Source organism: Leucopleurus acutus, assembly GCF_964270905.1.
Source record: "Leucopleurus acutus genome assembly, chromosome: 17".
Classification (NCBI taxonomy): Eukaryota; Metazoa; Chordata; class Mammalia; order Artiodactyla; family Delphinidae; genus Leucopleurus; species Leucopleurus acutus.
In genome coordinates, this window is record NC_139159.1 from 3860131 (window position 1) to 3932219 (window position 72089).

Here is a 72089-nt window from a genome sequence, read left to right on the forward strand (position 1 = left end):
GCCTGCTTCACACACTTCTGCTGAACTACGCTCTGTACTGGCTTCTTTAGTTACAGTAGATGATTCATTTAAAGGATTAAATAAGTTACCTATCTCCTTGCCTTCCACAGCCGACCTATTGTTATGTTATTTTGGGTCTACGTCTGAAATTTTTGGAAATAACTTCCTTCCTTTCTATTTCTGTTCTCATTACTCTAAGTCAGACCCTCAGGAGCTCTTGATTTAACTATTTTTAGGGCCACCTCCCCAGTTTCTGTCACCACAGCCTCCTCCCTCCAAATCATCTGATTTAGCAAAAATGTCAGTGAAAGGTTGGGTTCTGATGTTGTCATTTCCATGCTCAAAAGTCTTCAGTGCATTTCCATGTTCTACAGAAGAGAATCAAAAGTCCTTAGCCAGGTATTCAAAAAATTTTATTTTATTCAAGTATAGTTGATTTACAATGTTGTGTTAATCTCTGCTGTACGGCAAAGTGATTCAGTTATGCACATATATATACATATATACATTCTTTTTCATATTCTTTGATTTATCACAGGATATTGAATAGAGTTCCCTGTGTTATATGGTAAGACCTTGTTGTTTATCCATCCTATATATAATAGTTTGCATCTGATAATCCCAAACTCCCAATCCATCCCTCTCCCACCCCCCTCCCCCTTGGCAACCACGAGTCTGTTCTCTATGTCTGTGAGTCTGTTTCTGTTTCATAGATAAGTTCATTTGTGTCGTATTTTAGATTCCATGTATAAGTGATATCGTGTGGTATTTGACTTTCTCTTTCTGACTTACTTCACTTGGTATGATAATCTCTAGGTCCATCCATGTTGCTGCAAATGGCATTATTTCATTCTTTTTTATCTTAGCCAGGTGTTTTTGACCCTCCACGGTATGCCCTCAACAGACGTATAGACTTTAACATTAGATAGAGAACATTACTGCAAAGTGGTGAAGAGGTTTCACTATTTACTAATTATGTGTCCTTTGGTAAAATACTCTTCCTTCCTTGACCCTGGTATTCCTAGCTGGAAAACAGGGATAATAATCGTACATACCTCATAGAGTTGTTGCGAGGATTGAATGAAATAATTTAGTTAAAGCATTAAGCATGGTTCCTGGCACAAAGTAAGTAATCAATACACTTTATTATTATTATTATTGTTACTATTATTGTTCTTGTTACTACAGCACTGCTGGATGGGTAGATAAGTAGATGCTGTTTATAGATGGAATTTGGTATCAGTTCAGTTCTCTATAAATGTTGGAAGCTGGAATGTGAGTCTGCTACAGCACTGGGAATTATGGTTCCCATGTCATTTAGTTCTCGTGTATTTCTTGTTAGCAGTTATTTCCAGACGAAGGCCTGTGCCTGTTGTGTTGTATGGAGCACATTAAAAATTGACGTGACTGCTTGCTTTCCAGGATTAGTAATAAAACCTAAATGTCCATGAATTGGTGAATGGATAAACAAAATATTGTGTATTCATACACCACACCACCACTCGGCAATAAAGGGAAACAACGTACTGATATAGGCTAAAACATAGTTGACCTCAAAAACATCACGCTATTGATAAGTAAACAAAGCCAGACAGAAAAGACTCCATATTGTATGATTCCGTTTATATGAAATGTCCAGAACAGGCAAATCTGCAGAGACAGAAAGTAGATGCGTGGCTGCCTTGGGGTATGGGTGGAAATGAGAAATGACTGCAAATGGGGACAAAGTGTCCTTTTGGGTTGATGGAAATGTGTGTGTCTGGTTCCCTGTCATTTCATCACATTTGTAACCACCCCACAATCAAGACACAGAACTGTTCAGTCACCACACCCACCATTCTCCCACACCATGCCTAACCCTGACGACCACCAATCTGTTCTGTAATTTCGTCATTTAAAAAATGTTATATAAACAAAATCATATGGTATGTGAGGCCACTTACCTTCAATCTAATTATTGATATCTTAGGGCTTAAATCTGCCATATTATTTTTTATTTTTTGTTCTCTTTGTTTTTTCATTTCCCTGTTTTCTCTTTCACGCCTTCCTGGGGGATACGTGAACGGGTTTTAGAGTTTCATTTTGCTTTTTCTATATTGTTTTTGAGCATATCTCTTTGTGTATGTTGGTGGTAGCTCTAGGTATTACACTGTACATACATAATTATCAGTTTACTGATGTAGACATTTTACCAGTTTAAGTGTAGAAAACTTAGTTCCCCGTAACCTCCCCCATTTATCTTTGTTTTAATAGTTCCTTTACATACATCGAGAACCATGTAAGACAGTATTATGCTTTTTGCCTCAACTGTCAAACAAAATTTAGAAAATTCCAGAAAAGGCAAGTCTATTGTATTTATTCACATTTATGGTCTTTCTGTTGTTCTTCCTTCCTGACATTCCAAGATTCCTCTTTTCATAATTTCCTTTTTATTAGTTAACTTTATAAATTCTTTCAGAGTAAGTCTGCTGGGGACAAATTCTCTTAGCTTTCCTTCATCTGAACATGTTTGGGTTGCTCTTCGTTCCTCAAGGATATTTTCACTGGGTATAGAACTCTAGTTGACACAGCTTTCATTTTAGTACTTGAAAAATGGTTGTAACTTCCTTCTGGCCTCTGTGGTTTCTGATGAGAAATCGGCTGTCATTCAGATTGTTTTGTCTTGTACGTAATATGTCATCTCTGGTTGCTTTCAAAATTTTTTCTGTGTCTTTAGTTTCCTGAAGTTTGATTATGATGCATCTTGGCGTGAATTTCTTTGAGTTTATTGTCTTTGGGATTCAATCAGCTTCTTGTATCAGTTTTTCTGTTGCACGATATGGGAACTTTTCAGCCGTTATTTCTGGGAATATTTTTTTTTCAGCCCCACCTACTTTCTCTCTTTCTTCTGCAACTCTTTTTTTTTTTCATACACACACACGCTGTATTTTATTTTTACAAGAGATAAATAGACTGACACCAAGCATTGTAAATGGGTGACCACAACAGAAGCAACAATGATTGCAATTACCAAACACGAAACACACTCACACTACATCATAATATTGACATTCAGTCCAGGAATCCTCCACTGTAACAGCTCCTTTACTTTGCAGTAAAAATTGATTTGTATATTTTTTGCCTCTGAGTCCTTGTGGGATTTTCTTTTGTTTTGTTTTTATTCTTCTGCAACTCTTGATGACCCAAATGTTAGCTCTACTGTTATAGTCCTAGAGGTCCCTGAGGTTCTGTTAATTATAAAAAAATCTATTTTTTTCTGTTGTCCAGATTCCAGAGATAAAGAATCCATAAGTTATGAATTGTGCACCATTCTGAGTAATGTGATGAAATTTCACACCGTCAGCTCCATCCCACCTGAGACGTGAATCATCCCTCTGTCCTGTGTGTCCCACCCATTAGTCACTTAGCAGTTGCTTGGTTGTCGGGTCGACTGGCATCGTATCTCAGTGCTTGTGTTCAGCTGGCCCTTATTTTACTTAATAATGGCCCCACAGCACACGAGGAGTGATGCTGCAATTCAGATATGCCAAAGAGAAGGGTCACCGGGAACCACATTGACTGATGCTTTGATCTTGGACTCCGCAGCCTCCAGAACTGTGAGAAATGATGTCTGTTGTTTAAACCACCCGCTTCATGGTATTGTTACAGCAGCCTGAACTATGACAGATGCCTGCTTCAAAGTCCAGGAGATCAGTAGTGTGGGAAATTGTTTCCAAGGTAGAGACCGTCCAGGTTTAACGTCTAGTAATTGACCTTCATCAGAATGGACCTTACACAGAGTTCCATGTGGGCTGGATGGGAATGACAAGGGGCATGTTCCATACTAACTGCTCCAAATGCTTCCTGAGGAAATCTGAGCCCTTCCCTGGGCTCCTTGGATCTTCCTAGAGAGGTAAATTCTAGCAGTGAAAATGAGGCAGGGTTCTTCAGGCATATATATCTCTATAACACACTACATTAAACCCAAGCAGAGGATCATTCCTTTCGCAGATACTTATCCAGTGTCTGGTGTGTACGAGGCACTGAGCTGTTTCTAGAAATTCTGAGGGAATAAATTAGTTACACTTCTGGTGCTTAATGAGCGTATTGACTAAGAAGCCACCAACGGCAGTGTGGTGACAGGTGTGAGAGAGTATATATTTATACAGATAAGTGAGCACAGTGGAGGGTATCTATTCAGCAGAGAATGCTTGCATAGTGGGAAGGCAAGGCTGCAAGAAAGGTTCCTGAGATGAGCTGAATATTGAAGGAAGGGATGGAAAGGTGGACGGTAATGTAGGGCAGGGGGTTAGGGCTAGAGAAGGCATACCGAGTAAAAGATACAATGTGTGCAGAAGTGTGGAGCCACATTTAAGAAATGTCAGGTGATTCAAACTGTTGAGTCAAGACACATGAGATGAAATTGGAAGAGTAAGCTGGAGTCAGACCACAAAAGGTGTGGTACAGGGGGGTGTGAGAGTATTTACTAAAGGATGTGAGAACAGTGGAAGGGTTTTAAAAGAATATTGACACGGCAAAATAAAAATTTACATTTATTGAACACATTAGGACATTAGGCGCTTTGCCTAACGTGTAATATATATTTTAGTCTTCACAATGAGCCTAGAAGGTGGGTGTTTCCCGCTATTTCACAGCCAGGGAAACAGTCACAGAGAAATTAAGTGAATGGCCTGGAAGGAAGAGACAGGATTTGAACCGAGGTCTGACTTTAGAGCACACATGCTTAACCTCTGTGCATTGGCTCGCCGTGGCCTGGCTCCTTGGTCAGTGGTGACCAGACAGGTGATCTGTGTGCACGATCAAGCTTGAGAAGCAGTGGTTTAGACTTCCTACAGTGGCGTCTGCCAGAGACAAGGGATGCCGGGAAGACAGCATGGTGGCATGATTGGGCAACAGGTGTATTGGTCCCCGTTCCTGACTGGAGTCATGGGAGTGGAACGTGTGTTAGGGGAGATGAAGGGAGGGCCCCTTCATGCTGACTTATATGTATGAAAATTTACTTTTTCTAGAAGTGCCCCAAAGGAAGTCCTTTAGTTGAAATTCCTTCGTTGAAATAGAACCAATGCATGTGGATGGTTTATCCGACGTGGATTATAGGATTCACTAGTCTTTAGCTATTGAAGAGCAGATTATATCTAACTCCAAACTTTTAAAATTGACACTTCAATTTTGAGCTGGTAATAATGCCATTCATGCCTATTGCTACCCTGTAAACATGCATTTTTTTAATGATGCAATTGCCCTTTGTGGGATGGTGATGGTTATCAATGGAGGTCTGTATCAAGTTAAACACTACTGTTTCTCTTACCTACCCCCTCCCTTCCTTCCCTCTGTCTTTCCTTTCTTCACTCAGTGCCTCTCTCTCTCTGCCCTTTCTCCCTTCTTCCCTCCCTCCCTTTCTTACCCGTTTTACTTTTTAATTGGTCACTTGTTACAAAGGCAGCATTTACAAGGCAAACCATGCAGCTTTATAATCTTTTTCCTTTTGTGATCTGTTTGGAGGCAATGTCTGGCAGCACAAGTGTGAACCTGGTCCTTCTTTCCCAGAGGACCTTGTCTTTGCGGTTCAGAGCTGAGGCGGGAAGCCTGGTAAATCTGATTAGGTGAGGTACCTTCAAATCAGATTAGGCTATGGGTAGCCATCAGAGGCAGTGCGTGTCATCTGGGGACGGCATGTGGGACAAAGCCCTGAAACACGTTCAAACCCCATGATGATTAAGCAGAGCGGTGGGAGAGCTGTGTGTGCAGAAGTGTCACATCACTCCTGGGTGGTGCCTCTCTCATGTGTCCTGTTATGCTGAGTAGCCAAATTGTTACATTTACAGCCATTTTCATAGAACTACATTGATACCATAATAAGCAAGAGTGCTTACATTAAAAACAAAGGCTGTTTGTATATTTTGGAGATTAATCCTTTGTCTGTTGCTTCATTTGCAAATATTTTCTCCCATTCTGAGGGTTGTCTTTTTGTCTTGTTTATGGTTTCCTTTGCTGTGCAAAGGCTTTAAAGTTTAAGTAGGTCCCATTTGCTTATTTTTGTTTTTACTTTCATTACTCTAGGAGGTGGGTCATAAAAGATCTTGCTGTGATTTATGTCAAAGAGTGTTTTTCCTATGTTTTCCTCTAAGAGTTTCATAGTGTCTGGTCTTACATTTAGGTCTTTAATCCATTTTGAGCTTATTTTTGTGTATGGTGTTATGTAGTATTTTTTTTTATAAAGTTATTTATTTTTGGCTGCATTGGGTCTTCGTTGCTATGCCCTGGCTTTCTCTAGTTGTGGTGAGTGGGGGCTACTCTTCGTTGCTGTGTGCGGGCTTCTCATTGCGGTGGCTTCTCTTGTTGCAGAGCACGGGCTCTAGGCACACGGGCTTCAGTAGTTGTGGCTCATGGGCTCTAGAAAGCAGGCTCAGTAGTTGTGGCACACAGGCTTAGTTGCTCCGTGGCATGTGGGACCTTCCCGGACCAGGGCTCAAACCCGTGTCCCCTGCATTGGCAGGCGGATTCTTAACCACTGCACCACCAGGGAAGTCCTGTTAGGTAGTATTCTAATTTCATTCTTTTACGTGTAGATGTCCAGTCTCTTATTGAAGAGACTGTATATTCTTGCCTCCTTTGTCATAGATTAGGTGACCATAGGTATGTGGGTTTATCTCTGAGCTTTCTATACTGTACCATTGATCTATATTTCTGTTTTTGTGCCAGTACCATACTGTCTTGATAACTGTAGCTTTGTAATATAGTCTGAAGTGGTGTGTGTGTGTGTGTGTGTGTGTGTGTGTGTGTGTGTGTGTGTACACACACACACACACAGTGGAATATTACTCAGCAATAAAAAGGAACGAAATTGGGTCATTTGTAGAGATGTGGATGGATCTAGAGTCTGTCATACAGAGTGAAATAAATTAGAAAGAGAAAAACAAATATATATTAACACATATATGTGGAATCTAAACAAATGGTACAGATGAACCTATTTTCAGGGCAGGAATAGAAACGCAGATGTAGAGAATGGATGTGTGGACACGGTGGTGGGGAAGGGGAGGGTGGGATGAATTGGGAGATTAGGTTTGACATAAATACACTACCATGTGTAAAATAGATAGCTAGTGGGAACCTGCTGTATAGCACAGGGAGCTCAGCATGGTGCTCTGTGATGACCTAGATGGGTGGGATTGAGACGGGGAGGGAGGCCCAAGAGGAAGGGGATATAAGTATACATATAGCTGATTCAGTTCATTGTACAGCAGAAACTAAAACAACATTGTAAAGCAATTATACTCCAATTAAAAAAAAAAACCCTAGAGTTTTAAAAGTAAAGCAACAGGGCTTCCCTGGTGGCACAGTGGTTGAGAGTCCACCTGACGATGCAGGGGACACGGGTTCGTGCCCCGGTCTGGGAAGATCCCACATGCCGTGGAGCGGCTGGGCCCGTGAGCCGTGGCTGCTGAGCCTGCGCGTCCGGAGCCTGTGCTCCGCAACGGGAGAGGCCACAGCAGTGGGAGGCCTGCGTACTGCAAAAAAAAAAAAAAAAAAGTAAAGCAACAAAACAAAAGCAAAAGGCTTAGGTCCTTTTCTTTTTAATGACTACCATGAGTGAATACTGACTCAGACTTGCTTATCAAAGAATGACAAAATGTCATTTTTAGCAGCGTAACAACATTTTCTCTTTAATAAAAATAAATGAGGACTTAAGGCTGTCTGGGAGGGAAATGCTTATGAATTGGCGAAGTATTTTCTCCTGAGAATGATACTAGGTAAGCAAGGTGCAATGCAAGGGCAACTAATTAGGAAGATTTCAGAACTGTGGAGTATGCTGGGAACTGGCTTGTTTCTGGCTATGGTCCCCTTAAGGTGAATTCTGTCTGGTGATTAGCATCACCTCGGATTAAATTAATTGGCTGTACTCAATCCCTGAGTGGATACACTAAGAATAAATCCAAAGACATTAGTTTCCTTGCATGAAACAAGCAGGTTACATATCTGGTAACATTTATGGGAATTATTCAAACAACTTAACCCATCTTTTCCTTTATAAGGGAAGTTTCAAGTTCTGGTAAGTACAAAACTGTTTAAAATCTTTATTTTGAAAATAATCTATTTTAGCCAGTTGTACTTTATTTTACATATCTAGCTTACCTATTTGTGTTCTGTATGTAACCATTAGAAAAACAATAAATACTGCTAATATTATCTTTACCCAGATATGCAAGAAACATTCACAATATGCTGATATTAAAGTAGGAGGGAACTTCAGTATCAGGAAATCAAGCAATTCGAGTGTATTAAAACATGGGTAAAGTTTTGTTTTCTTCTGATTATAAAAGCTCTGCTAACTCTTTAGAGCAATCTGTGCAATACCTTAAGAAGGAGGAAGCTGCTTGTGCTTAGCAGTGCTGCGGCTGCCGTGTGCTTCTCTTCTGAACCCTCACCCCCAAGGCCACCCCACAGCGTTATGACCTGTGAGATGAACTACTTTTTCTTGCAGCATCAGATCTCTGAATTGCTATAGAACATTATGACTATACCTCTCTTATGTTTTGTTTTCTACTTCATTTTTCTTTCTGAATTGCTTCAATTCCTACTACATGCTAGAAAAGTAAATTAAAAATGTAATTAGGACATGATACACCTGCATCTTGTGAATCGGTCATCTGTTTTGTCAAGAGAGTAGTGGAGAGAAGGTACAGCCCTCTTGGTAGAGGCAACTATTTAGCTCTGAGCAGCACAGATGATTCAGACCAATGAAGGCGCGGATCAGCAATAACAATGGTTGGACCTAGTGAAACAAAGGGTGTAAAAAAAAATCCGGTTTATGTTAAAAAGCAATACAAGTATCCATGACAGGTCCCTGGTCTGACTATAGGCAATGAAGAGCTTGCAGAGAAGTAGGGAAGATATCGATAGCAAGCGTCAGGCCATTAGAAGAAGATTTCAATATAATTTGGGCTGGAGGCAAGAGACTGTTAGCTGGGTTCTTTGCTACCTCTAGGGCAGTCGGTGGTGAGGAAAGTAGAAAGCCTTAAGACCCTAGCTTCCCCTTTTCCCTCTGTCCACCTCCACTTCTCCTCCCTCAGCATAACCTGCTGGGACAAGAATTAGACCACTTTAAGTACTCAGTGTTTTTGTTCCCTACAGAGCCCCTAAGTATCCTACTGCATTATCCGATTTCAGAGGGCAAAGAATAAACCTTGTTATCTAAAATGTATGTAAATAAACATTAAAAAAATTTCCATCCAAATAATTCCGATTAGTCTTTAAAGCTGATTACGAAAGGTGCACAACTACGACAGGGTAGCTAAGAGTTGTGGAGGCTGGTAGCTCTGTTTCACAAAAGCAGACACCCTACTGTCGAGGCTGACTGACTGCGTCGCCGCCCTGCTCGCGTGCACTGGCAGAAGCTGCGCTAATCCCTGCCATCTTCCTGGAGGGCATCCCCCCACTCTGTGCCTCTGGCATCTCAGCTGTACACAGCTCTTCCTCTGGAGACCGCCACCTCTTCCCACCCTCAGCAACTCTCCTTGATGTTTTCATGGTACCGTGACTCTTCCTCAATTGTGCTACTGAATTACTCTGTGATCTTCCCATGGACATTGTAGGACATACATATGATGATGTCAAGGCAAAGGCTGAAACACTCCCTCTGGAACGAATCAACTTTGCACTCTGTTCCCCAGTGATGATACTGTGCACTCTACGCACAGAGATCCTTTTATTCACCCATAATACTCTTCACCATGCTCTGTGCAATGCCCACCTCACCATAGGCTCTTAAACCTTACCCGCATGTATGCAAAATCTCAACACTCTCCAAAACTTCCCCCAGTGACTCCTAGGACTTCCCAGAGATCCTCTTACATGCAGCTAGGACCAGAGGAACTTGTATTTTCACTTTGCTTTTGCTACAGCTTCCTCATCAAGGTGCCTGGCAACTACCCTGCTGCAAGTACTTGCTCTGCAAATGCTCCTCCACCGCTGGGCATATGGCATCTCCCCAGGATGTGGTAACTTTAGCTTCTTCCCTTCACGCATCAGGTTCAAAACCAATGATCAGGACTGAGCAGCAGCGGGATGGGGACAATGGGGGCCATTTCTTCCCTGCAGTTGACCCTGTCTTCCATGGTCTCCTTTCTGGTCCCAGCACAGAATCTCCTTTCTCTTACTTTAGCCCAAAACGAAGAAATCAAAACCAACAAACCCTCCCAAAGAAAACCCTTAGCATATCAGCTCACATAACTGTGTTCTCAACATGACGACCAGGTCAGCAGCTCTCCAAATAGTGAGATCCAGGCAGAAAACCACTGCAATTAAAAGCCTCACTACACACTTCCATGTAGATAAATATAATTTCCACAATTAGGTGAAAAATGTGTCTCAAACATTATTCATGTAAAATATTTTCAAATAAATACTAAGTAAACCAACCTAAAAAGTAGTTAGAGGCAAAGAGTTCTGAAGTCTTTTGTTTAAATACTGAAGGAACTCATCCCTTTCACAGCTGGTGAGGGCCTGGAGATTCAGGGCATGGCGCAGTTTATCAGCTGAGGATGAGGGGAGATTGGGGTTTCGCTGACTCCACCGCAAACCTGGATTCCCCAGCTCCTGATGCGCATGCTTGCTTCAGCTGCCTTTAGTGTCTTAAGTGTTATCATTACCTTAAACTGCTTGGGAAGAGAGAAGGGGAGACACATCTAATTTCTAGGCTGATCTTTGAATGCATTTTCCTAAGTTACATATAAATGAGATTTGTAAATCGTATTGGAGATAAATGAAGATTCTTAGAAAACAGCTTGCAACCATTTAACTAGGTGATTTGGGCCAGATTTATAGCTGATTTATAATGACAGACATGCCTTGTTCATCTCTGTAATACTGATCATATTTATTTAGTTTGTTCAATTTGTCTTCAAGGCTGCAGGGCATTCTTACTCTGTCAAAAGACACCAACAATTACATTGATTTCAAACCACAGAAAATAGCCACACTAGGCTACCAATGAAAAACAAGCCCAGCATCAGATAAACCCTCCCACAAGCTGCTCAGCTGTCAGTCAGACTCTGGCTTCACTTGGAAAGTGGAAGAGAAAAACCTCAGTGATTGGTGAAAATGGCTCTTAAATTCCCTCCTGAAGTGCTCACTTTAGAACCACTACGGGGAGTAGTAACCAGATTGCACCATTTTAAGCAGCCCATAGTAATGTCATTCATTCTAAAAATGTTTGTTTAGTGCAGCGTTTCCCAAAGTAAGATTAGTCGTGTGTGAGATAATTTACCTGCATGTTCTACAATCTGTAATGGAAACATCTTACACTACCTTAACGTGGCCCTTATTTAAGGATATATATGATACATTCCTTCTAGAATTTAATGTCAGGAGCCAGTCTCCTCTAGATGAGTTCATTTGATTCCATCCAACAGACAATTTGAACTTTATAAACGTTTCCTGTTTTCTCCCTTTTCTTTAACTGCCAGGACATGCAGAACTAAATCGATCAGTTGCAAAACTCTTTTCTCATTGGATGATGGTTTCTGATTTTTTTTTAACTGTTCAATAATACCTGCTAATTTTAAAGAGTCACAAAATTCGGCAATGTATAAAAACATTATCCATAGCTCTGCCATCAGAGAGAACCCACCATCTCCTTCTAGTATAATAAATATTGTACACATTGGCAATGGCACAACATGTGTATTCTATAAGCTGCCTTTTCACTTAGTAATAAATAGGTCATGACCATTTTTCTATGCCAATAAATAAAGCCATGTTCAATGGCTCATAGTTTTCCATGGGTGTATACATCATGATTTATCTACCTAGGCCCTTATTAGTGTCTTTAGGTTGTTTTTAATGTTTCAGTTATAAATACCGTTACTTAACTGCTGCTTTTATGTCTTTTTTTTTTTTTTTTTTTTTTTTTTTGCGGTACGCGGGCCTCTCACTGTTGTGGCCTCTCCCGTTGCGGAGCACAGGCTCCGGACGCGCAGGCTCAGCAGCCATGGCTCACGGGCCCAGCCGCTCCGCGGCATGTGGGATCTTCCCGGACCGGGGCACGAACCCGCGTCCCCTGCATCGGCAGGCGGACTCTCAACCACTGTGCCACCAGGGAAGCCCCTGCTTTTATGTCTTATTTTAAGCCCCGAAAGTTATCTTTCAAAATAGGTAGGTATGATGAATGAATCAATGAATGAATGAATGAAATTCGAGGAACAGCTATCGGTAGCTGGCTTTAGCATTAGCACCTATTCTTCATGGTGTGAAGATGAATAATTTCCTTCCCTTCTCCAGGTCTCAACCAAAATGAGTGAAACTCCTTCCACCAGTTTTTCCATGATTCGTCGGATTTCTTCTGAAGGTCAGGTTCCTTCTCGCCAGTTGGGCGTCACTCAGCCTGTCGTGGCCAAAAGGATCAGCTTCTACAAGAGCGGAGACCCGCAATTTGGCGGCGTCCGGGTGGTGCTGAATCCTCGTTCTTTCAAGACATTGGATGCTCTGCTGGATAACTTGTCGGGGAAGGTGCCCCTACCCTTCGGGGTGAGGAACATCAGCACCCCCCGAGGAAGGCACAGCATCACGCGCCTGGAGGAGCTGGAGGACGGCCAGTCGTACCTGTGCTCCCACGGCAGGAAGATGCAGCCGGTGGACCTGGAAAAGGCCCGCCAGCGCCCGCGGCCCTGGCTCAGCAGCCGGGCCCTCAGCGCGCACGTGCAGCGCGCACGCGCCGCCGCCGCTCCCGCGGCTCCCGCCGCTCCCGGCATGCTGCGCGCGCCGCGGCGGCTAGTGGTCTTCAGGAATGGCGACCCGAAGACGAGACGTGCAGTCCTCCTGAGCAGGAGGGTCACGCAGAGCTTTGAGGTCTTTCTGCAGCACCTGACGGAGGTCATGCAGCGCCCGGTGACCAAGCTCTACGCCACGGACGGAAGGAAGGTGAGCACCGTGAGGGACGTGATGGCGGCCCCGGGGAAGGAAGGCTTTTCCCGCGCCTGTGCGTGCTCCCTGCTCACGGGAGGGCGCTGGCTCCCGCCCTCCCCGCGGTGGCTGTTCGTTTCTGGGTCAATGCAATGAGGCGTGGGCCCTGTGGGGCTCTTTGTTTTTTCCTCACATGCTCCGTTCCCTGAGCCGCGCGTTATAGAATGTGTTGGCACAGAATCTGCCTCGACGATATTTCTTGAAAAGGTGTGGCCAAGGGTGACATTCTGTTGGGCACAGAAAGCCTTTTCCTGTGACCTGTGTGTCACTTTCCCGGTCCTGGTGTGTCCGTCAGGCCCTTTCCCAGCTGGATGCTTGAGTGGGGAGGACAGGGGCAGTACTGTGTACCCTTTAAAGTTTTTTTTGGTTATGATGGCAGAAGACCGGTCGGCCTGTGCCAGCTGTGGGCTGAAGACGGGTGTTAGACCAACACTTAGACCAACACTCGCCCCATACCCTTGGTTCATCGATATTTTGTATACGTCATTTGGTGCCCAGCGAGTGGTGGGTGATTATGAAACCCAGGAGGCTGTTGAGTTAATCAGTTATAAACTCACCGTATGGAAAGAACAAAACTTCATGCTGCTCATGTCAGGACCATAACTCTTTGATTTTCCCCCCTAGGTTCCCAGTCTCCAGGCTGTGATCCTGAGCTCTGGAGCTGTGGTGGCAGCAGGAAGGGAGCCATTTAAACCAGGAAATTATGACATCCAAAAGTACTTGCTTCCTGCTAGAGTACCGGGGATAATCTCTCACCGTGTGTACCCCAAGGGAAATGCTAGGTCAGAAAGCAGAAAAAGTAAGTCACTTAAATATGTAGCCCTTATTTTTAGCCCTGAGTTGTTTTTGTTTTAACCTCAACAACAACAAAAATTTGAAATGCCCAAGGTCGCGAGGCCCCTCCACAAGACCACCAGAGTCGAGAGTCAAAGCCAAACGGCAAGGGTCATTTATTGCAGGTTCGAACCTGGACCTCCGCGCACTCGTTGCCGGTGACGCTAAGAGGTCCTGGCGGAGTTTAGTACAGCTCTTTTATAGACCGGTACAAATATAGTCGCCGATTGGTTGACTTTTAAACAGAGACACTAGTCGCCGATTGGTTGGACGGTTGCGGGGGGGGGGGGGGGGTCAGCAGGCGTAATTACAGAAGCGAGAGCGGCTGGTTAAGTTTCGGTTTCCTGAGGTTTTGTTTCTTAATTAGAAATACTTAAGGCGGGGCCATGGTCGCAAAAAGAAATAGTGTAAACAGGAGGACTGATACAACCCTAGCAGTGCTGCGGCCTCCACCAGCCCAACGGCAGGGCGTCGGGAGGCTGTGCGCCCAACTTCAGGCGGCGCTCCCAAATGTGGCAAGCCCAGCGCCGCGCCCTGGAATGGTCCTTTTTCGGCCCTTCCCCTCCGGAAAGAACAGAGAAGAAATTCCAGGAAAAGCACAAATTGAATGCAGGGCGTCAACTCAGTCCTATTCTCACCCAACTAGAACATAGCCCCCTCAAATTCATCTTAACTGACCGATTTCCTTCATCACAGAAAAGGAGAGGATCAAAACCTTCTAAACTGAAATTTGTTATATTTGTAGCTGGAGAGAGTTGTAGAGATCATCTGATAATTTTTTAAAAAAGATTTTTTTGAAGTCAGTCAGTCAATGATATATCTGTTTAAATTGATGAGGTTTGTTTTTTGTTTGTTTTCTGTTTTTGTTTTTGCATCTAATACCTAGATAAAAGATCGAAGTACCACCATTGATTTAGAGAGGAATCCTAAATTCCGTGGAATATGTGGAAGTGACACTCTGGTGGTTGCAGAGTTTTCTCTAAATAATACCATGCAGATCATAGCTGAGCTCAGGTTAGTTGATCGACGTATTTAAAAATAATCTCTGGAAACTCCCTGGCTTTCCAGTGGCTAGGACTCCATGCTTCCACTGCAGAAGAGGGAACGGGTTCGAACCCTGTCCAGGGAACTAAGATCCTGCATGCCGCACTGCTTGACCAAAAAAAGAGAAACCTCTAACTACACATACATGCTCTACTTTCTGAAGTTATTCCAGTAAAAGTCACAGGCCCTTAAATCCACTTTTTATTTATTAAAAAAAAGGTTCATATAGCCAGTTCATGCTCGTTAACAGTACTCTGGGTTGATAGTTCCTTAGGAAATGCCATCTAATGAGACATTATCCTTTGGATAGGTGAGGAGGAGTGCCTCTTGACACCCAAGAGTGTGGGATAGGCTGTAAATTCCCTTTTTCAGGCAGAGCTAATCTCATTATTTACAGTGCTCAGTATTTTAGCTCCAGGCGAATGTGTTGATTGCCATTTACACTTCCTTTTTAATTTTTATTTTATGTAAACATGGAATGGTACATTTTAAGTGGTGTTAATTCCTTTACTTATTGCTGAACTAGGCAGACTCAACTATTCCTTCCTGTTGTTCTTTAGTTATTTCATGGATACGCTAATAGCCAGTCGTTCATGTGTCTGTTCCATAGGCGTCAGCTGCCCAGGATCTTATGTGCAGGTAGTGTTAGTTCACCCTGGTCATTTCATCAGAATGATTTTATTGTCTTCTGTCTGATGTGGGTTTCTGAGCATGATTTTTAATGGCTTCAGGGAATCTGAGGGCTTTGTTAAGTTTTTACTTTAAAAAATGATGAGTGAGACAGTTTCATTTATAATTTTGGCGAAAGTATACTAAAAATTAAGAGGAAGTATCTCTAGGCTTATCCTTTGAAACTAAAGGTATTTAATTGATGGTAAGCATGTGCACATCTATACAAACTACTAATTTGACTGAGTTTAGAAAGCATGAGTTCCAAGGTTATCTCTAGAGGTACACATTAAAAAAAATACCTAGATATCTGGGTCTTTGACTAGCTCTGTTCTCTTTTGTGACTGATATTAAATAAATGCACTGATTATACAAAATGAATGTTAAATTCATAATTATTACTAGATTAACCTAGCCTTTAAAATAAATTCTAAAAATGTTTTTACTTTCATAATGGTATAGATATCTCTCGTCGATATACACAGGTAGGAAAATGAATACCACTGTAAATTATTACTTGCTTATATGAATAGGTAAGCAGCACTTGGTTAGACCCCAATTTCAGTACTGGTGAACAGAATAAAACAACAAAACCAAATCCCACAAAAATCTCGTTATTTTTGCTAGAATCCTTAGCAATTTCTACTTTATACTTTCCTTTTTAAAATTGTCTTACTAAACTCTTTAAGATTAAAATTCTGTGAATTTCCTCATTGAAGTAGAGTTATAAGTTCTCTTTTAAAGAGTAGTTTGTAGAAATATACCAGATACTACAGTAAACTAAATTGACGAATGAATATATAGAGGTGAGAAACTTATTAACAATATCTTACTATGAAATTTAGAAAATATGGTATTTTTCTTACTAATTATTTTTTGTTTTCTTTCTTTGCTGCCTCTTCTATTGGACATTTATAACTTCTCTGTCTTCCACATTATATTTTGATGTGGGGCATCTTTTACTTTTAAAATCTTGAAAGTGAGCACACATGTACCTTCAAGCCCAAGGTCTCAAATTTATTCTGTTTCTTCTGACAAAATGCAGAGTAATGATTGCTACTCAGACCATTCTTTTGCTTCTGAAAATTACTTGGCCTTAGAAAAAAATGATTCTCAGAATTTATTGATATATCCTTCTGAAGATGATGTTGAGAAATCAATTATTTTTAATCAAGATGGTACTATGACAGTTGAGATGAAAGTTCGATTCAAGATAAAAGAGGAGGAAACCATAAAATGGACAACCACTGTCTGTAGAGCTGATCTTTCTAATAATGATGAAAAGAGTGAGGTAAGCAGTTTCCCAGGAAGAACAGATGATGGATCATCTGGTTTAAAGATTACAGCATGTTCATTGTCTGCAGATGTCTCACCTTTGGAGAAAGGCAGTATTCAAGAGGGCAGTTTGGCAGAGGAGATCAACAGTCCAGTGAGAGATCAGGATACTGAAACTTGCAATTCTGCTAGTTGGGAGAATGCTGCTATGGACACAACTGCCACCCAGGGAACTCAGGATCAAGCGAAACATCATTTTTATAGGCCCCCTACACCTGGACCAAGGAGAGTCAGGCAAAAGAAATCTGTGATAGGGAGTGTGACCTTAGTATCTGAAACTGAAGTGCAAGAGAAAATGATTGGGCAGTTTTCCTATAGTGAAGAAAGGAAAGATGGGGAAAACAAATCTGAGTATCACATGTTCACACATTCTTGCAGTAAAATGTCATCAGTATCCAACAGACCAGTACTTCTTCAAGTTGATAACAATGAGCAGGTAGAGTCATCTTTAGAAAGAAAAAAGGAAAGCAGACTGCTCAAATCAAACGCACTAAGTGCTGGTGTTGTAGAAATTGCAAGTCAGAAGATGTTAGACATGTCCCATAATAACGGCTTGCCACAGACTACATCAGAAAACTCAGTTGTGGAGGAAGGTATAGTTGATAGTGTAACAGCGGACAACAAAACTAGTGTCAAGAATTTAAGAACTTATGGTAACACCAGCGATAGAGCCAGTCCTTTTTTAGCAGATGCAACTCATTCTTCAGGTAACAACTCTGGAACTGACAAAACTATTTCAGAGACCCCAGCTTCAGTAGGATCCTCTACTGTCACCACAAGAATTGACAAACTAATTAGTGAGTTTTCTCAGTGTGGTTTAACAAAACTTCCAGAAAACGAAAAGCAGATTTCATCATCTGTTGCCAGCAAAAAGAAGATGAAATCTCAGCAGCATGTGATAAATTCCAAGCATCAGGGTGGGGAGATTGCAAGGAAAGGAATCCCCAGGAAGAGTAAAAGAATAAACACAAGAGGTAGAATTGCACAGGAAACCATACTGCAAGATTCACGTAGTCCCCTTAAAGGAGAGACACTTTGTGAGAAAGACCTCCATGCAGGTGATACGGTAATTGAATCAAATTATTTTTCTTCCAAAAGTAATAATGCTGTGAATTCCAGGAATCTCCCTAGAAATAAATTAAATACTATTCATAATCCTAAGGTTCAGGGACTTGTAGCCAAAAGAAAATCCAGACCACTAAACAAAGTAAACTTAGGAGGACCTACAAAAGGAGAAATTGGTCAAGGAGAAAAAGTGTTTTCCCATAATGAATTTAGATATTGCAAAAATACTTTTGAAAATCAAAATTTATTTCATATGTTTAACTTTCTTGAGCAGAAACCCAATGCTTTTTGTGGTCCACAGGCTCAAGCAGAAATAGCATCTTGGTATTTGAGAGGAGCGTCAAAGAAGAGTTTAGTTTCAAAAGTTAATAATTCACACATAACTTTAAGAAGCCAGAAAAAACAAAAAGGGGATAGGTTGAAATCAGATACTATTGTAAGTAAACAGCATGTCACAACGAGGGCAAAGTCCTTAGCTTCTTTGCAAAAAGCTGTTTTTCCTGAGGCTATTACCCATCATTCAGTTCAAAATTATGTACAGAGATGGTTGCAGAACATAAGTTCAGATTCAGCTTTGCAACCTAGACAGTCAGCTCCAATATGCACAAAGGAAAGGAGTGTGGTAGGTTATAACAACAGTTGTTTTCCAAGAAATAATTCCCACAAAAGTTCTGGAAAAGGAAATAATTTTGTCCTGGAAGGTAATAAACATATAACTGAAAATGCCAGTTTGACAGGAGATAATCTAGGGAAAGAGGTCGGTACATCTTTTGACAAAGATAACAGTGAAGAACTTAGCAAAGATCTCTATGGGAGCCAGGTTGAATCTCTGAAGGATGCTTACTTGCTTTCCATCCATGAATATCGTACTTTGTCACAGTCAGCTATTGATGATGCTAATACTAAAAGTCAGGTATCTGCTGAAAAGTCAGGACAAGAGGTAAGCCTTGTTTACAAAGACATAAACCTAGCTACAAAAGGGCAAAGTGTAGAGGCTGCCATTCAAGTAGATCTTATGGAAGAGGACACTCCAAAACACCTGTTACCAGTCTGGTTGCTTTGCCAACTGCAAGCTTTAGTTCCTAGTAGTCACAAGACTCAGAATGGAGTTGTTCAAATGCCAGGTTCACTTGCAGATATTCCCTTTCCTTCTCCGATATATAATTCATCCACTAATGTTCTTCTGGCTTGGCTCCTGGTGCTAAACCTAAAGGGAGGTATGAATAGCTTCTGTCGAGGTGATGCTCACAAGACTACCAGCAGAACTTCAGAAATACTTGCGTTGTTGGAGGTTCTGAAGCACATTGCTGTCAAAGAGGAAGCAGATGACTTGAAGGCTGCTGTTGCCAGTTTAGTGGAATCAACCACAAATCACTTTGGACTCACTGAGAAAGAGCAGGACATGGTTCCAATAGATCTTTCTGCAAATTGTTCTACACCCAACATTCACATAGCTCCTAAATGCATTGAAAATGGGAAAACACAGAAAATCTCCTCTTTAGATGGAGGCTGTTCTGCCAGTGAGGACAGTGTCTCTGAAGTCTGTGTTTCAGAGGGGACTTGCTCTCCATGTGAGATGTGCACTGTGAATAAGACTTATCCTCCAAAAGAGACTTGGAACCTCAGTGATAATTCTTTCCCCAGTGATGGCTGTACCATGGATCAGACCTCCATGAATAAGGCTTGTTTCCTAGGAGAGGTCTCTTCACTTACTGACACTGTGTCTTCTCATAAGCCTTGTGCTTATGAGGAAAACCGTATCCGTGAGATGGCTTGCTCAGTTGATGAGGCCTCCATTCCCATCAAAGTCTGTAATACCAGTGACTTTTTAAATTCCAAAGAAAACACATATACTGATAATTTGGAATTGACCGAAGAGTTAGAAAGAGTTGGTGAAGTTCAGAAAGACCTAAATATTTTGGCAGACCCTGGGTGTAAACATGGCTTTAGTATATTGGTGTCACACCAAAATGTCAGTAATTTAAGCCACAGTGGCTTTTTCCAAGATGCAACTGAACCAGAACTTCATAGGAAACATAGTTCTCTAGATGAATTTGAAAATTGTTCATTAAAGAAATTTCAGGATGAAAATGCATATACATCTTTTGATAAGGAAGACTCAAAGACTTCTGAAGAACCAGGCTCAATAACCAACAGCGTGACATCAAGTGAAAGAAACATTTCAGAATTGGAATCTTCTGAAGAATTAGAAAACCAGAACACTGATATCTTTAATACAAAGGTAAATTCAGGAGAGCAAGCTACTGAAGAATTGATCCAAAAAGAGTTAGAGGCTAGTAAAAATTTGGAATTGATCAAAGTCTCTAGCAGGAACATTGCAGAAGAAGAAGCAAGGAAGGGTGTCATTTGTGAGACAATCGGTAGGAGCCTGGCAACACCACCATCTTTAGTATTTTGCTATGATTCTAAGCAGAATACTGAAAAGCAGCTCATTGAAGGAGAAACTGAAATGAGAGTAAAAATGATGGTGGAAAGCATGGAAGCTGGAAGTTTTGCAGAGTCTCTCCTTAATTTTAAAAATGACCTCAAAAGGTCAGGGACTTCTGATCGGTCAGATTATAGACAAGACAGTGAGAATGAACAGTCATATAAAACATCCAGTGATGGCCCCAGTGATGGTGGTGAGGAGGTGGCCCAAGAGAAAGACTATAATAAAGGATTTGTTAAAAGGACAATAGAAAAACTTTATGGTAAAGCAGAGATGATGAAACCATCTTTTTTCTCTGGGTCTACACATACATCTCAGGTTTGTCCTTATGATTCTATGGAATTTCAGGGTGCTGGGAAGGTAGGTCTTTATGATTCTGAAGGTCAGTCATTTGGCTCTTCTGAACAGGTATCTAGTAATTCAACTGTGTTGCAGAAATTTCAGGAGGAAAGGCGAGATAAATGTGATTTTAATAATGTGAGGGCCAGTTACCATGGGGAAGACATTGTAGAACATGGTACTGAACAAAATGGTCGTAACAGAATTCCCAGAGACATGGAAGAGGGGGTACTGATTGACAAGGGCAAGTGGCTTCTGAAAGAAAATCATTTGCTAAGAGTATCATCTCTTGAAAATTCTGGCATGTGTGGCAATGCAGACACCACATCAGTGGATACTCTACTTGATAATAACAGCAGTGAGGTACCGTATTCACATTTTGGAAATTTGGCCCCAGGCCCAAATATGGCTGAACTCTCCTCTTCAGAATTGGAGGAACTGACTCAACCTCCTGAACTGAGATGCAATTATTTTAACATGCCTCATTGTAGCGACTCTGAGCCTTTTCGCGAGGATTTGCTGGATGTTCAGAATAAAACTTGTTCTCAGGAGAGAATACCAAACCACCATGCAGAAGAGACGTGTAATCATAGGTCAGAGAGAGCATGCACATCTGTCACTCATGTCTTCACATCTGCTGGTAACAAAGTCCATCCTGTCTCTGATAATACTATTAAAAACCAACCATTGCCTGGTAATAATGTAATTCACGGTGCACTTCAGGAAGGTGACTCTTTGGATAAACTCTATAATATTTGTGGTCAACATTGCCCAATACTAACTGTTATTAACCAGCCTGTAAATGAGGAACACCGAGGATTTGCATATTGCAAAGATTCTGATATTGAAAATTCTTTGAGTCTCCAATTATGGATGAAAATACACCCATGTTTACTACAGTCAGACAAAAACATGTTCAGAGATAAGAACAATAAAGCAAGTAGTAGAAAAGCGTTTATTGATAATGCCATTGGCAGTACATTTGATTGGCTTTATTTTAATAGCACATTTGACTTGATGGATAAAAGGAGAAAATTAAAAAGAATTAACTTCTTGGGCTTAGAGGAAGAAAATAATTTAAATAAGTTTCAATCATATTTAAAGAATTTCTTGCACACATTGTTGCTAGTTGGGGGTCCTGTGAATTCAAATATACAAGACCCCGGAAATCAGACAAATGAAATCTTTGAAGTAGTTGATGAGAATAACAACGTCCTAAATAACAGATTCCAGAACTCAGGAACAAATCTCAACCAAGCAGTAAGAGAAAATAACTATCATTGCTCCTGTGAAATGCTCGGCCAAGCCTGCCTGTTCTGCCAAGTTGAGGCATCCTTAGATATCAGCAGCAGAAGCACGTTAGAAATATTTTATGTTTTTGAAGATGAAAATCTTTTCATTTGGGAAGAGGAAAACTAATTAAATTGAACTGGTCTTGAAAGCCGTGATGAACAAGAAGGTCTCTCATTTCAATATCAGCACAGCCTTTCTTCATGAGAAAGATGAGGCACATGGGATGGATGTGGATTAGATAACCTCTAAGAATTTGCCACGTCTTCAAAATGAGCTTACCCCAGAAATCTTGCCACTGGATTATCCGTCTTGACTTTCATCATTTCTGTGTTCTTCAGTTTTTCAGCAATTACAGACTCAGTTTCTATTCTGTTATTTTTGAAGTTCCTGTGTGTTTTTTTCTTGAGCATGTATAATTTCTTGTTTCTGTTTTTTTTCTCCTAAGACACCATAAATGCCCCGAGGACAGGAATTATACCCACCCCCCCTTTTTGTTATGTTGTCAACTTAGTGCAAAATGTGTATTGAAGATATTGGTGAATTAATGGAATAGACATAGCCTCAAATTACTTCATTTATTAATTTTAACTGCTGATTTGATAAAAGTCTGTAAGATCTCAACAACAATCTCGTAAGTTTTTTTTGTGTGTGTGTGCGAAATGTGTTGAATCTAGTTTCCTCAGAACATCTGTCTAATGTACTTGCAAGCATTTCCATGGGAGAGGATTCACTGTTTTTCCTCATGACTAGAAAAAGATGCTGTACTACTAAGCTGGCTCTCCAGTACTTTGCCTAGAAATTAATGATCTCTTAAACATTAGTAAAATGTCAAGAAATTCAGATAGGTCAGAAAAAAATGGAAAAGTGTAAGGCATGCTCTGTGAAGAAAAATGAAAGGAACTGGAATGATTTAACTTGGAAAAGAAAAGAGAAAGGTGACTTCACCCAGAGTTCTCAAAATTGAAAAAGAACTGCTGTGGAGAGGAACTTGACAGATTTCTTTCTGTGTCCACCTGCATTAATAAAATATTTAACTAGATATAAATAAAAACATGTTGCTTAGAAGGATAAATAAATTTGATTAGACTAAGAACCATAAATTGTCTCTTGAATACTTGTTATTTTTGCCTGGGGCTTAACCAGGGTATCTTTTAAGGTTCCTTGTTCTTCATGACTATTTGATGGTATAGAAACAAGTCTTATAAAACGTGGGAATTTATGTCTCTTGTCTGGAACTGACTCGAAATAGAAAAATTAATGTTTTTGGAGCCACACACAGAGGTGCTAAAATAACAAATTTGGCATTGGGGAACTAAAAGTAATTACCTATATAAGGAATACCTTTGGTTTCAGTTCAGCATGAGTCATAAATCCATAAAAAATTATGAGTTGCTATTTATTTAACCAGAGAAGTCTACCTCTACATAGAGTATGACTTTTCTACATTGTGATACACTCTTCTAATTGAAATATGGAAGTTGTTACGTAAGCTTCTGTAATGAGCAATGAGAAATTTTGGTGAAATAAAAGGGCTAAAACTGTGGAGATATACATGCACTTAGCTTTACTGCACTTTGCAGATACTGCGTTTTTTACAGATTGAAGGTTGGTGGCAACCTTGTGTCGAACAAGTGTGTCGGGCACATTTTCCCGACATTTCCACATGTTCCCTTTGTGTCTCTGTGTCATATTTAGGTAATTCTTGCAATGTTTTAAACGTTTTCATTATTAATATTTGTTGATTTATGATTAGCGATCTTTGATATTACTATTGCAATTTTTTTTTGCTTTGTATTTTAAAATTATGGCATGTATATTATTTTTAAAGATGTAATGCTATTACATCCTTAATAGGCTATGGTGTAAACACAACTTTTATGTGTACAGGGAAACAAAAAAATTTGTATGACTTGCTTTATTGTGACATTCACTTTATCACAGTGGTCTAGAATTGAACCTGCAGTATCTCCTAGGTATTCCTGTGATAGAAAGGGGAGGAGAATTAACACTAAAGTTGTGCTAACTGTATACCAGGGGCTATGGTAATCTTACGGGTTTATTATCTGTAACCCTTCCTCATAAAGACGCTGTGAGTTTAGCTTTGTTGCTCCCTTTTTATAGATGAGAGAACCCAGAAGCAGGGAGGTAAAGTACTTCTGTCAGTGGTGCACAGTACATATGTCAGGATTTGAACCCAGTCCCTTTGTGCTTGAAAGTCAATGCTACTTTTACTACATTTTTATTCTTCTCACGTGAGGAAGAAGGAGTAAGATGTTTTAAAAGTTATTAGCACTCTCCCCAGAGCAGAGAGACAAGGAAATTATTTTTCTTTTTAATTTGGAAGGAGTGATATTTAGATGTACCAAGGAGATTGGGGAAATCACTCACAGCAACGAGGAGTTTTTAGGAAAATGTGGCATGTAGCATATGGTTTTTGGTAATACTACATCAAATGATGTCCTAGGAGACCCAGACGATATTGGGAAGAAGAACTTGGGAGTGACAGAAATGAATGGGTAATGCACGACTGTGTAATGTACTTGTCTAAAATGAACATGTTCGGAGGCATTGAATTCTGTCTGAGCTTTGGAACCAGGTCTTACTCATGTTGATATCCCAGATCTCGCATATTACTTGGGACGTGGTAAGCACCTCGTAAATGTGTGTTGAATGGATAAGAAGTGCTTTTGAGCGCTCTTTATTAACTTCGAATCCATACATGTAGAAAGATATGTAAAGATGCTGAGGGATAGAACTAAGTTTCTTATATTTTTTGAAGCAATATTCCAATCATCTTTAAAAGAACGTGAAAATGATTTTTTTTAAACATTCAAAGGATTTTTTTCACAAGGTTTACATTAAAAAAAAAACCTTGAAAGGCTGTGAAATTTAGAAGACCAAATGAGACATTAGAGGGAATTTAAGAATATTGCCCAGATCTGCCCGCCTTCGAGATAAGTGCTTGCGGCAGAGGAAGGGGCGTTAGCCTGCTGGTTCAGGGGAATGTCCCCAGGGCGGGCTGATGCAGTTCCCGCTTGTGCCCACCAGATGGCAGCTGTGCCCCGTGCGGCCGGGAGCTAAGACCACCTCGGGAGGAGGCTTCCCGGGCTCGCGGGAGCACCTGCAGCGCCTCAGGCCCGGGGCGGGCAGGCGGGCGGATGGGAGGGGGGGGGCCAGTCCGGGGGCTGTTTGCTGCTGCTTCAAAGAGCTGAGGACCCAGTTGTGCAGGCAGCCCCAGGTCTTAAAGCCCGGAGGTATAGAAGTGTTCGGAATGAAAGGAAAGGCACAGTTAGCAAGGAGTCTAAGTTCGCAAATGGAGGGGCTATGACGGGGAACGCCGGCTGTCAAGACTCCTCGGAGCCGGCGCCAAGGAAAGCCTGGGGAGAGTGGGAGCAAAGAGCAGACGGACCCCTACGTCGAGCGGAAGCTCAGTTAGCGAGCTGTTGGCCCGGCGGGTAGGGGTCGCTCTCACATGAAGCTGTCAGACGTCTTACCTCTTCACCTTTCAGTGATACGCAACCCGTGTCCCGTTTTCACGGTTTAGGCTGGGGTGTTGACGCCGGGGTCCATGCGGGCGGCGCTCGATTTGTCGGTTTCCTCATCCGTAAAATGGGGCCCCGTGCGGAGCTGCCTCGTGAGACGGCGGAGAGGCTCTGGCGAGAGTGGCTGAGGCTCGAGGCCCAGAGCTTGGCCCGGGGCACCGGGTACGTCTTGCGGCCCCCGGAGGCGGTGCGCCCCATCCGGCCCCCCTGAAGGCAGCTTCCACCAGGGGCTCTCCGTGCGGGGCCCAGCGCTTTTCAAGCTGCGTCCTCGGTGCCGGGACCTGGACCAGCGCCGCAAGAGCAGAGCCTGGCTTCTCCTGGGTGTCAGCTCTGCTGTTAAAAACCAGGCGTGGGGAGGGCTTGTTTCCTGGGGCGGTTTCCCTGGGCTCGGGAGCTCGATCCAGGCTTGGACCCCCCTTGCTCCCCGGGGGGACCTCCATGGCTGTGACGTCCCTCACACTTGGGGGTCGCCACACGAGGGCTGGGGGGCGGGTTCTGACTAGACCGCATCTCTGCCCCTCCCACCTGTCTTGAAGTGGCCTTTTCTTATTTATACCCTTCGTTGTCGAACACCTGTCCCCCTAGCCTCCAGGTCTTTCTCAGAGATAATCGCTCTGCGTGTAGCTTTAGTGTTGGTGTGTGTGCGAGCAGGGGAGCGCAGGATCTTCCCGCTCTGCCGTCGTGATCTGGAGCCCCAGTTCCACATCATTTGTATGATATCGGGAACTGTTTTACAGTCCCATGTAAACACAGGACGATTAGACAGTGGAAATTCTCAGTCAAAAAGGTAAAGTAATTACGTGAAGAATGACTTGGGCCAACGGGAAGCCCTAGTTTTGTTGTTTTGTGCCTTTCCTTACTTTGGCCCTGTTCACCCATTCACCAGTGTGCACGCTGAGCTCTCCTGCGTTTCACAGAACGTACGCTCCCCCTCTCCCCCTTCCAGAGGTTATGGTATAGGATGGCCTTCTGGGGGTTCAGGGTGGTGCTGTCTTCCTTCTGGAGGTTCACAGGGAAGGTGGCTTGATTGGCAGCCCACCAGGCGTAATGTAGACCTTGACAGGGGTCAACAGATGGGCTTAAGCTGACTGATACGAAGAATGTGGAGTGTCTTGATGGAACTGACGTAAACCTTGAGTGGCCTTGAGTGGGGTGGGAATGGGGTCCATCCACAGTGACTGCCTAATTGCAGACGCTGCAGGCACCGCGTGCAGCCGCGCCCGCTGGTTTCTGCCGGGAGAAAGGAACTAGCGCCAGAGGTGGGCCTGCACTGGCAGGTGGTCCGGCTCAGAAGTTTTACTTCTTTGGATGACAAATCCTTCCCCTTGCATTTTAATTTTCTAATTAAAATTATACATGTATAAATAGTTTTTAAAAATCAGGTAGAAGTACAAGGCTCAAAATAAAAAAAATGTAGACCACTTTCTGACCCTTTACATATAATTTCCACTCCACAGAGGCATTTATCTTTAAAACTTTTAGCTCTTTCTTCTAGTTATGTATATCTAAGATACTGGTATTTTTTCAATTTTAGATTTTGCCTGTCTGTTGGTATCCTCCACCTCCCACCTTCTACTTCCTGTCTCTGTTCCTCCCAATAATGTTATAATTAAAAAAACAAACACTATTCTGCATTTTTATTTTAATTACCATGCGAATATTATTCCTGAAATGAGCCTCTTAGTGTATTCGGACTATATTTCCTTTCTCGAACTATTCTTTGTTTTCCCTGAACTTTAAACCTGACCACTGCTCATTCATTACCAAACCCTTTTCCACGGTGGAAAATCCCTGTCATCATAGAAGTGCGTATCAGTTCTTCCATTGGACCATTTTTTTTCCCTTGGGGACATTAGTTGTCTTGGAGACATTCTTCATAAAGCCCCCTCCCACCTCAGCGGACCACTTCTCATCCAAAGTGGACTGTTTGATCTCCAGGCCTGCTGCACAGCCATCAGCTTGAAGCTTTCCTTCCGCAGTATCCTGGGAATCTCGTTTCCTTCTCAGTATTGGATGTCCTGTTTCCGAAACCCGTATCTTACTATTAGTTTAGGTCTCAGTTTTGATGGAACGAATTTTCTGATGGTTTATAAGGAAGAATGCATGGAGGAACTTTTCGTGTCTTAAATGTTTGGAACTGCCTTTATTCTATTCTCATGCTTAATTGATAAAAATGATATAGCATTACATGTTGGAAATAACATTTTTTCATTTGTCTTCTATCTCCTAATCCCAGTGTGAAAAGTGCTAAGCCATTCTCATTCCTGCTTCTATGTGTGTAACTTCCCCACCCTCCCTTTCCCAAAAGCTTTTAGGACCCTCCCTTTATTCTGGTATTCTGAAATTTAACATAGAGGCACATTGATTTAGACATTTTTTTCATTTTTTATCCTAAGCATTCAGTACCCATATTCTTCAGTTCTGGAATTTGTTTTATTTCTTTGAATTTTTTACCCCCTTCTGTTTCTTTGTTCTTTCATTTTAGAAATCCTACTATGAATATCCTCTGAAGATGATGAACCTCTGATTTAATCTCTTAATTTTCTTTTGTATTTCCTTTTTAATCATTTAAAAAAATAAACCGTATTCAGATATAATTTACATTCAATAAACCCCTCAATTTCAAGTCTACAATTCAATGGCTTTTGAGATAGGCCGCCATATAACTACCATTATTATTAAGGTATAGCACATGCCCATCACCCCCAAAAGTTCTTTTGTGCCCCTTTGCCGTCAGTCCCCTTCCCCTTTGCCAGGCCCTTGGAAACCACTGATTTGCTTTCTGTTGCTATGGTATTTTTCCTGGAATTTCCTGTAAATATAATCATATCATATGTAATCTTTTTTTAAAAAACGAATTAACTAATTTTTGGCTGCATTGGGTCTTTGTTGCTGCCTGCGGGCTTTCTCTAGTTGCGGCGAGCAGGGGCTACTCTTTGTTGTGGTGCCTGGGCTTCTCATTGCGGTGGCTTCTCTTGTTGCAGAGCCCGGGCTCTAGGCGTGCAGGCTTCCGTAGTTGTGGTGCACGGGCTTAGTTGCTCTGCGGCATATGGGATCTTCCTGGACCAGGGCTCGAACCCGTGTCCCCTGCATTGGCAGGCTGATTCTTAACCACTGCACCACCAGGGAAGCCTGATATGTAATCTTTGATGTCTGCTTCTGTCACTTAGCAAAATGCTTTTGGGATTCATTAATATTGTTGTTTGAATCAGCAGTTTGTTTTTCTTCTTTGTTGAATGGTATGCCATTATGTGGATCTACCACAATTTGTTATCCATTCACTGATTAAAGGACACGAGTTATTTCTTGAATTTGGCTATTATGAATGTAAATTATATAAACATTCATGCACAAGTCTTATTACAGGACATAGGTTTTTATTTCTCCTAGGTTTTTATTTCACCTAGCAGTGAAATTGCTAGGATGTATGGTAATTGTATATTTAACTCTATCAGAAATTGCCAGCCGCTTTCACAAGTAGCTGTACCATTTCACAGCCTCACCAGCAATGTATAAGAATTCCAGTTGCTCTGTATTCTTGCTTGCACTTGGTGTTATCATCTTTTAAATTTTAACCATTCTAGTTTGTGATTTTAATTTGCATTTCCCAAATAACTGTTGATGTTTGCCATTCATGTGTCTTTTATGTCCCAGTGTTTTTTCAAATCTTATTTTCTGTTGGGTCTTTGCAGTTCTGGAGTGGTAAGAATTCTTTATACGCTGTGGGTATAACGTATTCAGATCTATGTCTTGCACATATTTTCTCCCAGTCAGTAGCTTGCTTTTTAATTTTCTTATTGGTGAGACTTTCAATTAGCAGAAGTTTTAAATTATGGTAAAGTTCTATTTATTTTCTTTTCATATATTTTATAAGATATATGGTTTATATCTTTCAAGTCCTATCTAAGAAATCTCTGCCCAATGATAAGACTTTCTTTGTTTTCTTGTGGGAGTTTTACAGTTTTAGTTCTTATCTTGGGTCCTTTTGACTCATTTAAGGTTATTTTTTTATATGGTAGTAGGAAAGGGCCAAGGTTCATTTTATTTCATACGAATATCCATTTATTCCATCACCCTTTGTTGAAAAGACTATTCTTTTCCCATTGAAATACTTGGAATTTGGAATTGAAAAGTCTAGACTTTTGTTGAAAATCATTCAACCATGTATGTGTGGGAGTATTTCTGCACTCTCTATTTTATTTCATTGATCTGTGTGTCTATTTGTATGCCAAAACACACTGTCTTGATTACTGTAGCTTCATAATAAGCCTTGAAACCAGTTAGTGCAAAATTTTCCAACTTTGTTCTCTTTCAAAATTGCTCTGTTCGTCTATCTTCTTTTGTTTCCCTCTTCAAGACCTGCTCAACCAGCTGGAGACCAAAGCCCTGAGTGCCTCACTTGGAGTTTTCCACCACTGCCAAGTACGCAGCCAGGGAAGTAACCTTGGGCCTTATACTCTGGGTGTAGATAGAAACCATGAAGAGATACGGGAGCCCAGTCAGCTCAGTGCTCAGAGGCAGTGTGCAGACGAGTGCCACAGAGAACCACACACAGTGACCCTCCCCATGTGTCAAGCCGTCCATCATTGTTTTGGACTCTCACAGTGGCGTTTTGCTACTTAGGGGCAGAAAGCTAAAAGAAAGGCTTCTCTGGCAGGACTAGAGAAACATTTCTCTTCCATTAGTTCTATGTCTCCTACTACTCAGAAGTTATTTATTTTACGGCTGCTTCTGATTTCACACAATCAGTCTTCTTCAAACAGTAGTAAATACGATGCAACGCTCTTTTTGTTTCCTTGCTTGGAATAAGATTTCCAATGGTTTAATCACAAATATTTGTGGTTTATATTTGGCCCACCAATATAAATTTCCTTACAGACACCACTGTCATCCAGTGACATACATAACTATGTCCTGAGGCTGATCCCCTTTCTTTCATGTTTCTTATTGCTTTGTGCACGAATTGCAATCATTCAGGTGTGTAGACAGAAACAGGCACTGTTTCTCTAACTTCGTACTTCAGGAGATTAACTTTCATTTATGTAAACATTTTATTCTTTGAAATGTATAAAGTTGATAACAGCATTTATACATAATTCTTAAGCAAGTTACTAGCCTATTTCATTCTTCCCCAACTATTTTTTTTTTCCTTATTGCCTTCTACTAGTGAGAGAAATTAAGTACTAAGGAATACTATTTTGTTGTGTAGGGTCGAGTTTAGAAGAGCCACACACCATTGCAATACTTAAGCGTTTCACCCTCCAAGAACCAGTTTTCCTCCTTTGGGAGTGATAATGCCCTTGCTGCAAAGGTGTGGTCTACTTGATAGCAAAGAGGTAATTCTACAGAGATTACAATGACAGTAACTTTCCTTTGTTAAGTGATTTTCATGCACCAGATACTGTACTATGTGCTTAACAAATTTTAATCTTGTATAGCTCTCATAAAAACCTGAGTGTATAACTTCTGTTTTCTGAATGAAGAAACTGAGATGGAGAGGTTGTTACACACATAGTTTCAAAGTGTGGATCTCAAGGTGGTTCAGCGTGGACCTCAAAGGTTCTCCCGTTCTCTACTCCTCACAATAATACTATACAAATTAATGGAAAAGTCGTATACGTGGATCTAAAAAATGATACAAATGAATTTATTTCCATAACAGAAACAGACTCACAGATTTAGAGAATGAATTTATGGCTACTGGGGAAGCGTGTGGGGGAGGGATAGATTGGGAGTTTGGGACTGACAGCTACACACAGCTACATTAAAACAGATAACCAGCAAGGACCTGCTGTACAGCGCAGGGAGCTCTGCTCAGTACTCTGTAATAACCTAAATGGGAAAATAATTTGAAAATGAATAGATATATGTACATGTATAATTAAATCACTTTGCTGTACACCTGAAACTAACACAACATTTAAAAAAAAACTATATTCCAATATAAAATAAAAAAAAATTTTAGAGGAAGGCGGAAGATGGCGGAAGAGTAAGACGCGGAGATCACCTTCCTCCCCACAGATACACCAGAAATACATATACACGTGGAACAACTCCTACAGAACACCTACTGAAGGCTGGCAGAAGACCTCAGACCTCCCAAAAGGCAAGAAACTCCCCACGTACATGGGTAGGGCAAAAGAAAAAACAGAGACAAAAGAATAGGGACGGCACCTGCACCAGTGGGAGGGAGCTGTGAAGGAGGAAAAGTTTCCACACACTAGGAAGCCCCTTCGCGGGCGGAGACTGCGGGAGGCGGAGGGGGGAGCTTCGAAGCTGCGGAGGACTGCACAGCAACGGGTGCGGAGGGCAAAGCGGGGAGATTCCCGCACAGAGGATCGGTGCCGACCGGCACTCACCAGCCCGAGAGGCTTGTCTGCTCACCCGCCGGGGCGGGCGGGGCTGGGAGCTGAGCCTCGGGCTTCGGTCGGAGCGCAGGGAGAGGCCTGGGGTTGGCGGCGTGAACACAGCCTGCCGGGGGTTAGTGCGCCACGGCTGGCCGGGAGGGAGTCCGGGGAAAAGTCTGCACCTGCCGAAGAGGCAGGAGACTTTTCCTTCCCTCTTTGTTTCCTGGGGCGTGAGGAGAGGGGTTTAAGAACGCTGCTTAAAGGAACTCCAGAGACGGGCGCGAGCCGCGGCTGAAAGCGCGGACCCCAGAGGCGGGCGGGAGACGTTAAGGCTGCTGCTGCCGCCACCGAGGGGCCTGTGTGCGAGCACAGGTCACCCTCCACACCCCTCTTCCGCGGAGCCTGTGCAGCCCGCCACTGCCAGGTTCCCGGGATCCAGGGACAACTTCCCCGGGACAGCGCACAGCGCGCCTCAGGCTGGTGCAAAGTCACGCCGGCCTTCGCCACCGCAGGCCCGCCCCGCACTCTGTGCCCCTCCGTCCCCGCCGGCCTGAGTGTGCCAGAGCCCCCAATCAGCGGCTCTTTTAACCCCATCCTGTCTGAGCAAAAAACAGACGCCCTCCAGTGACCTACACGCAGTGGCAGGGCCAAATCCAAAGCTGAGCCCTGGGAGCTGTGAGAACAAAGAAGAGAAAGGGAAATCTCTCCCAGCAGCCTCAGGAGCAGCGGATTAAAGCTCCACAATCAACTTGATGTACCTGCATCTGTGGAATACCTGAATAGACCACGAATCATCCCAAATTAAGGAAGTGGACTTTAGGAGCAAGATCTATGATTTTTCCCCTTTCCTCTTTTTGTGAATGTGTATGTGTATGCTTCTGTGTGAGATCTTGTCTGTATAGTCTTGCTTCCAACATTTGTCCTAGGGTTCTATCCGTCCATGTTTTTTTTTAATTTTTTTCTTAATAATTAATTTTAATAATATTATACTTTACCTTCGTTCTTTCTTTCTTTCTTTCCGTCCTTCCTTCCCTCCTTTAGACAACGAATCATCCCAAATTGAGGAGGTGGTCTCTGACAGCAAGATTTAGGATTTTTCCCCATTTACCTCTTTTAGTGAGGGTGTATGTGCATGCTTCTGTGTAAGATTTTGTCTGTATAGCTTTGCTGCCAACATTTGTCCTAAGGTTCTTTCCGTCCCTTTTTTGTTTTTCTAAATAAGAATTTTTTAATTCAATAACTTTATTATACATTATTTTATTTTTACTGTATCTTCTTTCTTTCTGTCTTTTTTCCTTCTTTCCCTCCTTCCTTCCTTCCTCCCTCCCTCCCTCCCTCCTTTCTTTCCTTCTTGCCTTCTTTCCTTCTTTGCTTCTTTCTTTCTTCCTTCCTTCCTACCCTCCTTTCCTTCTTTCTTTCCTCATACTTCTACTAATTCCCTCTACTTTTTCTCCCTTTTATCCTGAGCCGTGTGGATGAAAAGCTTTTGGTGCTCCAGCCAGGAGGCAGGGCTCTGCCTCTGAGGTAGGAGAGCCAACTTCAGGACACTGATCAACAAGAGACCTCCCAGCTCCACATAATATCAAATGGCGAAAATCTCCCAGAGACCTCCATCTTAACACCAGCACCCAGCTTCACTCAACGACCAGCAAGCCACAGTGCTGGAAAACCTATGCCAAACAACTAGCAAAACAGGAACACAACCCCACCCATTAGCAGAGAGGCTGCCTAAAATCATAATAAGGCCACAGACACCCCCAAACACACCACCAGACGTGAACCTGCCCACTAGAGAGACAAGATCCAGCCTCATCCACCACAACACAGGCACTAGTCCCCTCCACCAGGAAGCCTACACAACCCACTGAACCAACCTTAGCCACTGGAGACAGACATCAAAAACAGGAGGAACTACGAACCTGCAGCCTGCAAAAAGGAGACCCCAAACACAGTAAGATAAGCAAAATGAGAAGACAGAAAAACTCACAGCAGATAAAGGAGCAAGATAAAAATGCACCAGACCTAACAAATGAAGAGGAAATAGGCAGTCTACCTGAAAGAGAATTCAGAATAATGATAGTAAGGTTGATCCGAAATCTTGGAGATAGAATGGACAATAGATTGGACAAAATGCAAGAATCAGTTAACAAGGACCTAGAAGAACTAAAGATGAAACAAGCAATGATGAACAACACAATAAATGAAATTAAAAGTACTCTAGATGGGATCAATAGCAGAATAACTGAGGCAGAAGAACGGATAAGTGACCTGGAAGATAAAATAGTGGAAATAACTACTGCAGAGCAGAATAAAGAAAAAAGAATGAAAAGAACTGAGAACAGTCTCAGAGACCTCTGGGACAACATTAAACGCACCAACATTCGAATTATAGGGGTTCCAGAAGAAGAAGAGAAAAAGAAAGGGACTGAGAAAATATTTGAAGAGATTATAGTTGAAAACTTCCCTAACATGGGAAAGGAAATAGTTAATCAAGTCCAGGAAGCACAGAGAGTCCCATACAAGATAAATACAAGGAGAAATACGCCAAGACACATATTAATCAAACTGTCAAAAATTAAATACAAAGAAAGCATATTAAAAGCAGCAAGGGAAAAACAACAAATAACACATAAGGGAATCCCCATAAGGTTAACAGCTGATCTCTCAGCAGAAACCCTACAAGCCAGAAGGGAGTGGCAGGACATACTGAAAGTGATGAAGGAGAAAAACATGCAGCCAAGACTACTCTACCCAGCAAGGATCTCATTCAGATTTGATGGAGAAATTAAATCCTTTACAGACAAGCAAAAGCTGAGAGAGTTCAGCACCACCAAACCAGCTTTACAACAAATGCTAAAGGATCTTTTTTAGGCAAGAAACACAAGAGAAGGAAAAGACCTATAATAACGAACCCAAAACAATTTAGAAAATGGGAATAGGAACATACATATCGATAATTACCTTAAATGTAAATGGACTAAATGCTCCCACCAAAAGACACAGATTAGCTGAATGGATACAAAAACAAGACCCTTATATATGCTGTCTACAAGAGACCCACTTCAGACCTAGAGACACATACAGACTGAAAGTAAGGGGATGGAAAAAGATATTCCATGCAAATGGAAACCAAAAGAAAGCTGGAGTAGCAATTCTCATATCAGACAAAATAGACTTTAAAGTAAGGACTATTAAAAGAGACAAAGAAGGACACTACATAATGATCAAGGGATCGATCCAAGAAGAAGATATAACAATTGTAAATATTTATGCACCCAACATAGGAGCACCTCAATACATAAGGCAAATACTAACAGCCATAAAAGGGGAAATCGACAGTAACACATTCATAGTAGGGGACTTAAACACCCCACTTTCACCCATGGACAGATCATCCAAAATGAAAATAAATAAGGAAACACAAGCTTTAAATGATACATTAAACAAGATGGACTTAATTGATATTTATAGGACACTCCATCCAAAAACAACAGAATACACATTTTTCTCAAGTGCTCATGGAACATTCTCCAGGATAGATCATATCTTAGGTCACAAATCAAGCCTTGGTAAATTTAAGAAAATTGAAATTGTATCAAGTATCTTTTCTGACCACAACGCCATGAGACTAGATATCAATTACAGGAAAAGATCTGTAAAAAATACAAACACATGGAGGCTAAACAATACACTACTTAATAATGAAGATATCACTGAAGAAATCAAAGAGGAAATCAAAAAATACCTAGAAACAAATGACAATGGAGACACAACGACCCAAAACCTGTGGGATGCAGCAAAAGCAGTTCTAAGGGGGAAGTTTATAGCAATAGAAGCCCACCTTAAGAAGCAGGAAACATCTCAAATAAACAACCTAACCTTGCACCTCAAGCAATTAGAGAAAGAAGAACAAAAAAACCCCAAAGCTAGCAGAAGGAAAGAAATCATAAAAATCAGATCAGAAATAAATGAAAAAGAAATGAAGGAAACAATAGCAAAGATCAATAAAACTAAAAGCTGGTTCTTTGAGAAGATAAACAAAATAGATAAACCACTAGCCAGACTCATCAAGAAAAAAAGGGAGAAGACTCAAATCAATAGAATTAGAAATGAAAAAGGAGAGGTAACAACTGACACTGCAGAGATAAAAGAGATCATGAGAGATTACTACAAGCAACTCTATGCCAATAAAATGGACAATCTGGAAGAAATGGACAAATTCTTAGAAATGCACAACCTGCCAAGACTGAATCAGGAAGAAATAGAAAATATGAACAGACCAATCACAAGCACTGAAATTGAAACTGTGATTAAAAACCTTCCAACCAAGAAAAGCCCAGGACCAGATGGCTTTACAGGCGAATTCTATCAAACATTTAGAGAAGAGCTAACACCTATCCTTCTCAAACTCTTCCAAAATATAGCAGAGGGAGGACCACTCCCAAACTCCTTCTACGAGGCCACCATCACCTTGATACCAAAACCAGACAAGGATGTCACAAAGAAAGAAAACTACAGGCCAATATCACTGATGAACATAGATGCAAAAATCCTCAACAAAATACTAGCAAACAGAATCCAACAGCACATTAAAAGGATCATACACCATGATCAAGTGGGGTTTATTCCAGGAATGCAAGGATTCTTCAATATACGCAAATCTATCAATGTGATAAACCATATTAACAAATTGAAGGAGAAAAACCATATGATCATCTCAATAGATGCAGAGAAAGCTTTTGACAAAATTCAACACCCATTTATGATAAAAACCCTGCAGAAAGTAGGCATAGAGGGAACTTTCCTCAACATAATAAAGGCCATATATGACAAGCCCACAGCAAACATCATCCTCAATGGTGAAAAACTGAAAGCATTTCCACTAAGATCAGGAACAAGACAAGGTTGCCCACTCTCACCACTCTTATTCAACATTGTTTTGGAAGTTTTAGCCACAGCAATCAGAGAAGAGAAGGAAATAAAAGGAATCCAAATCGGAAAAGAAGAAGTAAAGCTGTCACTGTTTGCAGATGACATGATCCTATACATAGAGAACCCTAAAGATGCTACCAGAAAACTACTAGAGCTAATCAATGAATTTGGTAAAGTGGCAGGATACAAAATTAATGCACAGAAATCTCTGGCATTCCTATATACTAATGATGAAAAATCTGAAAGTGAAATCAAGAAAACACTCCCATTTACCATTGCAACAAAAAGAATAAAATACTTACCTAAGGAATAAACCTACCTAAGGAGACAAAAGACCTGTATGCAGAAAATTATAAGACACTGATGAAAGAAATTAAAGATGATACAAATAGATGGAGAGATATACCATGTTCTTGGATTGGAAGAATCAACATTGTGAAAATGACTCTACTACCCAAAGCAATCTATAGATTCAATGCAATCCCTATCAAACTACCACTGGCATTTTTCACAGAACTAGAACAAAAAATTTCACAATTTGTATGGAAACACAAAAGACCCCGAATAGCCAAAGCAATCTTGAGAACGAAAGAAGGAACTGGAGGAATCAGGCTCCCTGACTTCAGACTATACTACAAAGCTACAGTTATCAAGACAGTATGGTACTGGCACAAAAACAGAAAGATAGATCAATGGAACAGGATAGAAAGCCCAGAGATAAACCCATGCACATATGGACACCTTATCTTTGATAAAGGTGGCAGTAATGTACAATGGAGAAAGGACAGCCTCTTCAATAAGTGGTGCTGGGAAAACTGGACAGGTACATGTAAAAGTATGAGATTAGATCACTCCCTAACACCATACACAAAAATAAGCTCAAAATGGATTAAAGACCTAAATGTAAGGCCAGAAACTATCAAACTCTTAGAGGAAAACATAGGCAGAACACTCTATGACATAAATCACAGCAAGATCCTTTCTGACCCACCTCCTAGAGTAATGGAAATAAAAACAAAAATAAACAAATGGGACCTAATGAAACTTCAAAGCTTTTGCACAGCAAAGGAAACCATAAACAGGACCAAAAGACAACCCTCAGAATGGGAGAAAATATTTGCAAATGAAGCAACCGACAAAGGATTAATCTCCAAAATTTACAAGCAGCTCATGCAGCTCAATAACAAGAAAACAAACAACCCAATCCAAAAATGGGCAGAAGACCTAAATAGACATTTCTCCAAAGAAGATATACAGACTGCCAACAAACACATGAAAGAATGCTCAACATCATTAATCATTAGAGAAATGCAAATCAAAACTACAATGAGATATCATCTCACACCAGTCAGAATGGCCATCATCAAAAAATCTAGAAACAATAAATGCTGGAGAGGGTGTGGAGAAAAGGGAACCCTCTTGCACTGCTGGTGGGAATGTGAATTGGTTCAGCCACTATGGAGAACAGTATGGAGGTTCCTTAAAAAACTACAAATAGAACTACCATATGACCCAGCAATCCCACTACTGGGCATATACCCTGAGAAAACCAAAATTCAAAAAGAGTCATGTACCAAAATGTTCATTGCAGCTCTATTTACAATAGCCCGGAGATGGAAACAACCTAAGTGCCCGTCATCGGATGAATGGATAAAGAAGATGTGGCACATATATACAATGGAATATTACTCAGCCATAAAAAGAAACGAAATTGAGCTATTTGTAATGAGGTGGATAGACCTAGAGTCTGTCATTCAGAGTGAAGTAAGTCAGAAAGAAAAAGACAAATACCGTATGCTAACACATATATATGGAATTTAAGAAAAAAAATGTCATGAAGAACCTAGGGGTAAAGCAGGAATAAAGATGCAGACCTCCTAGAGAACGGACTTGAGGTTATGGGGAGGGGGAAGGGTGAGCTGTGACAGAGCGAGAGAGAGTCATGGGCATATACACACTAACAAACGTAGTAAGGTAGATAGCTAGTGGGAAGCAGCCGCATGGCACAGGGATATTGGCTCGGTGCTTTGTGACAGCCTGGAGGGGTGGGATAGGGAGGGTGGGAGGGAGGGAGACGCAACAGGGAAGACATATGGGAACATATGTTTATGTATGACTGATTCACTTTGTTATAAAGCAGAAACTAACACACCATTGTAAAGCAATTATACCCCAATAAAGATGTTAAAAAAAAAAAAAATTTTAAAGTCGTGTCGTTCTGTGGCCAGAGATATACAATTTTATGTGGGGCTTCTAGGAGTGCTTCTGTCCTTCCTGTTTGGCACTGCTTGTAGGTCATTATATATGTAATTTATTTTAATATATTTATATTTATTTATTTACTTTTGGTCTGTGAATTGCTTATAGTTTACTGGGAAGAACACTTGGCAAGTGATGATAAGGAACTCTGAAAATATAAAGGATAATTCTAGAGAGGACTTTTACAACCACAGGTTCAAAACATTTTGCTTTGGAAGAGTTCAGATGCAATTTTCCTATATCCTGATACTCCTAAAGAGCCCTTCACCTATAACAGACAATTCATTATTTAAAGTTGTATCTGTTTTTCCTTTTACATATTTGCCTATTTAAGAAGGTAAACGAAATATGGCACATGATAAAACTCAAAAAGAGGAGAGACAAAAATAAAATGAAAAATCAACCTGCCCCCAGCTCCATCTTCTAAATTCTACTCCAAGATAGTTCCAGTTTCCCCCTAAACTTTAAATGCATTTGTTAGCATGTGTAAATGTATCTGTGGATATCCTTTTTACTTACAAACTTGAGAATGCAGTATTCAAATTGTGCCATATTTTGCTTTAGTCATTCTTTTCTTTTTTTAACATCTTTATTGGAGTATAGTTGCTTTACAATATTGTGTTAGTTTCTGCTTTATAACAAAGTGAATCAGCTATATATGCATATATCCCCACATCTCCTCTCCCTTGCATCTCCCTCCCACCCTCCCTATCCCATCCCTCTAGGTGGACACAAAGCACCGAGCTGATCTCCCTGTGCTATGCGGCTGCTTCCCACTAGCTATCTGTTTTACACGTGGTAGTGTATATATGTCCATGCCACTCTCTCATTTCATCCCAGCTTGCCCTTCCCCCTCCCCGTGTCCTCAAGTCCATTCTCTATGTCTGTGTCTTTATTCCTGTGCTTCCCCTAGGTTCCTCAGAACCATTTTTAATTTTTTTTTTTAGATTCCATATATGTGTGTTAGCACATGCTCTTTGCTTTTCTTTTTCTGACTTACTTCACTCTGTATGACAGTCTCTAGGTCCATCCGCCTCCCTACAAATAACTCAATTTCACTGAGTAGTATTCCATTGTATATATGTGCCACATCTTCTTTATCCATTCATCTGTCAGTGGACACTTAGGTTGCTTCTATGTCCTGGCTATTGTAAATAGAGCTGCAGTGAACATTGTGGTACATGACTTTTTGAATTACGGTTTTCTCAGGGTATATGCCCAGTAGTGAGATTGCTGGGTCGTATGGTAGTTCAATTTTTAGTTTTTTGAGGAACCTCCATACTGTTCTCCATAGTGGCTGTATCAATTTACATTCCCACCAACAGTGCAAGAGGGTTCCCTTTTCTCCACACCCTCTCCAGCATTTATTGTTTGTAGATTTTTTTGATGATGGCCATTCTGAACGGAGGTGATAACTCATTGTAGTTTTGATTTGCATTTCTCTAATGATTAGTGATCTTGAGCATCCTTTCATGTGTTTGTTGGCAATCTGTATATCTTCTTTGGAGAAGTGTCTATATAGGTCTTCTGCCCATTTTTGGATTGGGTTGTTTTTTTGTTATTGAGCTGCATGAGCTGCTTGTAAATTTTGGAGGTTAATCTTTGTCAGTTGCTTCATTTGCAAATATTTTCTCCCATTCTGAGGGTTGTCTTTTCGTCTTGTTTCTGGTTTCCTTTGCTGTGCAAAAGCTTTTAAGTTTTATTAGGTCCCACTTGTTTATTTTTGTTTTTATTTCCATTTCTCTAGGAGGTGGGTCAAAAAGGATCTTGCTGTGATTTATGTCATGGAGTGTTATGTCTATGTTTTCCTCTAAGAGTTTTATAGTGTCTGGCCTTACATTTAGGTCTTTAATACATTTGGAGTTTATTTTCGTGTGTGGTGTTAGGGAGTGTTCTAATTTCATTCTTTTACATGTAGCTGTCCACTTTCCCCAGCACCACTTATTGAAGAGACTGTCTTTTCTCTATTGTATATTCTTGCCTCCTTTATCAAAGATAAGGTGACCATATGTCCGTGGGTTTATCTCTGGGCTTTCTATCCTGTTCCATTGATGTATATTTCTGGTTTTGTGCCAGTACCATACTGTCTTGATTACTGTGGCTTTGTAGTATAGTCTGAAGTCAGGGAGCCTGATTCCTCCAGTTCCATTTTTCTTTCTCAAAATTGCTTTGGCTATTCGGGGTCTTTTGTGTTTCTATACAAATTGTGAAATTTTTTGTTCTAGTTCTGTGAAAAATGCCATTGGTAGTTTGATAGGGATTGCATTGAATCTGTAGATTGCTTTGGGTAGTCTAGTCATTTTCACAATGTTGATTCTTCCAACCAAGAACATGGTATATCTCTCCATCTCTTTGTGTCATCTTTAATTTCTTTCATCAGTGTCTTATACTTTTCTGCATACGGGTCTTTTGTCTCCTTAGGTAGGGTTATTCCTTAGGTAAATATTTTGTTCTTTCTGTTGCAGTGGTAAATGGGAGTGTTTCCTTAATTTCTCTTTCAGATTTTTCGTCATTAGTGTATAGGAATGCAAGAGATGTCTGTGCATTATTTTGTATCCTGCAACTTTACCAGATTCATTGATTAGCTCTAGTAGTTTTCTGGTGGCATCTTTAGGATTCTCTATGTATAGTATCATGTCATCTGCAAACAGTGACAGTTTTACTTCTTCTTTTCCAATTAGGATTCCTTTTATTTCTTTTTCTTCTCTGATTGCTGTGGCTAAAACTTCCAAAACTATGTTGAATAATAGTGGTGAGAGTGGGTAACCTTGTCTTGTTCCTGATCTTAGTGGAAATGGTTTCAGTTTTTCACCATTGAGAACGATGTTGGCTGTGGATTTGTCATATATGGCCTTTATTATGTTGAGGTAAGTTCCCTCTATGCCTACTGTCTGGAGAGTTTTTATCATAAATGGGTGTTGAATTTTGTCCAGAGCTTTTTCTGCATCTTTTGAGATGATCATGTGGTTTTTCTCCTTCAGTTGGTTAATATGGTTTATCACATTGATTGATTTGCATATATTGAAGAATCCTTACATTCCTGGGATAAATCCCACTTGATCCTGCTGTATGATCCTTTTAATGTGCTGTTGGATTCTGTTTGCTAGTATTTTGTTGAGGATTGTTGCATCTATGTTCATTAGTGATATTGGCCTGTGGTTTTCTTTTTTTTCTTTTTTTTTTTTGCGGTACGCGGGCCTCTCACTGCTGCAGCCTCTCCCGTGTGGAGCACAGGCTCCGGACACGCAGGCTCAGCGGCCATGGCTCACGGGCCCAGCTGCTCCGCAGCATGTGGGACCCTCCCGGACCAGGGCACGAACCTGTGTCCCCTGCATCGGCAGGCAGACTCTCAACCACGGTGCCCCAGGGAAGCCCTGGTTTTCTTTTTTTACGGCATCTGTGTCTGGTTTTGGTATCAGGGTAATGATGGCCTCATGGAATGAGATTGGGAGTAGTCCTCCCTCTGCTGTATTTTGGAAGAGTTTGAGAGGATGGGTGTTAGCTCTTCTCTAAATGTTTGATAGAATTGCCTGTGAAGCCATCTGGTCCTGGGCTTTTCTTGGTTGGAAGGTTTTTAATCACAGTTTCAATTTCAGTGCTTGTGATTGGTCTGTTTATATTTTCTATTTCTTCCTGGTTCAGTCTCAGAAGGTTGTGCTTTTCTAAGAATTTGTCCATTTCTTCCAGGTTGTCCATTTTATTGGCATAGAGTTGCTTGTAGTAATCTCTCATGATCCTTTGTATTTCTGCAGTGTCAGTTGTTACTTCTTTTCCATTTCTAATTCTATTGATTTGAGTCTTCTTCCTTTTTTTCTTGATGAGTCTGGCTAATGGTCTATCAATTTTGTTTGTCTTCTCAAAGAACCAGCATTTAGTTTATTGATCTTTGCTATCATTTCCTTCATTTCTTTTTCATTTATTTCTGTTCTCTTTATGATCTCTTTTCTTCTGCTAACTTTGGGGTATTTTTCTCTAATTGCTTTAGGTGTAAGGTTAGGTTTTTTATTTGAGATGTTTCTTGTTTCTTGTGGTAAGATTGTATTGCTATCAATTTCCCTGTTAGAACTGCTTTTGCTGTATCCCATAGGTTTTAGGTCATCGTGTTTTCACTGTCATTTGTTTCTAGGTATTTTTTGATTTCCTCTTTGATTTCTTCAGTGAACTCTTGGTTATTTAGCAGTGTATTTTTTTTTTTTTTTTGCAGTATGCGGGCCTCTCACTGTTGTGGCCTCTCCCGTTGCAGAGCACAGGCTCTGGACGCTCAGGCTCAGCGGCCATGGCTCACGGGCCCAGCCGCTCCGCAGCATGTGGGATCTTCCCGGACCGGGGCATGAACCTGTGTCCCCTGCATCGGCAGGCAGACTCTTAACCACTGCGCCACCAGGGAAGCCCAGTGTATTGTTTAGCCTCCATGTTTGTATGTTTTACAGATTTTTTCCTATAACTGACATCTAGTCTCATAGCATTGTTGTCAGAAAAGATACTTGATACGATTTCAATTTTCTTAAATTTACCAAGGCTTGATTGGTGACCCAGCATATGATCTATCCTGGAGAATGTTCCATGAGCACTTGAGAAGAAAGTGTATTCTGTTGTTTTTGGATGGAATGTCCTATAAATATCAATTAAGTCCATTTGTTTAATGTATGCTTTAAAGCTTGTGTTTCCTTATTTATTTTCATTTTGGATGAGCTGTCCATTGGTGAAAGTGGGGTGTTAAAGTCCCCCACTATTATTATGTTACTGTCAATGTCCCCTTTTATGGCTGTTAGCATTTGCCTTATGTATTGAGGTGCTTCTCTGTTGGGTGCATAAATATTTACAATTGTAACATCTTCTTCTTGTATTGATCCCTTAATCATATGTAGTGTCCTTCTGTGCCTCTTGTAATAGTCTTTATTTTTAAGTCTATTTTGTCTGATATGAGAATTGCTAGTCCAGCTTTCTTTTGATTTCCATTTACATGGAGTATCTTTTTCCATCCCCTGACTCTCAGTCTGTATGTGTCCCTAGGTCTGAAATGGGTCCCCTGAGGACAGCATATATACAGGTCTTGTTTTTGTATCCATTCAGCTCATCTATGTCTTTTGGTTGGAGCATTTAATCCATTTACCTTTAAGGCAGTTATCGCTGTGTATGTTCCTATTACCATTTTCTTAATTGTTTTAGGTTTGTTATTGTAAGTCTTTTCCTTCTCTTGTGTTTCCTGCCTAGAGAATGTTCCTTTACCCTTTGTTTTAGAGCTAGTTTGGTGGTGCTGAATTCTCTTAACTTCTGCTTGTCTGTAAAGGTTTTAATTTCTCCATTGAGTCTGAATGAGATCCTTGCTGGGTAGAGTAATCTTGGTTGTAGGTTTTTCCCTTTCATCATTTTAAATATGTCCTGCCAGTTTCTTCTGGCTTTCAGAGTTTCTGCTGAAAGATCAGCTGTTAACCTTATGAGGATTCTCTTGTATGTTAGTTGTTGCTTTTCCCTTGCTGCTTTTAATATTTTTTCTTTGTATTTAATTTTTGATAGTTTGATTAATATGTGTCTTGGCATGTTTCTCCTTGGTTTTATCCTGTATGGGACTCTCTGCACTTCTTGGACTTGATTGACTTTTTCCTTACCCATATTAGGGAAGTTTTCAACTGTAATCTAATATTTTCTCAGTCCTTTTTTATTTCTCTTCTTCTTCTGGGACCCCTGTAATTAGAATGTTTGTGGGTTTAATGTTGTCCCAGAGGTCTCTGTGATTGTCCTCAATTCTTTTCATTCTTTTTTCTTTAATCTGGTCTGTGGTAATCATTTCCACTATTTTATCTTCCAGGTCACTTATCCATTCTTCTGCCTCAGTTATTCTGCTATTGAGTCCTTCTAGAGAAATTTTAATTTCATTTTTTGTGTTGTTCATCATTGTTTGTTTGCTCTTTAGTTCTTCTAAATCCTTGTTAAATGTTTCTTGTATTTTCTCCATTCTATTTCCAAGATTTTGGATCATCTCTACTATCATTACTCTGAACTCATTTTCAGGTAGACTGCCTATTTCCTCTTCATTTGTTTGGTCTGTTAGGTTTTTACCTTGCTCCTTTTTCTGCTGTGTATTTCTCTGTCTTCTCATTTTGGTTAACTTACTGTGTTTGGGGTCTCCTTTTTGCAGGCTGCATGTTCATAGTACTTGTTGATTTTGGTGTCTGCCCCCAGTGGCTTGTGTAGACTTCCTGGTGGAGAGGACTGGTGCCTGTGTTCTGGTGGGTGGGACTGGATCATGTCTTTCTGGTGGGCAGGGCTGTGTCCGGTGGTGTGTTTTTGGGTGTCTGTGACTTAGTATGATTTAGGCAGCCTCTCGGCTAATGGGTGGGGTTGTGTTCCTCTCTTGCTAGTTGTTTGGCATGGAGCACTAGAGATTGCTGGCCATTGGGTGGAGCTGGGTCTTAGCGCTGAGACAGAGATCTTTGGGAGAGCTCTCACCAATTGATATTATGTGGGGCTGGGAGGTCTCTGGTGGTCCAATATCCTGAACTCGGCTCTCCCACCTCAGAGGCTCAGGCCTGACACCCGGCCAGAGCACCAAGACCCTGTCAGCCACACGGCTCAGAAGAAAAGAGAGAAAAAGAAAGAAAGAAAGAGAAAATAAACAAAATAAAAATAAAGTTATTAAAATAGAAAAAAATTATTTAAAATAAAAAATTAATTTAAAAAGAGAGAGAAAGAAAGAAGAGAGCAACCAAACCAAATCCACCAATGATAACAAGCGCTAAAAACTATACTGAAAAACAAACAAACAAATAAAACGGACAGTCTGAACCCTAGGAGAAACGGCAAAAGCAAAGCTATACAGACAAAACCACACAAAGAAGCACACACACACACATCACAAAAAGAGAAAAAGGAAAAAAAATATATGTAAAAAAAAAAGAAGGGGCTTCCCTGGTGGTGCAGCGGTTGAGAGTCCGCCTGCCGATGCAGGGGACACGGGTTTGTGCCCTGGTCTGGGAAGATCCCACATGCCGCGGAGCAGCTGGGCCCGTGAGCCATGGCCGCTGGGCCTGCATGTCCGGAGCATGTGCTCCGTAACGGGAAAGGCCTCAACAGCGAGAGGCCCACGTACTGCAAAAAAAAAAAAAGGAAGAGAGGCACCAAATCAATAAACAAATCTACCAATGATAATAAGCTCTAAATGGTAACATAAGGTAAACATAAAACCAGAAACAAATTAGATGCAGAAGGCAAACCCAAGTCTACAGTTGTTCCCAAAGTTCACTGCCTCAATTTTGGGGTGATGTGTTTTCTATTCAGGTATTCCACAGATGCAGGTACATCAAGTTCACTGTGGAGATTTAATCTGCTGCTCCTGAGGCTGCTGGGAGAGATTTCCCTTTCTCTTTGTTCTCACAGCTCCTGGGGTTCAGCTTTGGATTTGGCCCCAGCTGTGCCTGTAGGTCACCTGAGGGCATCTGTTCCTGCCCAGACAGGACAAGGTTAAAGGAGTAGCTGATTAGGGGGCTCTGGCTCACTCAGGCTGGGGGGAGGGAGGGCTACGGAATGCGGGGTGGGCCTGCGGCGTCAGAGACTGCCGTGACGTTGCACCAGCCTGAGGTGTGCCGTGTGTTCTCCTGGGGAAGTTTTCCCTGGATCCCGGGACCCTGGCGGTGGCGGGCTGCACAGGCTCCCCGGAAGCGGGGTGTGGAGAGTGACCTGTGCTCGCACACAGACTTTTTGGTGGCTGCAGCAGCAGCCTTGGCATCTCATGCCTGTCTCTGGTGTCTGTGTTGATAGACGCAGCTCGTGTCCATCTCTGGAGCTCGTTTAGGCGGTGCTCTGAATACCCTCTCCTTGCGTACCCTGAAACAATGGTCTCTTGCCTCTTCGGCAGTTCCAGACTCTTTCCTGGACTCCCTCCTGGCTAGCCGTGGTGAACTAGCCCCCTTCAGGCTGTGTTCATGCAGCCAACCCCAGTCCTCTCTCTGGGATTCGACCTCCGAAGCCCGAGCCTCAGCTCCCAGCCCCTGCCTGCCCCGGCGGGTGAGCAGACAAGCCTCTCGGGCTGGTGAGTGCCGGTCGGCACCGATCCTCTGTGTAGGGATCTCTCCGCTTTGCCCCCCGCACCCCTGTTGCTGTGCTCTCCTCCGTGGCTCTGAAGCTTCCCCCCTCCGCCACCCGCAGTCTCCGCCCGCGAAGGGGCTTCTAGTGTGTGGAAACCTTTCCTCCTTCACAGCTCCCTCCCACTGGTGCAGGTCCTGTCCCTATTCTTTTGTCTCTGTTTTTAATTTTTTCCTTCGCCCTCCCCAGGTATGTGGGGAGTTTCTTGCCTTTTGGGAAGTCTGAGGTCTCCTGTCAGCATTCAGTAGGTGTTCTGTAGGAGTTGTTCCACACGTAGATGTAGTTTTGATGTATTTTGGGGAGGAAGGTGATCACGTCTTACTCCTCTGCCATCTTCTAGTTATTGTTTTAAAATTGTTGTATTGTGTAGCATTTCACTGTGGCTGTTTCATTATTTCTTTGACTCATTTTGTGGTAAAAGATATATGGCTGTGTCCAAATATTCACTCTTCCAAGGAGTCTTTTGAAAAATGTTCTTATTACACATAGTTTGGTATCTTTGTGAGTATATTTGTACAGTAGATCACAGCAGTAAGACTGTTAGATCAAAGGGTATGTGAATTGTGGATTTTCATAGATATTGACAAATTGCCCTTCTAAAAGGGTACAGGAAGCTACATGAGGCCAAACAGTGTGTGAGAAGGCTCACTCTCACAGCACTAGATATTCTAAAACTAAAGATTTTGCCAATCTGATAGATGAAAAGCCATGTCTTGTTTTGATTCGCCTTTCTTTAGTTACAAGGAAGTTAAGCATATTTTCAGTTTCTTTGCTACTTGTGTGTGTGTTTTAATGAGTTTCTTATTCGTATTCTTGCCCATTTTTTCTGTTGTGAAATCCACGTTTAGTTTTGCTTTATTGATTGTATGAGCTGTTTGCAAATGACAGAAATTAATCCTTTTTCATTTGTGTGGCAGTTTTTTTTTACCCCCAACTTAACCAGTTTAAGTTACGGCTTTTACAGGTTTTTGTTTATTTGCTGTTTAAAACAGTCAAGTGTATTCAGGTATAATTTATATAAACAAAATGCACACATTTTAAGTCTACAGTGTGATGAGCTGACAACCAAGTTCACGTGTAGAACTACCACTTCAGTCAAGACGTAGAATACTTCTATGATTCCGAATTGTTTCTTCACGCTTTTTGCAGAAAATCCCACCATCCCTGGCCCTAAGAAATAACTTATTTGCTTTTTGTTATTGCAGATAAGGTTGCTTTCCTAGAACTTGTTGTGGCAATCGTAAAGTGTATACTCTTGTGACGAGGATTTTAATCAGCATAAAGCTTGATATTCATCCAAATCTCTCTGTGTATCAGTAGTTCATGTCTTTTAATTGCTGAGTTGTATTCATTTAGGTAACACAGTTTGCATATATAGTCACTTTTTGCATTAGTTTCCGAACACTGCTGTAACAATTAACGTAGTCAGAATGGCTTGCAAAAAAGGAATTTATTCTGTCATAGTTCTGGATGCTAGAAGTTGGAATTCTTCAGCTTGCAGCTGCGTATTTGCAATCTCTGCTGGCATTCTTCTCGCTGTCTCTGTCTCTGTGTCTCCTCTCTTTTTAAAAGACTAAGCCTGCCATACTCAAGTGTAACTTCACCTTATCTAATTACATCTGCAACGATCCTGTTTCCAAATAAGGTCACATTCACAGGTACCAGGAGTAAGAACTTGAACATATCTTTTTGGGGACACAGTTTAACTCACAATAGTTCTCCTTTTGGTTCTGGAAATTCATGCCTTTCTCGTATGCCAAATGCATTGATCACATCCCAACATTCCCCAAAGTCTTAATCATGCCAGCATCAACTTATGTCCAAAATATCACTTATCATATTATATCATATAATCATCTCAAAAAGTTTGGAATCCCATTTTTGATATCTAAATCAGGTATGGGTGAGACACTGGGCGTAATCTATCTCGGGCCCAAATTCCTCTCCATTCACAGACCTATGAAACTAGGAAACAAGTTATCTGCTTCCCAATTACAATGGTGGGACAGGCATAGACTAGATATTCCCATTCCAGATGGGAGAAATTAGAAGGAAAAAGGCAGTCACATGTCGCAAGCAAGTCTGAAACCCAGCAGGGCGAATTCCATTAGATTTAAGGGCCTGGAATAAACCTCTGTGGTTTACTGCTTTGTTCTCTGGGCCCTGCTGGGGCAGCAGCCCCCTCCTCATGGCCCCCCAGGGTGGAAGCCCTGCCCCCTCAGCCCACCAGGGCAGTGACTCCGCCGTCTTTGCCCTCAGAGTCATTCTTCCTTTATTTCATCCCATTTCTGCCCTTTTCATCTGCTGGAATGAAATTCTTGAAAACCTTGCTGGTCTTCAGTGGATGTCATGGGTGTTCACATCATTAGACACAAGAGTTCTCCACGGATCTCTTCCTGGAAAACTCCGTCTGTATTCCTGGCTTCTGCTGAGATGGCTGAGTGCATCCTAAGTCACAGGCCCTTGGCTCTGTTTCCAGAACAGGATATCTGGATAGGTTGAGAATTTTCCAGATCATCAAGTGCTGGTTCCTTTTTGCTTAACAATTTCTTCCTCAATTTATCTCTTTCCTCTTGAACTTTTACCATAAGCAGCAAGGAGAAACCAGGGCACACCTTCCACATTTTGACTGGAAATCTCAGGTAAACATGTAAGTTCGTCACCTATAAGTACTATTTCCTCCACTGAATAATAGAGCATAATTCAGTGAAGTTCTCTGTCACTTTATAACAAGAATTGCCTTTACTTGAGTTTCTAATAAGAGTGTTTCTCATTTTCATCATTTCCAGTAATAAGTTTCTATCATGAATGGGTATTTCATTTTGCCAGCTGCTTTGTTTTTGATATCTATTGAGGTGATCAGATACATGTTCTCTTATTCTGTTAATGTAGTGAATTACATTGATTTTTAAATGTTAAAAAGCTTTGCATTCCTGAGATAAACCTGAAGGTTGTGGTTGACTTGATTTCCTAATATTTTTTGTTAAAATATTTTCGTTTATGTTCATGAGGGTTATTTCTCTGTAGTTTTCTTTTTATGCCTTTGTCTGGTTTTAGTATCAGAGTAATGCTCATCTCACATGATGAGTTGGGAACTCTTCCAAAGGATTTGTGTAGGATTGGCATTATTTGTTTCTTAAAGGTTTGGTAGAAAATTCACCATCTGCGCCTGTAGTTCTTTGTGAAAATGACTTAACTATAAATTTTAATAATTATTTTTTAAAAGATAAAGGGCTATTGAAATTTTCTAGTTATTTTGTGTATGTTATGGTAATTTGAATCTTTTATCAAGCTATTTGTCCACTCCCTGCATCATCCTGTCTTTCTCCAGCCCATTTACTCACCCCTTCAACCCACTCTTTCAAATTGGAGCCTAATAGGGTATGAATATTAACAAGGTTTTTAGAATTTTATCTACTCACCTTCTTTCTCCCATAATGTAGTTGAGGAAGCTGTGTTAGGTGCCTTATAAATTCCTGAAATTGTGTCTCACTCTTCTCTTGCCTTCTGTTTTACAAAGATTATAGGACAAGGTTTTTTACCTTCTTTGTTTAATTTCTATTGATTTTTTTTGGCCAGTTATTTTTTTTTAATTAAAAAAAATTAGTTTTGCTAACTTTTCTGTGACCTGGGCCCACTTCACCAAAATCCTACCTTAAGAATGTTCTGGTATTTCTTCCTTTTTGGTGTGTTGGCCTTCCTACCTCATATAGATTATAGGCTAATGGAGGACCAAGACATCATTCTGTGATTTCCAACTACTGCCCATGACACTGGACACCCAGTAGTGACTCAATGACTTGTTGGCTATCGATTGACTGAAGATATGAACTAAAAGATGAATCTCGGTTCATGATCTTTAGATTCTGCTCCAGTTTTTACAACATTTCCTCCCAAGGTTAAGGTTTTAATGATTTAAAGAGGTAAATGGTTTAAAAACATGTGGTAAACAGACATCATATTTCATTATTTTCATTTTTATTTCTATTCCTATACAGTTCGTCCTTTTCCATCTTAGTTGTTGGAAAATGCAATTTCTTTCCCTATTGATTTGGTCCTTGTACATTTAGCAAGTATTGATTCTCCCCTGAACTCTTTTGCTGCATTTCTAAGAGAGCAAAAGCTGAAGAGCTTTATTTCATTTTATTCAAACAAGCACTAACATACTAGTTACTCTACATAAAACAGCTAAGATTTCCCAGCTCTGTAGTTTGTAATTGCAATTTAGCTGCTTCTGCTATTGTTAAAGATAGCCTATTCATCTCTTTCAATTTTTTAAAATGATGTTTTTATTTACTAACTGATTGTCTACCAAGATGATTTGGTGGCCTAACATGGCTTTTTACTATGTGTTGGAAAAATAAAGTAGAATTTCCTGTTTTAAAGTGGATTTTAAAAAATAGACATTCATTTAACATATATTTATTGTACCATATAAGTAAAATTTAAATCTAGAATTTGATTGCTATTTGAAGGATCAAGATGGGAAAATACACTTCAGTTCAAATATGGGAGAGAGAAAATCACAGCCTGAAGAGTAGAATGTTATTTAAGTCCATAGTTCTGAATTTTATGCATCATATTCTTTCTTCTTTAAGCTTGAGTGTATTACCATAATTTCTCATTACTTCAGTTCTCTTACTGATCAACTCTTGATGTTCACTCCAAAGAAACCTGGCAAAATTAAATTAAAATTGTAGGAAGTAATATCATATCACTATCAATGTGTTATGATGTTTAGTTAATCTCAGTTATGTTCACCAGGAACCATACATTTTCTAGCACTGTTTTTATTTGTTGCTGGATGATACAAAATTTATTTAACATTTGTGGAACTCAGGTTAATTTATCTATTAATTAGGAATACTTAAAACAATAAGTGAAGATATTGTACCAGATGACTTTTGAATTCCTAACTTATCTGATTCCAATTTTTATGTTTATATAAATTATTACATAATTTTTAATTTTGGAAAATAAACACCTAAACTCAAAAGATCTTAAAAAGGTATACTTCTGAATGCACAGATTGGTTTGGCCAAAAAGTTTGTTTGGGTTTTTCCATAAGATGTTACAGAAAAACCTGAATGAACTTTTGGGCCAACCCGGTGTTATATGTCAGAGCTAAGACTATTGGAGATATTTTGTTAAAATGCTGGGAACTTAAGAGAACTTATATAGTGACTCTCTTGTTGTCCAGGCATGATCAACTATGACAACTTTATTAAAGATCTTCTAGAAATATTCTCCCAGTTACACTGTAGGACATAGTCATTTTATTGAGTATTTATTTATTTTTAGAGAGGATATTCATTTTTTTATAATTTTTTTTAAATTTAATTTTATTTTTAAATTTTATTTATTTTTGGCTGTGTTGGGTCTTCGTTGCTGCGTGTGGGCTTTCTCTAGTTGTGGTGAGTGGGGGCTACTCTTCCTTGCAGTGCGTGGGCTTCTCATTGCGGTGGCTTCTCTTGTTGTGGAGCACAGGCTCTAGGCACGCAGGCTTCGGTAGATGTGGCGCATGGGCTTAGTTTCTCCGCGGCATGTGGACTCGAACCCGTGTCCCCTGCACTGGCAGGCGGATTCTTAACCACTGTGCCATCAGGGAAGCCTAAACTCTCCCAGCTTTATGATGACCTGTTCTTCTGAGTCTTCCATTTTTATAAGTTGTTGTAATTCTCTTTGTTATTTGTGCTTCTATAGGTGGTAAATGGAAAGTTTCCATAATCACCAGTGACTTGCCAAATGCTGGGACAAGCTCACAGATTTATATTATATTTTATGGACATCATAGAAGTTCAGCCCCCATATATCTTAATGGAACAGATGGAGCTCGATTTCATGGCCATGAAGACATATTTACTGTAAGTAATAAAACTGAGTAAAACCTGGTAATATAAGGGATACAGCTAGTAGGTAGTTTGGAATGAATGCAGTCTATGGAATTGAGTGCTTCCTGTTATAGCAACGTGTCCTGTAGAAGATCAATCAAAAGTAATTCATGGCAGTTTTTGTTCAAGTGGGTTAAAACACCAATAAAACTGCAATACAGTAAGAGACAACAGCTAGAGAGAAATACTGGATGACCAGCATTTGCTGTTTGTATACTCATGGCTGCCAGGAGCAAGGGCTGTGCCTTTCTGTCTGAGGCTCTAACAGATAAGCCTGAAAGTCAAGGTCAAAAAGGGAAAAAATAAATGATCAAATAAAGGAAGGCGAAGAAGTTGTCATCACATTATTATGTCTTGGCTGGACACATTGAGATCAAGATTTAGGGAGAAACAGAGGTAGCAAAGATGAAGCAGGGGGGACCCGGGTCACATTGTTAAACTAGAGACAGAAAGACTCGCAATCAAAGGCAGGACTTGATGTGAGCCCAGCACCTTGCACTTCAGATGCTTAGTGATGTCCATGGAACCAACGACTGGAGGTACAGAGGGATTGACTAGAACCGGGTAGAGACAGAGAATAAAGTCACAATCAGAAAAAAAGGTCCTTGAGTATCTTTGATCTTCACACAATACCCCTTCCATGTGGTCCTGGGTGTTTGATTTACTACAACCTGTGTACTCAGCCCACATACGTCACAGAAGAGGTTGAGCTATCTAGAATGAAACTAATAGTTTAATTTGAACTGTTCTTTCCATACTTTCTATATGAGTCAATATTTGAATAAACTCTTTCTTGTGTCAGTGGTCATTAACGAGTAAAAATAAAAAACGAAGATGTTGTTGTTATTTTGCATGAGTAAGAAATAGTTTTAGAGGTGACTGTACCAAAAGAGTCTGGGCTGTTTTTGTTGTTTTGCTATTTTATTGTTTCACATTTACTTTTAAATCAAATTATACCTTCACATGGTGTAGGGTTAATCATTAAATTTAAGGTGAATTCTGTAGTAAGATAGGAGCACCTATAATCCCCATTCCCTTTTCCTTTCCCACAGGAAACCATTTTCATAGTTTGACGCTTCTGTTTTTCTTAGCACTGCTACCTGCATTTCAGCTGTTTCTGTTGTCTTGGTCTCTTTTGCTTGACCCTGGGATTGCTACATGTGTGTCTTGTTTGTAGAAGTGGTGGCTTCATTAACTTTAGTAATTTGTTGCTGATTTTGATCATAGTGTTCATTTATTCTCATGAATTGTTTTATTCTAAGGGTTTTTAAGAAAGCTTTTGTTTTCCCCTTTCCTTTTCTTTTTCCTTACAGTTTCTTTGTATAGCTCTTTTCTTTCCTTTTTTATTGTGGTAAAATCTACAAAACAAAACTTACCATTTTAAAATTAATCCAGTGGCATGTAGTACATTCACAGTATTGTTCAATTATCACCACTACCTAGTTCCGGAACATTTTAATCACCCCAAAAGGAAACCTCATTATGCCGTCCCTCCCAATTCCCTTTTCCCCAATCCCTAGCAACCTCTAATATGCCCTCTGTCTTTAAGGATTTGCCAATTCTGGGTATTTTATATAAATGGAATCATATAAAATGTGGTCTTTTGTGTCTAGCTTCTTTCACTTAGCATGTTTTCAAGGTTCGTCCATGTTGTAGCAGTGTCAATACTTCATTCCTTTTTACGGTTGAATAATATTTCATTGTACGGAAACACCACATTTTGTTTTTCCATTCATCTATGGATGGATACTTCGTTTTTTCCTACCCTTTGGCTATTGTGAATAATGCTGACATGAACATTTGTGTGCAAGTAATAGTTTTTGAATCACTTATTTTTGGGGTTTTTTTTTGAGTATATATCTTGGAGTGACATTTCTGGGGTCATATGGTAATTCTATGTTTAACTTTTTGAGGAACCACCAAACTCTTTTCCACAGTGGCTGTACCATTTTACATTTCCACTGGCAATGTATGAGGATTCCAGTTTCTCCACATCTTCACCAACACTTGTCAATTTTCGAAAAAAACTTCTAGCCAATCCTCATGGGTATGAAGTGGGATCTCATTGTCATTTTGATTTACATTTCCCTAATGATTAATGATATTGAGTATCTTTTTAATGTGCTTGTTGGCCATTGGTGTATCTTCTTTGGATATATATTTATTCAAATCTTTGGCCCATTTTAATTTTTTTCTTTTTAACATCTTTATTGGAGTATAGTTGCTTTACAATGGTGCGTTAGTTTCTGCTTTATAACAAAGTGAATCAGCTATACATATATCTCCATATCCTCTCCCTCTTGCATCCCTCCCACCCTCCCTATCCCACCCCTCTAGATGGTCACAAAGCACCAAGCTGATCTCCCTGTCTTGGCCCAGTTTTAAATTGTTTTTTTTTTTCTTTTTGCTGTTGAGTTGTAAGAGTTCTTTATGTATTCTGAATACTAGACCCTTATCAGAAATACGATTTTCTCCCATTCTGTGAGTTGTCTTTTCATTCATTTGATAGTATCTTTGGATGCACAAGAATTTTTAATTTTGATGATGTCCAATTCATCTTTTTTTTTTATTCCCTGTGTTTTTGGTGTCATATCTAAGAAACCATTGCCGAATCCAAGGTCACGAAGACTTACCACTTTGTTTTCTTCTATGTTAGTTCTTTGATCTATTTTGAGTTACAGTTTATATATGGTATGAAGTAAAAGTCCAGTTCCATTCTTTTACAGGGACATGCCTAGTTGTCCTCGCTTTGTTTGTTGAAGAGACTATTCCTACTCCCATGAATAACCCTATGCCTTTGTCAAAAATTAACTGGCCATAGATGCATAGGGTTTATTTTTCAGTTCTATTCCATTGATCTATGTATATATCTTTATGCCTGTACCCCACAGTTTTCAATACCATAGCTTTGTAGTAAGTTTTGAAATCAGAAATTTTGGGTCCTCCAGCCTTGTTTTTATTTTTTCAAGATTGCTTTGGCTATTTCTGGCCCTTTGCAATTCCATATGAATTTTAGGATCAGGGTTTCCATTTCTGCAAAACAGGCCATTGAGATTTTGATAGGGATTATATGCTGAATCTGTAGATCACTTTGGTAGTATTGATATCTTTTCAATATTAAGCCTTCCAATCCATGAACATGATATGTTTACATTTATTTACTTTCTTTCGGTGATATTTTGCAGTTTTTCTTGTGTAAGTCTTGCACCTCCTTGGTTAAGTTTATTCCTAAGAATTTTATACTTTTTGATGCTATTGTAAATAGAATTGTTGTCTTAATTTCTTTTTCATATTGCTCATTACTAGTTATAGAAATGCAACAGATTTTTATGTGTTGTGTTTTGTGTGTTGTGAGTATTGTGTAACTTTGCTGAATTCATTTTTTAACTCTAATAGTTTTTTTGTGTGTGTGTGGAATCTTTAGGATTTTCTATATATCAGATCATATAGTCTGTGAATAGAGATCATTTTATTTATTCCTTTCCAATTTGGATGTTTTAAAATTTCTTTCTCTTGCCTAATTGCTATACCTACAACTTCTAGTACAATGTTGACCGGAAGTCATGAAAACTGGCATTCTTATCTTGTTCCTGATTTAGGAGGAAACTTTCAGTCTTTTATCATTAAGTATGATATTACTTGCTGGTTTTTCATAGATGCCCTTTATTATGTTCAGGAAGTTCCCTTCTATTTCTAGTTTGTTTAGTGTTTTTATCATGAAAGTGTGTTGGATTTTGTCAAATGCTTTTTTTTGCATCAGTTGAGATGAGTTTTTTTTTTTTCCTCTTCATTCTATTTATGTGGTGTATTACATTGATATTTGTATGTTGACCCACTCTCCATTCCTGGGATAAATCAGGATGGTTTGGTCAGGATGTATAATCCCGTTGGTCAGAGTGTATAATCATTTTATTATGCTTCTGGATTCAGTTTGCTAGTATTTGTTGAAGATTTTTGCCTCTATATATTTTTCTTTTTTTTTTATATTAGTGCATTTTATTTTTTATTTATTTTTTAACTTTTTTTTTTAACATCTTTATTGGGGTATAATTGCTTTACAATGGTGTGTTAGTTTCTGCTTTATAACAAAGTGAATCAGTTATACATATACATATGTTCCCATATCCCCTCCCTCTTGCGTCTCCCTCCCACCCTCCCTATTCCACCCCTCTAGGTGGTCACAAAGCACCGAGCTGATCTCCCTGTGCTATGCGGCTGCTTCCCACTAGCTATCTACCTTACGTTTAATAGTGTATATATGTCCTGCCTCTCTCTCACTTTGTCACAGCTCACCCTTCCCCCTCCCATATCCTCAAGTCCGTTCTCTAGTAGGTCTGTGTCTTTATTCCTGTCTTACCCCTAGGTTCTTCATGACATTTTTTTTTCTTAAATTCCATATATATGTGTTAGCATGCGGTATTTGTCTTTCTCTTTCTGACTTGCTTCACTCTGTATGACAGACTCTAGGTCTATCCACCTCATTACAAATAGCTCAATTTCGTTTCTTTTTATGGCTGAGTAATATTCCATTGTATATATGTGCCACATCTTCTTTATCCATTCATCCGATGACGGGCACTTAGGTTGTTTCCATCTCCGGGCTATTGTAAATAGAGCTGCAATGAACATTGTGATACATTACTCTTTTTGAATGATGGTTTTCTCAGGGTATATGCCCAGTAGTGGGATTGCTGGGTCGTATGGTAGTTCTCTTTTTAGTTTTTTAAGGAATCTCCATACTGTTCTCCATAGTGGCTGTACAACTTACATTCCCACCAACAGTGTAAGAGGGCTCCCTTTTCTCCACACCCTCTCCAGCATTTATTGTTTGTAGATTATTTGATGATGGCCATTCTGACTGGTGTGAGATGATATCGCATTGTAGTTTTGATTTGCATTTCTCTAATGATTAATGATGTTGAGCATTCTTTCATGTGTTTGTTGGCAATCTGTATATCTTCTTTGGAGAAATATCTATTTAGGTCTTCTGCCCTTTTTTGGATTGGGTTGTTTGTTTTTTTGATATTGAGATACATGAGCTGCTTGTAAATTTTGGAGATTAATCCTTTGTCAGTTGCTTCATTTGCAGTATTTTCTCCCATTCTGAAGGTTGTCTTTTCCTCTTGTTTATGGTTTCCTTTGCTGTGCAAAAGCTTTTATGTTTCATTATTGCCTCTGTATTTACAAGTGGTTTTGTCTCTAGTTTTCTTGTCATGTCTTTGTCTGGCTTTGGTATCAGGGTAACGCTGACCTTGTAGAATGTGTTAAGAAGTGTTCCCATCTCCTCTATTTTTTGGAAGATTTTGAGATGAGTTGGTATTAATTCTTCTTTAAGTATTTGGTAGAATTCACCAGTGAAGCCAACTGTTGTAGATTTTTCTTTGTTGGGAAGTTTTTGATTGCTGCTTCAGTAACTTGTTACAGGCATCTTCAGACTTTCTTTTTCTTTTGTTTTGTTCGAGAACGTTTTGATAGTTTGTGTGATTCTAAAGATTTGGCCATTTCATGTAGTTTATCTAATTTGCTGGCATAAATTGTCCATGATGTTCCTTTATAATCCTTTTTATTTCTGTAAGTTTAGTAGTAATGTCCCTATTTTCATTTATAATTTTAGTAATTTGAGGTTTCTTTTTTTTCTTAGGCTAGCTAAATGTTTGTAAGTTTTTCTTTTCAGAGAATCAGCTTTTGGTTTTGTTGATTCTACTGTTTTGCTATTCTCTATTTTATCTCCATTCTAATTTATTATTTCCTTTCTTCTGCTAGCTTTGCATTTAGTTTACTCCTCTTTCTTCTAGTTCCTTAAGTTGTAAAGTTATAGGTTATTTATTTGAGAACCTCCGTTTTCTTCCTCCTCTTCCTCCTCTTCCCACTTTCCTCCTACCCGCACCCTCTGCGTCCTTCATTCTCTCCCTCCCTTCTCCTCCCCCTCCTCCTTCTCCCTCTCCTTAGAGTCTCTGGATTTATTGGATCAAAATCTCCAAAGAAGTTTTCTCTCACAGCAAGCTTGCCAGTCTAGTTGATGGACATTCACCTGAAATGGTTTCCTCCTTTTCAGTACGTTCATATTTTATGGTTTACAGCTAAAATTTCCCTGTGACCTCTGCTTTCAGCAATATCCACTATGTTTTTGTGTGTTTTTTCATTCATCTCAAGGTATTTTTAAATTTCCCTTGCAATTTCTTTGACTCATTTGTTGCCTAAGAGTATGTAGGTTAATTTATATGTATTTGTGGATTTTCCAGTTGTCTTTCTTGTATTTATTTCTAGTTTCATTTCATTGTAGTTAGAAAAGATACTCTGTATGATTTCAGTCTTACTCAATTTTCAAAACCTCTTTTTTGACATAACATATAGTCTATCCTGGAGAATGTTCTATGTGCACTTGAAAAAACTATGTATTCTTGCTGTTGTTGAGTGGAGCTTTCTATAAATGTCTGTTAGATCTAGTTGGTGTATAATGTTTTTCAAGTCCTCTATTTCCTTATTGATCTTCTGTTTAGTTGTTCTTTCCATTATTCAAAGTGGGGTGTTAAAGTCTCCAACAATTATTGTAGACTATTTCTCCATTCAGTTCTGTCCATTTTTGCTTCATATATTTTGGCACTCTGTCATTAGGTGTATAAATTTTTATAATTCTAAAATCTTGTTGATAGATTGATTACTTTATCAAAATATAATGTCCTAATATAAGGTTTTAAAAAAAATGGATTTTGTGGGCTTCCCTGTCCCTGCCGATGCAGGGGACACGGGTTCGTGCCCTGGTCTGGGAAGATCCCACATGCCGCAGAGCGGCTGGGCCCGTGAGCCATGGCCGCTGAGCCTGCGCGTCCGGAGCCTGTGCTCCGCAACGGGAGAGGCCACAACAGTGAGAGGCCCCCATACCCCCCCCCAAAAAAATGGATTTTGTGAAATTACATTGAAAGAAGTTCTCTTGGTTCCTTTATAGATCACAGTTGGAGACATTGGAACAGTCTTTAAGATTCGTATTGTTCATACGAACTCCAGAATCTCCCCTTCCTGGCACTGTAAAGAGGTAAATACATACCAATACTTCCATTCTTTGCAAGATCCTCGTAAATTCTGCTTGAGAATCAAACCTCAAGGGGGCATTTCATACCTATTGTGAGTGGATGGAGTCAAACCTGGACTTTTTAGTCAGTGTATTCCTCAAGGCAGCAGCATCATGTGCCCTTATTAATAATTGTAATCCCTAATTAGTTGAGGGAAGCACCTCAACCAAGCAAGCCTTTTGCCTCTTTGCAAAGAAAAGAAAATACTTGGGAATCTGGATAAACTCACATTGCTTCTTGATATGGTTGCAATAATGATGAAAACGTGACTAGGAGGTTGTTACCTGCTCCAGAAGGGCAGTAAAATAGCCCATTCTTGTTGGTGAAATAATTTTCTACTAGACTTGAATGCCAGCCCTCAAATTTAGTCTACTCATGCTAAGTGAGATAAAGTCCCTGAGTGCTTTTAGGAGCAAAAAGAGGCTTCAATTTTCTACATTGTTCAGAATCTAAAATTTTACTTATTACTGTGATTGCCAATGTTGCATGTCTTTAACACTGGATATCATGCAGCTTGTAATCCATTTTTGTGTATGGTATATTTCCCTCTTTTGTCATTTCAGAATAAATAATCTTTAAACAAGTTCTCAAAATGCAAAGAACACCTAGTCAGACCCCTGATATTCTTGGCAAACTTGTTCTACAGTTTTATAACACATGAGAAAATTAATTAATTCATGGAAGATGAGTAATCCCTTAAAAACCTATTTTTTCTTTCATTAGCAGAAATATACAGTTGTCAATAATGCCATCTTCTTTACATTAAAGTCACAAGAGATCCTGAAGCAAAATGAATCAATGAAACTCACTTTATGGAAATACAGAATGTAGATGTTAGATTTCAAAATTCAAAATTACTACCTGGCTTCTGTATGAAATAATTTTCTCTTTTATGCTATTGATATATAGAGCTTTTGAAGTATAGTATTCAAACTGATATGTAAGTGATCATATATGATAATAATATCTTTTACTTTTTCTCTCCTAGTAAGCTAAACTAATTTATGAAAATTAACACTCATCTCATTTGATCAGTAACCAATAAGCAATATTATATTCATTATGAAGCTGGGATGCTGAGACAGTGGTTAAGTGATCTGAAGAAATTATATAATATTGAAAAGGAAAGACAAAAAATCAGGCTGAAAATTCTTGGTGTCTTTCTCTCTATGGCGAGACTGTGTCATTGCAAGGCCACGTGTTTGCCTGAGGTTTACCTCACCTGTCCTTCAGTACCAGTGAAGAGGAGATATTCTTGATCCAAAGTCTTATTCTGAGTACATAACGCCTGTATATAATCTACCCATTTGGCAAAATTAAGATGTTAGATAATGAGTTTAGAATTTTCTGTTGAATTTTTATAATACAGTTTAGAAGTTTGAAATTTAAAATTTTAAGTAAGCCAACCTGTGCCTATAAGTTGAAGGAATTTGATTTAAAACACTGAGTCTATTATAGCAATAATGATACAACATTTCCACAATCCATAAAATAATCACATTACTTTTATGAACTTAATCTTGATTCTTTAAGTTTAGTTAAGGAAGATTACAAAATAAAGCATTTTGAATGGTGATTTTTTTGTATTTCTCAAATGATCTGCCTTGGACTGTAATCTAAAAACTGAATCAAATAGTGGTGGCAGCAGTATTAACCTTGCAAACCAACGGTAATTCTGTGCGGCTCTCAGGGAGCCTTTCTAAAGTGTGATTGCTCCAGAATCACACTTGATGTGAATTTATGAATGTAAACTTCTGGGCCTTACCAAGACCCACAGAGACAGTAAGTTTAAGGATTGAAAATCTACCTTTATAACAACATGATTTTCTAAACACATTAAAGTTGAAAATCTCTGATGTAAGGCATTTTAAAGACAGTAAGATTAATTTAACAGATAAAACAATACCTCACAGAAGTTTTTAAAAGAATGATAGTACCCTTCTCATGAAAGGCTAGATTTTAGAATCAGAAAACATATTTCTACTTTTCGATGATTTTTGGCATTCATCTGAACCTATCAGAATGTATTAACATCTTTGTTTAAGTCCAGGATGAATGGATTAGATATAATATGGTATAATAGGTACCCAAATAAATAATTATAGCTTGAATTTCATTAATTGCTAAGGACCCAAGGAGGGAACTATATTAATTTGAATCTGTAGTGCATGGAATCTAAGCTCATGCTAGTATTCTAGAAAATCACTTTAAAGTAAAAAGAAATTCATTACTAAGAGGTTGGAACAGGGAAGGAATAGATTTTTAAAAATCGTAAATATCTCTTTCTAGATAGGAAAATATTGATGACAGAAAATTTGGGAGGAAATTGACATGTCTAGCATTTCAATATGGAGAAGTTAGAAATAGAAAAATTTCAAAGTAGAGGAAAGAAATGCCATTGTACTTGAGATGGCAATAAAAGAAGAAATTAACACTTTTCTTGTCAAGTATTCAACGACTTCTACTAAAAAAAAGGGAAAAGGCCTTCTTAAGTGTCAGGCTTGGATAAAAATTTTTATTTGACTCTTTGATGAAGTATTCTTACATTTTTTATAAGTAATATTGTTGCTGTTGTAAACACAATTGTGGGACATGAATGCTGGAAGACAGTTTTATATACCTGTTCAACGATGGTCGGCACGCGATCAAGAGGACAGCGAAGTCTGTTGAGAATTTCCTGTTTTAAACAAAGGGCAGTTGTCCATCCTTCCAGGTAGGGAAGGTCCACTCCAGGCAGCACAAGTAAAACTTGTTTGCCTAAATGCTGAAGGACAGAGAAGTTCAATACGTGTTGAGTAAATGAATAATTGAATGAATGAGTGATTAAGGAACTGCTTATTCCTCGCCAATTGCCTCTGCTGGTGTGACAGCTGCATCTAAATATTTTTTAGTTGTTTCATGTACTGGCATTCAGGAATATGTTCTTGTCAACAGTTAAACCTGTAGGAATGTCAGCTGAAATGCCTCCTAATCAAAAAAAGAAAATTAATTCTTAGAAGATCATGAGAAAATTGAATGTCCAATGAAGTTATTCCTGGGTTAAAACATGCAAACTCAGTGTATGCGTTCCTTATGAGGCTCAGCCTCATGTTTGGAAATTTATCTGTTTGATTAGGAAATGAAAACAGAACTGCCCAATGACTTTCTAAGCTTTGGGCCAAAAGCAGAGGTGTGTTTAAGACTCGTGTAAATGTGGCTGAGAAATAGGCTGTGCTCCGTGTCAGTCACTGCTCATGGCCACAAGAATTCAGGGTGACTCTGTCCAGAAGAGCTGTTTGCTCTTGTGTCTGCTGGCTTCTACTTTGGAAGAGAATAGGAAAAGGATATATGAGAATTATTATATGGGCAATTGATAAAAACAGATTTTTCTCCAGTTCACAACATTTTCCATTAAAAATGTGATATCTTAGTTTTCTAAAGAAATAAATGATAAATACTATATAAAGATTAAGAAAAGCTCCATAATGTCATAGAATCTAATATTAGGTTTAGAATCTAATATATAATAACTTGTATAACTTAATAGGGACCATGAGCTGCTACATTTGCAGAGACTGGTGATTCCTTTGTGGTTTTTAAATAAGGTGTAATAAACTCTTTGTTAAGTTTCTGAAGTTAAATTTTTAACTTTTGAAAAGATATGAATAGTTCCATTTGCTGAAAAGTGAAGGCTTGTGTGAGCACTGTATCACTCATAAGCATTTCCCTCAACATTTATGAGTATTTTTCTCAACACTCTTCCTCGTCAGCCCACCCATTCACCTGGTAGGAGGAGTTCGCCAGGTGCCCTGTTCTACCTACTGTTAGTAATGATGCAGAGATCACTTTTGCTTCTTCATCTCTCATTTTTAAAAGAAAAAAAATTATTTTATATTGGGATATAGTTGATTAACAATGTTGTGTTGGTTTCAGGTATACAGCAAAGTGATTCAGTTATACATTTACATGTATCTATTCTTTTTCAAATTCTTTTCCCATTTAGGTTATTACAGAATATTGAGCAGAGTTCCTTGTTCTATACAATATGTCCTGTGTGTGTATATATACATATATATATATATTTTTTTAATTGTGGTAACAAATACATAACATAAAATTTACTGTCAAACATTTTGAAGTGTACCTTTCATTTAAATATATTCACATTGTTGTGCAGCAGATCTCACAAAGCTGAAATTCTGTTTCTTCTTGTGTGAGCTTTGACACAGTGTGTCTTACAAGGGGTTGGTCCACTTCATCTAGGTTATCAAATTTGTGGACATAGAGTCTTTCATGGTATTCTTTTATTATCATTTAAATTTTCCACGGGATCTGTAGTGGTTCTCCCTGTTTCATTTCTTTTTCTTTCTTTTTCTTTTTTTTGCGGTATGCGGGCCTCTCCCTGTTGTGGCCTCTCCCGTTGCAGAGCACAGGCTCCGGACGCGCAGGCTCAGCAGCCATGGCTCACGGGCCCAGCCGCTCTGCGGCATGTGGGATCTTCCCGGACCAGGGCACGAACCCATGTCCCCTGCATTGGCAGGCGGACTCTCAACCACTGCGCCACCAGGGAAGCCCAGTCAACTGTATTTTTAAGTGCACAGTTCAGTAGTACTAAGGATATTTATCTTGCTGTGCAACAGATCTCCAGAAATTTTTCACCTTGCAAAACTGAAACTCTATACTCATCGAATGACAGCTCCTCGTTCCCCTTTCCCCCATCCTTAGTAACAACGATTCTACTTTCTGTCTCTCTGAATTTGAATATATAATCGGAATCATACAATGATTGTCTTTTTGTGAACTAGCTTATTTCACTGAGCATAATGTCCTCAAGGTTCATTCATGTTGTAGAATCTAACAAGATTTCCTTCCTTTATAAGTCTGAATAATATTCCATTGTATGTATACACCACCTTTTCTTTATTCATTCATCCATTGATGGGCATTTTGGTTATTTCAAACTTTTTTGTTTTTTTACTTTTTAATTTTTTTGGCCACACCACGTCTTGCACCATCTTACTACCCTGCCCAGGGATCGAACCCGGACCCCCAGCAGTGGAAGCGCAGAGAGTCCTAACCACTGGACCGCCAGGGAAGTCCCTCAAACTTTGGACTATTGTGAATAATGCAGTGGGTGTCCTCTGCATACCATTGAATTGGTATCCCCAGTTCAATTCTTTTGGGTATACACTTAGCAGCAGGAATGCTGGATGATATGGAAGTTCTATTTTTAATTTTCTTAAGGAAACAGTATACCGTTTTCAATAGCGATTGCACTATTTTACAGTCCCACTAACAATGCACAAGGGTTCAAGTTTCTTTACATCCTTGGCAACACTTGTTATTTTCTGTTTTTTGACAGTAACTATCCTAATGGGTGTGAGGTGATATCTCACTGTAGTTTTGATTTGCATTTCTCTAATGTTAAATTAGGTTGACATCGTTTCATATGCTTGTTGGTCATTTGTATATCATCTTTGTAGAAATGTTTATTCAAGTCTTTTGCTATTTTAAAATCAAGTTATTTATTTGTTGTTGAGCTGAAGGAGTTCTTTGTATATTCTGGATATTAATCTCTTGTCACATATATGATTTGCAAATATTTTCTCCAACTCATATAGCTTTGTGTTGCTATTTATTATCTTTTTATTTTTTTTCAACTTGAAGGACTCCCTGTGGCATTTCTTGTAAGGCAGTCTACTGGAAATGAACTCCCTCAGCTTTTGTTTTACCTGGGAAAGTCTTAATTTCACCTTCATTTTTGAAGGACAGTTTCATCTGATATAGAATTCTTAGTTGGCAGGTTTTTCTTCCAGCAGTTTGAATATATTATCCCATTGCCTTCTAGCCTGCATGATTTCTGCTCAAGAATCCACTCATAAACTTCTAGAAGCTCACTGGCACATGATGAGCCACTTTTCTCTTGCTGCTTTCAAGATTCTCTCTTTGTCTTTGACTTTTGACAATTTGATTATAATGTGTCTTGGTTTGGGTCTCCTTAGGTTTATCTTAGTTCAGGTTCATTGATCTTGAATTTGTATGTCCATAAAAGCTCTTTGCCCCTTTCTCTCTCTCTTCTTCTGTGACTCCTACAATGCATATACTATTCCGTTTGAGGGTATTCCAAAAGCCCCTTAGGTTCTCTTCACTTTTCTTCATTTTGTTTCTTTTTCCTCCCATTTTGATGGAGTCCCCTCTTCATTATGCATTGGACAGGGTGCTGCAGCTTCTTATCTGGTGTTCAGAATTTTCACAGGAGTATTCTAGTCCATACACTGTGTTTAAAATGGTGTCTCCATGAGGAATGAGGGCTTGGTTCTCCTTAGTCCACCATCTCGCTGAAGTCACTCCCAATTGTCTGATTTTTACACCTACTTTTATGTTGTTAAGTGAGGATTACTATATACAGTTGACCCTGAGCAACATAGGAGGTTAGGGGCACTGACCCCCATGCAGTTGAAAATCTGCATATAACTTTACAGTTGACCCTCCACATCCATGGTTCCACGTCCATGGTTCCGCATCCGAGGATCCAACCAACTGCGCTGATTGTGTAGTGCTGTAGTGCATATTTATTGAAAAAAATTCATGTATAAGTGGACCCGTGAAGTTTAAACCTGTGTTGTTCGTGGGTTGACTGTATAACAACTTTCATTGTCAAATTTGGAAACTGAATATGTTATTTTTTTTACTATTACTAATATTAATATGTAAGTAATATTTAATTTTTTGACTGAGTAAATTATAGAGGGCCCATTGTATTTTAGTTATCTCAGCTTTCTGTGATAATCCAAATAATTTTAAGTATATCAGCATGTTTTCATTATGTTTCCTCTTTTTTTCTTAGCATTCTCTACATCAATCATCATAAATATTGTAACTCATGATTTTCTTTGCTAGTATTTTCTATTATTGCATAGGATGTCCTCCTTTTCTAGCAGATCCCTTTCATGATAAAGAGATGGCAGTGTTATCCATTAACCTTTATCAGGCACTGACTGTATTCTTTGTAAATAAATGCTAATGGCTTTATCTGCTATTTCTATTTTTTTATAGTCCACTTATGCAGAGGCAGAGTGATTGCAAAGGAAGGTAGTATGATTACATATCAGAGGAACTGAGCTCTAATACTGGTTCTGTGCCTCACTGTTCTTTATCTCTAGAGTGGATATGTTTTTTTCTCACTGAGTGACTTTTAAGGATAAAATATCGCTATGTGTGAAAATATTTCAAAACATATAAGACACTGAAGTGCAAAGCTTATTTTTTGTTTTTGAATTATTTTTCAACTGCTGTGCTACATCATGTATTTTCTTGCATTTTAATCTGTATCATTATCGTAGGTTTTATCAAAAGAACTCTGGCTCCTCACTTTTACCCATATTCTGAATACACAAACCATTGGAGCACAAACATGAACAGTTTTGATTGTAGCAGTGCACTGGGACATTGTTCCAGATAAATGTTATAAATTTTCAATAGTTTTTGCATCAATATTCTAAAATTACTTTAGAAACATTATTTTTGCAAATGACCCATAAACATTGCTAAAAAATTCCATTCAGGACAGATAAGAGTTTGTTGAATTCAAATGAGTGGAAACATTTAGTATACTTTATAATTATTACATTTATATTATCATTATTTGAAAACATATTTGTAGAGAGTCCTCAAATTTATGCTTTTATAATGAAAAATGGGCAAGAAGGAAGAAAACTTGTTATTATGTTCTATAAATTAATATTATTGTTTTAACTCTTACTTTCTTAATTTAGACAGATTTGTGTATTTACTGAATGAATCTAATCCCTTTCACACTGAATTTTTGCTGTATCTTAATTTATACTCATTAGAAATCAGGCTCATAGTCTGGATCTAACTATACTTTTTTGATTTGTTACAGATTGACACCTTCTCCCTAGAAGCCATGACCCTTGAGAATTTGTACAAGATTGTCGTAGGCCATGATGGGCTTGGACCAGGTAAGCGTCTTCCATAGGTAGATATTCAAGGTCTGATTCTGCTCTGTTCATGTGAAGCCCTGTACAAATCTAGAAAATAATTGTGGAAAACTCGTAACGAACTGATCTCTAAGTATTGACTATCTGAAATTAAAATATTGTCCCAAATATTCTTTAAATTTTAAGTGGATGTATTGTTTTTCAAAATTGTGTAGGCTTTTTCAAGTAGATGCTCTGCCTAGGAAGCTAGAAAGCATGATGCATAAAAACTGGGGGAGTTTGGGATTTATACGCTGTGGCACGTGGCAGTGTTCCAGAATGCTGCTGGTGGACATAGCGGCAGTGTCCTCTGACAGTGACAGTCCATTAAGTGCTAATGATGGTGCCAGCAGTGACACCTTCAGGAGGCTGTCCTGGCAGCCTTGCTGTGTTTTCTGCTGCCAATTTGTTCATGCTTCTATCTCAATTTTCCCAACTGTGAATGACCAGTATTTTCATTTTCTGCTACTGTATAAGATTGCCATAAGATAAATAAAATCCTTTAACAAAAGTGCATAGGGCTTCCCTGGTGGCGCAGTGGTTAAGAGTCTGCCTGCTGATGCAGGGGACACAGGTTCGTGCCCCGGTCCGGGAAGATCTCACATGCCGCGGAGCAGCTGGGCATGTGAGCCATGGCCACTGAGTCTGTGCATCCGGAGCCTGTGCTCCACAACGGGAGAGGCCACGACAGTGAGAGAGGCCTGCGTACCACAAAAAAAAAAAAAAAAAAAAAAAAAAAAAAGTGCATAAAAAGCACAAAAAGCATTAAAAAAAAACCCAAAACATGAAACAAGACAATAAACTCTTTTACTTAAAAGTGTCAACATATAACTTGCAAAATGTTAAGAACAAAGTTCTCATACCAATATATAGTGGACATGTGTTTAAATAATGAGGGAATTAGCCAGTTGACAAAGCTCGTTCAAAAGACGTTACACAAAACTGAAAAATATATACTTATAATCAGTGAAAACAAAAAGAATGATAAATAAGATTGATAAATTAAAGATATGGCTAATGTCCTAAGATAATAAAAACATAACTTTGAGGTTATTTTCTCTCTTGGGCAAAATTCATTTATATTTTGACCAGACCCAAGTCTTTTGCATCTTATTTTTCTGTCAGTTGACAACTAATTTTAAAGAGTTTGGGCTCCGATCCACAGTAAATACTAAGGTAATATTCCATTTCTGCAGGGAGTCAGGCAGGCTTGTAGGACAGTGAATGCTCTGGTACAACAATAAAAGGATGTGTTAATATGCCCAACTCACACTTATATGGCAACTAATTCAATTCTGTAAATATATTTGGTGGACCTGCTATGTATCAGGTGCTGTACTGAGTATTTTCTATGGTAAATATGGAAATAATTTTCTGTTGTTTATAAGCTACCCAGTCTGTGGTATTTTGTTATAGCAGCCCAAGCAGATGAAGACAATATTTTAATTTGACAGGTAAATTTCTCATTTTGCCCTACCTCAAATATCCAAATAAAATTGAACTTATGTTACTTCTGAGGATATTCACTGTTGGTGGCACAATGTGAGTATCCCATGGCGTCTGCATTGTCCAGAAGAACAGCTGTAGACCAGCAGCACTGCTACATGCATGTGCAGGTATTCAAAGGTAAACGTGTACAAAGTGAATCAAGAAGTATAATAAAGGAATAATGTATGACAACTAAGTAGGGCTCATGCCAGGAAATTGAAGGATGGTTCAGCATTAGGAAACCTATTAATAAAATACATCACCTCAGAAGGTTGAAGCAGAAAAATTATTCATAAACAGTCAAATAATACCATTATTAAAAATTCTTTGAAAATATGGAACAGAAAAAATACTTTAAAATTATTTAACTCAAGATGACCACTTAATAAACAATGAAATCCATTAAAATACAATAAGGATTTTTCTCATTATGAGATAGTCATTCTTTGGAAAGCATTTGTATATATATATTTTTAAAGTTATAATTTTGGAAAGAAGAATGTGAATTTATTGCCTGCAGGTGATAGAAATGTCTATTAAAATGCAAGGAAGATCAACTGAAAAATGGATGAATGAAGAGAATTTATAAAGGGATTAGAATTTAAATCAATATACAATAACTGGAGGCTGTTTTTCTTACATTGAAAATATGAGATATAAAAGATCTTATTCAGAGTAACAGCAAAAAAATATATATAATAATTAACATCAACAATAAGAAATACATGCCCATCTGAATTATTAGACTGGCTTTGTCTGAAAGTCATATTGAGAAGTAACAGGAAGTTCTAGCCAAGAAAGTGTGGTTTATAGATTCTGTCCCTCTTTCAGATTAAGTGAACCTATTTGTTCTTTAACGATTTATTTACCAATGATCTCAACTAGCTGTAGATCCAGTCGTTGTTTGCAGTATTCCAACAGCACTGTTTTTTTGTTTTGATTTGTTTTGTGTTTTGGTGAGAGAGATGAAGGTTTTGTGCTTACATATATTTACATATATAGTTTAGGCCCCAGCTGCCTGTGTCTGTGGTGTATCGGCAGTTATAAAACTACAGAATTTTGTTTAGCCAAATTGCACCCAGGTGTGTCCGTTTGTTGGGCAAAAACAATCTGCTGCAAGATTTATTTTTACATAAGATAAGCTCTCAGACTATGATGGAGAGACTCTCCTGCAATGGTTTCTTTACAGGAAGACTATCAGTTACTCCGCAGTCAAGTGAAGCATCACAAGTGAGGAGATGACAGAGAATTGGAAGGAGGTGGAGGTGTACTGCATGGGTCTATCTGCTAATTTTGATCAAGAGTTGTCACAGACTTAGAGGAGAGAAAATCTGAAATACAGGGCAATACAATTAATCTAAAGGTAAATCCTGAGATAGGTAGCTGACTTCCTTTTTCTATCCGTACGTGAAATATGCTAGTCACAAAAGACCACATGTTGCATGATTCCATTGTATGAAATATCCAGAGTAGGCAAATCCCTCAAAGTCAGAAAGTATATTAGCGGTTGCCTAGGTCTGGGAGAGGGGAGCCAGGTGGTACTTGGGAGTGACAGTGAATAGGTACAAACTTTGTTTTGGGGGTGATGAAAATGTACTAAGTTTGGATTATGATGATGGTTGCACTACTCTGTAAATATACTACAAACCACTGAATCCATGTAAATAGGTGAGCTTTATAGTATGTAAATTATTTCTCGATAAAGCTGTTAAAATTATTGATATTTATCTGGAAAAATTAAGAGGATATAATAGACTACAGTATCACATTTTGAAAAACACTAGCACAGAAGATGCTCACTTTAAAATGTATAATGATGACAGTTTTTAAATATAGTTTAGTAAATGTCATGATAATAGGCAGACCGATAAATCAGACCTGAACCAGATTTTAAATGGATTTAATACAAATGAGCAATGCATATTAAAAAAGCAATTCAAAGTGGCCACATATAAATTTTTATTATTCAAAAAACTAAAAATTAAAAAAGTTATAAGCTACATTTTTTTACTGAAGTATAGTTGATTTACAATATCGTATTAGTTTTGGGTGTACAACATACTGATTCAGCATTTTTACAGATTATACACCATTATAAGTTATTTCAAGGTAAGGGCTATAATTCCTTGTGCTGTACAATATATCCTTGTTACTTATTTATTTTACACATAGTAGCTTGTATCTCTTAATCCCATAACTCTATTTTGCCACTCGCCCACTGTTTCCCTCACTGGAAACCACTCGTTTGTTTTCTATATCTGTGAGTCTGTTTCTGTTTTGCTATACACACTTGTTTGTTTTATTTTTTAGATTCCACATATAAGTGACATCATATAGTATTTGTCTTTCTCTGTCTCACTTATTTCAGAAGCATAATACTGTCCAGCTCCAGACAGTGGTTTTCAAAATGTGGTTCCTGGATCATCAGCATTGCCTCGGATCTTGTTAAAAATTTAATTCTTGGGGTCTCTTCTAGGATGACCAACCATGCTGGTTTGCTTGGGGCTA

At 39.4% G+C, this 72089-nt stretch overlaps 1 protein-coding gene across 1 annotated transcript; it reads left to right on the plus strand.

Moving 5' to 3' along the window:
• Nucleotides 1–12294: 12294 nt before the first annotated feature.
• RP1 (RP1 axonemal microtubule associated) lies at nt 12295–22117 on the plus strand (the record flags this gene model as incomplete). Its single annotated transcript, XM_082858669.1, has 3 exons — nt 12295–12921; nt 13588–13762; nt 16491–22117. The coding sequence occupies 3 exons, from the start codon at nt 12295–12297 to the stop codon at nt 22115–22117; spliced, it is 6429 nt and encodes a 2142-aa protein (XP_082714795.1).
• Between the last annotated feature and the right edge of the window lie 49972 nt (nt 22118–72089).